This window comes from Hemicordylus capensis, chromosome 4 (assembly GCF_027244095.1).
Source record: "Hemicordylus capensis ecotype Gifberg chromosome 4, rHemCap1.1.pri, whole genome shotgun sequence".
Classification (NCBI taxonomy): Eukaryota; Metazoa; Chordata; class Lepidosauria; order Squamata; family Cordylidae; genus Hemicordylus; species Hemicordylus capensis.
In genome coordinates this window covers 46,703,744-46,775,832 of record NC_069660.1, presented here as the reverse complement: position 1 = coordinate 46,775,832, position 72,089 = coordinate 46,703,744, and the positions used below count along the sequence as shown (strand labels likewise).

At 45.5% G+C, this 72,089-nt stretch overlaps 1 protein-coding gene across 1 annotated transcript; it reads right to left on the bottom strand.

Annotated features, from left to right (window-relative positions):
* Positions 1–33,820: 33,820 nt before the first annotated feature.
* E2F1 (E2F transcription factor 1) lies at positions 33,821–68,434 on the bottom strand. Its single transcript, XM_053250799.1, has 7 exons — positions 67,566–68,434; positions 55,996–56,086; positions 52,349–52,568; positions 48,181–48,333; positions 47,035–47,149; positions 42,988–43,192; positions 33,821–39,790 (listed from the first exon to the last, which is right to left on the bottom strand). The coding sequence occupies exons 1-7, from the start codon at positions 67,791–67,793 to the stop codon at positions 39,540–39,542; spliced, it is 1,263 nt and encodes a 420-aa protein (XP_053106774.1). The 5' UTR covers positions 67,794–68,434; the 3' UTR covers positions 33,821–39,539.
* Positions 68,435–72,089: the final 3,655 nt, after the last annotated feature.

Genomic DNA, 72,089 nt, shown 5'->3' with positions numbered 1-72,089 from the left:
TATGGTGAAGTGGACTGCAAGGCCCCCTCCAACTCTGTGATTCTATGGTTTGTGCCTACACACTATTGATTCATAAATCTGACTGTGAATGACTATCCCATTAATCAAACTTTGGGACTATTGTCTATGCAACGAGTGAGCTGTAGTATCTTGTGACCTCAAAACAACCCCAATCATTTTTCTGAGGTTCAGAAGGTGAGAACTGTGAAGGCTTTTTCATTTTCATACATTACATAAATTGCTTAGCCATGAAGTTTTCAAAATGAGCTTTAATAATGTTTATAATAGGGAATAACCCAGAAAATGCAACTGATGCTTATTTTACAGCTGGCAGAAACACGTACATAATTATAATCAGATTCTGGCCATGATTAAACATGCATTGGTCACATCCTGACTTGGTAACTGCAAAGTACTCCTCATGGAGCTGCCTTTGAAAAGTGTTCAGAAGTTGCAGCTAGTGCAAAGTGCAGATTAGACCCTGCAACAGGGTCACATTGGATCTCAGAAGTGTGCTTCTACACTTCCTGCTTTGTGATACCGCAGTCCCTACGCAGACAACAGGGTGACATTCACATTGCCAATGCCTTATCTCATATTTAATTGCTGCAATATAGAGCTATATATAGACATCGTATATCCAGCAAAAGGTGGATGAAGGGCAATATAGACGTCGTATAACCAGCAATATAGACGTCGTATATCCAGCAAAAGGTGGCTGAAGGGCAAAGGTGAAAGGTGAATGTTGGCAAGTGTAAAGTGATGCACATTGAGACGAAAAACCGCAACTTCAAGTATATGCTGATGGCATCTGAGCAGTCGGTGACTGACCAGGAGAGGGATCTTGGGGTCGTGGAGGACAGCTCGTTGAAACTGTCGACTCAATGTGCGGCAGCTGTGAAAAAGGCCAATTCCATGCTAGGGATCATTAGGAAGGGGGTTGAAACTAAAACTGCTAATATTATAATGCCCTTATACAAAGCTATGGTGCGGCCACACCTGGAGTACTGTGTACAATTCTGGTCACCACATCTCAAAAGGGACATTGTAGAACTGGAAAAGGTGCAGAAGAGGGCAACCAAGATGATCAGGGGCCTAGAGTACCTTTCTTATGAGCCAAGGCTACAACACCTGGGGCTATTTAGTTTAGAAAAAAGGTGACTGTGGGGATACATGATAGGTCTATAAAATCATGCATGGTGTGGACAAAGTGGATAGAAGGAAATTCTTCTCCCTTTCACATAATGCTAGAACCAGGGGTCATCCCATGAAATTGATTGCCAGGAAATTTAGAACCAGCGAACAGAAGTATTTTTTCACACAATGCATAATCAACTTGTGGAATTCTCTGCCACAAGATGTGGTGACAGCCAACAACCTGGATGGCTTTAAGAGGGGTTTGGATAACTTCATGAAGGAGAGGTCTGTCAACGCTACTAGTCGGAGGGCTATAGGCCACCTCCAGCCTCAAAGGCAGGATGCCTCTGAGTACCAGTTGCAGGGGAGTAACAGCAGGAAAGAGGGCATGCCCTTAACTCCTGCCTGTAGGCTTTCAGTGGCATCTGGTGGGCCACTGTGTGAACCTTCGGCCTGATCCAGCAGGGCTGTTGTTAACGTCTTATGTTCTTAAGGTAGTTGCTGTTTTTTTGGGTTGTTAGTTGCTGCGAGACTGCTCCCCCTGCTGTTTACATTTCCAATGCAACTTGCCTGAATGGAGGCATTTTGCTGCTGTTTAACAACTAGCCTGGAAAGTGCCCTGCCAACAGGAGCTGGGTATGTGGAGCACACTACACCAATTCTTTGGAATCTACATTGGCTCCAAATTTGCTTCAGGTCTCAGTTCAGTGTGTTGGTTTTGACCTCTAATGCCCTATAGGGCTCAGGCTCAGGGTACCTGAAAAATCACTTTCCTCTGTAGGAGTCTGCCCACCTACTAATGTCATCCACAGCGGCTTTGCTGTACACAGGTGCAGTTCTTCACATGCTACATTGAACAGAGGTACAGCTTCCTTTATAAGCTTAGATGCAGTTGGTGGGGACTCAGGGCAGGGTCTTCTCTTCAGTCCCCCTCAGATGATGCAACTTCCTGCATATTGCCACAAGATCTTCTATGAGATTCGTATGCATACAAAGTAGAAAAGCCATGATATTGTTGTCTTGATCTTCCTGGTAATCTATGGTAAGCTCTAGGGGATTTTTAGTCTATAGCTTCAGTCAGGAAATCTGATCATGTAAGCAGAGTCTGTGTAGTAATCTATGTACAGTGTATTCTAGGCATAGCCATTGGTGCATAAAGCAAGAAGAACTGAACGTTTTGCCATCCGGCCGTCTGTCATTCTGGCTGTGAGGAGAAGAATAATAATCTTCCGTTTACCCTTTTTGGCTTTCTATCTTTTGCTGCCTCCCTTTAACTGGACTTGATGTGTTACACCTGCTGGAGGAAGCAACGGGTGTGAGGCATGGCTTTTTCTCCGGCTGTTTGAGGGCAGGCGAACAGCTGATGCCCAACAGAGTCCCTTGCTGAGCTGGCAGAACTGGTTGTGGAGTTGATGTTGGAATTGCCCAGGCTTTTGGTGTTGGTGGACTTTGGGACTAGCTTGTCTATCTGGTGCAACTCAGGAATTCATAGCTGCCATGAAAACTATGGGCCTATCTCAACTGGTCGTAGGGCCAACACATATAGCTGGTAACACCCTAGATTTGTTTTTTTGCTCGGATCAGAGTAGTGTTTTGTGGGTGGAGACTCCTAGGCTGTATTTACATGTAGCGTGGAACTGGAGGTTGGCAAACCCTGGTTTCAATTTTAAACTGTAAATCTCATTGCAGACAATCATTCAGCCACAGACTGGCAACCTCCCTTTACAGGAGAGGGGAGCCCTTCCTGCTGCTTGGCAACTGAGGATGATCCCAACATCCATGGTCCCAGCGCCAACTGAGGATGATCCATGGCCAGACTGTGGACAAAGCATCAGCAGAGCGGCCAGAATTGACCGTGATCTTGAAGGGAGCGTGCTGAGTGTGATCATGTATTTTCAGAGTGGTCCATCTATCCTCGGCATGGAAAGGGCATTTAAATTCTTTTAAATGCCATGCCATGCTATGCCAGTGCTTCTTCTGACAGCAATGACACCACTGCCCTCCTAAGAGTCCGGTGCCAAAATCATCCCCCACAAGCACTATTTGGGGGTGGGGTGGGGGGCATTATTTCCCAGTTACTCAGGAAATGGAAGGACAAACGATGAGTTCCTAGGAGGGGATATGTATATGCGGGAGGGCAAAGGATCCGGCAGGAGTGGGGGGGTCTGCCCCGCTGTGACCTAAATGCTCTTGTGAGGTATCACCCCGGCAAAGCAGCACATATGGACTAAACACACTCTTGATCCCCTGGCAGCTTGCTGCCAGTGGACTATACCTCTCAGGAGAGGGCTGGTCTACTGGGGAGGGGCCATGGTGGTGTAATCCGTGTCTTCTGTCGGACTGAACACTCATGAGTTGAGCCAACCCTACAAAGGAGGCCCTGCTTGCATGGGGCCCCCACTCTCTTTGGTAAAAGATAGAACTTTTGCACTGCAATGCTCTCGTCCCTTGGGAAGCCTTGCAAATTCCCTGGTTTATGCTGGTGTTGCACTGTATGCAGATCTGCAGGCATGGAGAATCATGGGAGAGGAAGCCCTGATTTCTTTTTCTTTTTCTTTTTAATAAGAATTTTTATTAAGAAGTAAACCAAAGGAGACAGAGACAAATCACCATAAAGACAAAATAAAACCAATCGTTTTTCATAATGAAAAACCTCATAATTAAATCAGTAACAAAAAGATAGCTTGAACAAGATAAAGCAAAAGAAATTCAGACTCTTAAAGTTGTAAAATCTGATCAGATGCTTGTAAGTTACATATCGAGAACACTATAAATCAAATCCAGAAAATGGGAACAAAGTTTGACCATAACGGAAATTATAATTTATAAAGGGTTCCCAAACAGACATGAATGATTCATTAGATATACCATGTACATAAGCCGAGACTTTTGAAATTGAAGCATAGTCCCACTTTCAAAAACCAATCGTTTAAGGAAAGGATTTCCAAAATACGCCAATTAGAAGCATATATAATCCTAGCCGCTGTAATCATATATAAACACAATTTGTTTAATTTGGCAGGAATATAAGGTTTTATCATACTTAAAAGAAAAATTTCTGGAAGAAAGGGAATCTTAACTTCTAAGATTTGTTCAGTTTTCATATGAATTTGTTTCCAAAACTGTTGAGCTTTACCACAACTCCACCACATATGGTAGAATGAGCCTAAATGTGAGTTACATTTCCAACATTTCTTAGAAAAAGAATCATCTATTTTATTAATAGTCAAAGGAGTTATATATCATCTGAAGAACGTCTTATACCAATTTCCCCTTAGATTGGTACACAAAGTAAATTTCACATTCTTTTTCCATTGGTATTCCTAATCAGAGATATCAATCTATCTATTAAACTTCTGCATCCATTTTATCATACATTATTTTATCTGCTCAGTCTCCGTTTCATACTTCAGTAATAGCTTGTAAATTCTGCCTAATAAATGATCAGTGTTTCGGGTGATTAATTCTTCAAGTCAGTCAGATCTCTAAGTTTCCCACCCTGTAACCGTAAGTCTTTCCGAACTATTGAGCTGATCCAAGCTTGTTGGAACCAGGATGATTGGAAGCCCCGATTTCAAGCGACCCCCAAAAGAATGGGGTCACCATTTAGGAACACAAGCAAAGGTGCACATGTCCACATGGGCTGACGGTCTGGCAGGGGCCCCGCTTTGACAGCTACTTGGCGGCAGTTGGATAGACAGGGAGATAAGTTGCTGGGGTTCTCGTTCCTGCAGTTTTCCTCCAAAGAGCAACCCAGCTCGATATATAGCCCCAATGGCCTGACACTCTCATGAAAGTGCTGTCCATGGGAGAAGGGGTTATTTTGTCATCACACTTTATTAGAGATTGGCGGCAGACACTGCTGTTCACATTTATGAGTTGCTGTTCACACTGCTGTTCACACTGCTGTTCACTTCTTGTGAGTTGTGAGGGGGTGTCCCCATGGTCTGGCACTCGCTTGAGCGAGCACGGTCCACCCCAGATCAGCATCCATCTTCATTGCATATGAGGAATCACTCTTTTCATTGGAACAATGCTGATCCAGCTACCGAACCCTGCTCATGAGTAAGCCTAGGGACTGCAACCATCCCCAAAGGGTAAGGGGTTGGCCCCTCTTCCCCAACTGCCACCATTTGGTCGTGTAAATGATTTCATAGAGTATTGTATACAATCTATGTATAGATGATTGATTAGAAAGGTCTTTCCCTTCAGCCAGCCAATGAGATGCTGGCGTCTTTGTTTGCTCTCAGCCTTCCCGCAATGGACAGGGAGCCAACATGTCAGGTCATGACTGACCACTTGAATTCCACTCAAAACCATAGTTTTCCTTATCCCAACCCTTCATCAACCCAGAAGAAACACATCACCTTCTCCTGAAACTCCACTACAAACTCCATCCTTAAACTGTAGAATTTAATCTGGTGAGCCTCTGATGTGTGTGTTATTGCATGTTAGAGGCTAATAAACTTGTTGAAATCAAGCTGGAATATATTGGTTTTTTTGAGTAATAAATTAAACAACTTAACACTTTAAGAACTGGAACACCCTACCTTGGGAAAAGCCACTTAATGGCACAGCAGGGAAGTAACTTGACTAGGGAGCAAGAGGTTACCAGTTCAAATCCCCACTGGTATGCTTCCCAGACATACCAGCAATATAGGAAGATGCTGAAAGGCATCATCTCATATTGTGCAGGAGATGGCAATGGTAAACCCCTTCTGTATTCTACCAAAGAAAACCACGTGGCTCTGTTGTCACCAGGAGTCGACACTGACTCGATGACATAACTTTACCTTGGGAAACCTGCCTGCCCCTCCCTCTCACGTACTCTCTTTAGGAGAATAGTTGCCTACAGCCACCCTGTTGGTTATGGCTTAGCATGAAGGCTGCTGAACTGGATAATATTAAGTCTGCTGATCTGTTCATTTCTGTGATTGTTTTATGTGATTTTGCTTATTTATATTTGTTATTGTTTTAAGATTTTAAAAAACTCAAACAGAAAAGCAGTGTATACATTGTTAAATAAATTATCACTATGGACTCAAGGACTCAATGTCTGGATAAAACAAACTAGTCAATAACACCTGTCTGACTGTGTAAATAAATAATAATAATTAGTATTGTGGGCTCTCCCATAGTCCCAGAATCAGAAAGCATTTTCAAAAACAGGATGTGTTTCCTATTACAAGAGACAAGAGCACCGGTAAAAGCCAATAATCAAACACAAAAGCATTATAAGGACATGAACCACCAACACTCTTTTAGATAGCAGAGAGCAGTAACCTCAAATGCTATCCTAGCCCCAAAGTGGTCACTTTATACTTACAATGAAGACACACTGAAGAAAGAAAACTTGCCAGTGGGTGCAAGCAAACACACACACACACACACACACACACACACACACACACACACACACACACACACACAGTATTTCTAGCAATTTGCAGTCTCAGATCGATGAGACCAGAACAGCATTAATATTGTTGAAAACATATAAAACTCTGGTTCAGGTTAAACAACCACAACATTATTATAGAAATAAATATTCACCTGAAAAGGAGATTTGATTCCGCATATCATCAACATCCCTTCTGCTGCCACATCTCCCACAAGAGCATGAAATTCAATTGTGAAGCCCTCTTAGTGCCTAGGAGATCAGGACTAAACTAGATCAGCATCCAACAAAATGTGCCATGACAGTTTAAATGTTTGATTTATAGAAGGTGCCAGAGGGGAACAGTATTATTTCTCAGAGTCTGGGCTTATAATGATGCAGATTATTTCTTTTCTTGTGAAATTTTTCAAAGGCTTCTTTGAAACCAGAAGACACTCTCCACCACCAGTTTGCATGGTAGAACCAATATTGAAAGCCCAGAGAAAACTTCAGACCCTGTTTTCTCTTCTTGCTCTGGCTGGCTGTCCCTGTAGTGCTTACTCATTATTTGGACCAAATGCTCAAAATTGTTTTTTGTTTAAAGCAAACTCCCTGTTCTAATTAGATGCTAAGCCTCAAGCAAACAGACCAGGCTCTGTCAACTGTATCCAACATGCTGGAGAAAATTGAGACACATTTATGAAACTGAAATGAAATGAATGGAGTGCTGATGAAAAGTGTCAGGCTGCAAGCTCTGGAGACCAACAGTCAGCAATTGTTACAGATGTTGGGCAAACATCTGCAAAAAAAGCAGAAGTACATTGCATAGATGGGATATTTACAGGGCAGGTAGCCACTTCTGTGCTGGTCAGAATCACTTCTACTTCAGGACTTATTCACACATAGTACACAGCAACAAACCCAAGTTTGCTAACAAGTACACACTCAACAGGGAGCTGCAAGAGAGGAGAGCTAGTCTTGTGGTAGCAAGCATAATTTGTCCACTTTGCTAAGCAGGGTCTGCCCTGGCTTGCATTTGAAAGGGAAACTACATGTGAACACTGTAAGATATTCCCCTGCTTAGGGGATAAGGAAGAGCATCAGCACGCTTGCATGCAGAAGGTTCCAAGTTCCCTCCCTGGCATCTCCAAGATAGGGCTGAGAGAGTCTCCTGCCTGTAACCTTGGAGAAGCTGCTGCCAGTCTGTGTAGAGAATACTGAGCTAGATGGACCAAGGGTCTGATGCAGTATTATTATCATCATCATCATCATCATCAATAATATTAAACATATTTTTATACCACCCAAAACCTACATCTCTGGGCGGTTTACAAGAAGATAAAAAACATTAGAACACATTAAAAAAATATTAACAAAACAGTAGAAGGCAGCTTCCTATGTAATCATAGCTCTCTAACAAGTGAACTGCTTTATAGCTGCTTCCCTCATAAACATAAAGCAATCTTATGTTTGTTTAACTAAGCTTTATTCAGAAATAACTCCATTTTCTCCTTCTCCTTTCACTCCTTTTTCTTTCTTACTCCACCCACCACATACACACACTCTGTCTACAGGAAAAACTTCTAATTAACAAAACATGAAAGGTGGCAAGATAGAATACAACACATCCTTCCCCTTTATAACAACCAGTACTGAATTCATTTAAAATTTGGTGACAAAGTCTTGAAGTCTTTTAGGTAGTTTCCTGTCATGCACACTTCTCCTAATTTTTGGGGTCTCTGGGACAGGAGCTGTTAGTGATTTGTTTTCTGGCACATAAGATTGCCCATCACTTTCATCAGCCTCCTCTGTGAGGTCAAAACTGGAGGCAAGATCAAATTCCTCTCCAGTTCCTCTCTTGAGATCATACTCCCTTCCCTATTGTCTCATAGTATGCATGCTGGACAGTTTTGAACTGTTCCATTTTTTCCTATAATCCAATATGACAGCATCTGCTTAGATTTCAATTTTTTTTTTTTTGGTCCAGTAAATTGGGAACATCCATTTCTCACTTTATAAGGCAGCAGTACAGTAACAAAGTCCCCCACCTGAAATGTTTGCTGTTTCACACCCCATTTCTGATCCAAATGTGTATTTTTGTTGCTTCTCCCTTAATTGGTCACAAATCTCTGCATCCTCAGGGTGAGATGGTACAAAAAGCCCCATCAGTTGTTGCCATTGTGTAAGTTCGGTGGTAGCTTTGCGTCCTCTCAGCAGTTCAAAGGGTGATTTTCCTGTCATGGAATGAGGAGTAGCTTGATAAGCAAACAGAGCTTCACAGATTGCTTCCTTCCAGGGTTGTTGTTGTGTAGTAGCCAGGTGTAAACCTTTTTTTTCACTAATCTGTTCATTCTTTCCACTCAGCCATTCCCTCAAGGATGGTACAAGGAAAGGGTCTTGTGTTCTATCCCATGGTTATGCAAATATTGCTCCATTTCAAATGAGGTTTGCTGTGTCCCACTGTCAGTCACCAGTTCTTTAGGAAGACCTCTTGCAAAAATTGCAGCCATGAACTGGATCACCTCTTTTTTTTTTTAGTAAAGTTGTCAGCAAATGAAACTTCTGGCCACCTGTTTGTTGGCTGGTCATCAAAAGGCGAATTATATCCAGTATATCCAATAGGGGAACCTCCATATCACCATGGGTGGATGTCTGACAGTGCACAGCTGTTGTAGTGAGGATTTTCTTGTAAAGTAGATGGGAAATAATAGTGTACAGAGAACCAGAATCAGCCAGCATCTGCACTTCATGGCCATTAAGTTTAATATGGAAAATCAGGCTCTGATTCTGTAACACTTAAAATGCTGCCAGGAAGTGGTTCATCTGCCTCATCCTTACCATATAGTGAAGCTGTAATGGAGTGGACAGCAGACTAGCAGACCTTAGCAAAGTGACCCCTTTTCTTGCACCTGTTGCAAGTGAACTTCCATGCAGGATAGTGAGCAAAATTGTCTTTATGGGCAAAGTCTCCACATCGGTAGCAGTGGTAACTCTTCCTTTCTTGTGCTGCTGCATTATGGGGCACTACCATATGAGAAGATTGGGTTTGGAATGATTTAGACTGAACAGTCTGGATTTCAGGAAGTTGGTTTTGGGGTACTAAAGAGAGTGATTTGGCACAGTGAAGAGCATTTTCCACCCTCCTAGCCATCTCTCTAACTTTTTCCAAGGTAAGTTCCTGCTCCAGTGGCAGTTTTTCACATAGTTTGGAGCAGTTTGTTTTCATAACATCTGATCCCTAATCATTCATCAGGAAAATTGGCAAACTCACAGGTTACACTTAAGGCACACAATGCTGCAATATATTGATCAATAGATTCACCCAGCAGTTGGAATCTAGAACAGAACTTGTAACATTCAGCAATCACATTAAAGGTAGGGTTGAAATGATCATCTAAGACATGAAGAGCAGCTTCATAAGAGTTGGCATCCACTTCCAATTTGGCAGAAAAGGCCAAATGAGTATATATTCATTGGCCTTCAAGGCCCAGTCAGTGAAGCAATATAGCTTTCTGCTTTACTAGGGTAAAATCAGGGGTCTGTATGGTGAAGAGATAATTGCACAAATAGGACCTCTATAGTTTCCCTGGAAGAGACGGTTCTCCTGGGTTGGACTAGGAAAAAGGTGACAGTGGGATATGAGCCATGCTGCAGTGGGCACCCAGTGAACAGCAGTGTCCAGGACTGATGAAAAAATACCTTCAGGAATTGTGCAAGTCAGGAAGCTGGAGAAACAATCAGCAGCAACAATAGTAGAATGCAGCAGTTCAGGAATGTAGGCCCAATAATGAAGCCCAATGAAATAATGTAGGCCCAATGAAATGAAGATGCAGGAACCTTCAATAGCTTTGCAGGCTCTCACACATCGCTGATTCAAAATTTCATCGCCAAATGTTTTGTAGCTGCTTCCCTCAAAAACAAAGCAATCTTATGTATGTTTAACTAAGCTTTATTCCGAAACAACTACATTTTTCTCCTCCTCCTTTCCAGGACAAACTTCTAATTAACAAAACATGAAAGACACCAAGATAGAATACAGCATGTACCTATATAACTTTTCAGATATACGTTTGTTATAACTACATTTCATCTTTTAGGTACACACCTAAAAACATGATATCTAGGCCAGTTCATAAATATTCATACATGTATTTAGCCAGTTTCTTTCCACGTAGTCTTGTATGCAAGTCAAAGAAAACAAGGGAGAGTGTGTGGGTGGTGGGTGGGATGGAGAACAAAAAAAAGATCTTTTTCTTCAGCATCCTTTGACATTTGTCTCATTTGGGGTAAATAAGACCACCCTTCCCAACTTCTTAGCCATCCTGCAGAATTAGTAACAATCCTGTTGTCACGATTCTGGTCTCTCCATGGCTGTTCTCTTGTTTTACTTCTCCCTCTCACCTCCCTTAGTCATGGCTTCAGAGTTTTTGAGGGGAGGGTCTTTGGTACACCTGAGTCCTCCTCTCCCAGGCTTTTTAGGGCCACTGTGGCAGTCTCTCTCTGGAGTCCTCCACCACTCGTCCTCCAACTTCCCCTCATCACTGGCCGGGCCTGCCTTAAATCCCTCCTGACAACTGATGCATCCCACGCCCCCACTGATTGGACCTCCACCCTGCCATAACAGGCTGCTCTCATTTGTATCTCCCTCAGCTGTGCCTCTGCCTGCTGCTGCCTCCTCCCTCCCTCACCCCTGCCCTTCCTCCAGCCCGCCTCCTTGGTTTCGCAGCTTCTCAACTGGCCACTCAGGCCGCTGTGCCTGGTTGCCCACCTCACCTGGGGCCTCTCTGGCCTTGGCTGCCAAAGGAATGTTGGAGCCGGTAAGGCCAGCAGGTCCCCCTGCCAGACACCCATATTTGCCCATATTTTCCTTGGTGACTCCATATTCCTAAAAATTGTCTATTTGCCTCTTAAGCTTGTTCCTAGGCCGAGCTTGGAAGCACACCACCTAAAACATTGTAAGGAGTATGCATGCAATTACTCAGATTCAGAGCGTAATAAAATAAATAAATAAATAAATAAATAAATAAATAAATAAATACAAAGATAATCCAGTTCTTAAAGAGGATACCTATGTGCATGGGAAACTTACATAGTTAACTATAGGTGAGTGAGGGACCAAAATATAAAAGGCAATGAAACTGGCAGAGCACATGGACACAGCACATTGTAGCAGCACAAACATGGACACAGCACATTGTAGACAGACCCAATTGTTTTCCCCCTAGAAGTGTAGGAGGGACGAAAACAAAGTCTCTGACTTGTAGGGATGGGGCCATAGCTCAGTGGTAGGGCATCTGCTTCATATGCAGAATGGTCCCAAGTCCAATCCCTGACATCTCCAGGTTGGGCTGGGAGAGACTCCTGCCTGAAACCTTGGAGAGCTGCTGCCAGTCAGTGCAGACAATACTGAGCTAGATGGACTAAGGGTCTGACTCGGCATTAGTTAGCTTCCCATGTGCCTACTTCCTTTGTTCCTGTTCTGTTGTAGGCTTCAAGATGCTCAGCCTTACTGAATCTGTAGGAGCAAGCCAAAATTGCCATGTTCTATTCTGTGGTGATGGCTTCCAACAACCATGTAGAAGTGCCCCTTCTGATCCAGAGTTCCTTTCTATTCCATCCCACTGTCTGGCCTGTTGGCACTTGGGAGAAGCCCTGTGCTGGATTTCTTACAGCTTCCTTCATGCAGGGCATATCTAGGGTAGGGCAGGCAGGGCACGTGGCCCAGGCGCCACTTGAAGGGGGGTGCCATTTTTCTAAAATTAATTTCTTTTAATGGCTGCTGAAAACAAAATGGCCACTGCACATACTCAGATGGCCTCTGTGAGGCCCTAGGCCACGCCAGGCCTCTCAGAGGCCATTTGAGCATGCGCAGCAGCCATTTTGTTTTCAGTGGCCATTTTTAAAAAAAGAATTCTTTTTAAAAATGGCCACCGCACATGCTCAAATGGTCCCTGTGAGGCCCTAGAGGCCACCGGGGGTGGGAGGGGGAACCATTTCAGACCCCCCCCACAGCCTTTAGGAAGCCCCCAAAAGGGGATACAGATATATTTTTAAAAAATTAATATAATATAAGTCACTGTACACATATTCAGTTTGGCACTATGTACAGAGAATCAGGGCTTGTGAATACTGAGCTGAAGCTTATGAGCTAGAATTGTATTCATTTGCTCTTACTTTACTTCTTGTGATAGGTGAGTTAAATGTGATGTCTTAATAATATGGCTATTAATGGTGAGTTTGTCTTTGAATCAGTGTGAAATCATTAATATTAAGGCCCACTAGAAGTTTCTTGCTCTCTTTCTCTCATTTTAACTGTCTTTCTGAAAGACTAGAATATATTCCAAGCAGTGACACAGTTTACTCTGCATATCCTTTAATTATTTTCAGAGTATCTGGGAAAAGTCAAATTCTCCATTTATTTTTAAAACTTACGCAATAGTGATGCTACAATGCATAGTAGGGAATTAGACAGACACTTCTGTTTAGTTTTCCAAGTACACCTCCACATAGTATTTGGGTTTTTCATGAGTCCCAGCATACTGAAATTTGTAGTTTTCCAGCATTTTTTGGTCTGGCTACATCCACTGCTAAATTGTTTTTGAAATATTAAAAGATTAACAAGCTTGACTTGTATTTTTCAGCTGATATTATGGTAAAGTTATCCGAAAGATGGGTGTCAGATGTTTGGACAGGGGGTGCAATTTCATTGCTTGCCCTAGGCGCTATTTTCCCTAGATACGCCTCTGCCTTCATGAGTCCACAACAGTCATACACCATGCTATTTTACACCCAGTTAGAAATTAGGGCTCCAATTAGATGTTGAACCTGGGCCTTAGATGTTGAATCAGGAAGCTTACATAGGAAAGTTGCGTGTGAAATATTTATCAGATCAATTAAATAACAAGTGGAATGTCTGATGCAAACCAGAAGGCAGCTGTCCTAGCATCAACAGAAGGCAAGAGTGCTCTCAGCTATAGAGACCAAAGCCCTCCTGTATGCTCCATGAAAGTGTTGGAGGTTGTTAATTTTTTCTCCCAGTAGGTAAAACAGCTGAGCATTAAGGAATGAGCACACACTCCAGTTACAGAGTAGGTAGCAGAGGATGGTTTAGTTGTTGCAGCTATTTAGAGAAAACACATGGAGATTCTTGTAGAACTAAATACTAAGTATTTATTGGTTAAGTACACATGGATAGGAAAGACTTAAACCTAATCTAAAGAACTACATAATGAATAGGTAAGGAGGGAGAGAGAGATTTCCATCCTCTTTAGGAGTAAAGGAAAAATTGTGACTCAGCACAGGAAGTGCAGAAGAGTCAGATCAGGGGTCATAGAGTAGAGACAGGTAGAACAGTTAGGGAGACCCTTACTCACTATCTCTACTCCCAGTGCCCCTAGTGGTCATTAGGATAGTTGGTGCAAAAGGTTGATGCACTGGAACTCCATCTCCAACAGAAAGAACAGCCCAGTCTCTAGAATATCCTTCCAAACTAATCACCATGAGAGAAGAGGAACAACCTTTCCTTTTTACCTTTCCTTCCTTAAGGAAAGTAAGCTTATGAGATCACCCAGCTCTCTCTCACTCGTGCTCGCTCTCTCTCTCTCCCTATCAACTTCACAGTTACTGGACTGATTTGGACCAAATTTGTTACAGTTGTAGTGACACCTCAATGGTGTAGTTTGTAATTATGTCATCCACCTCAATTCAAGATGGCAGATGCATGAACGTTTGAGGTGGAAGTAGGCTAACTTGTGAAGATGGAAATTATCAATTAACATTAATAGTGAAATTAAGGTAGGCAGGTTAGTTTTTATCAGAACTTCTTGTTGTTCTTACCAGAACTTCTTGTAATGTTTGAACAGTAGTATTTTTTTAGGCTTGGCATATCTTAGAGTCTTAGCATGTCATAAGCTGGACCTGCCTGTCTGCAATGCAGTGTAGAGACTGAGTTCTGAATCAGAACTGGTTTGAACTTCAGCTCTGCCCTGAACTCATTAGGTGGCCATTCCCACTCCATAAGAACATCCTCGCCCTCACCTCACCCCATCTAAATAATCTTCACTTGCCTTACAGAGGGGAAAATAATTTTCACATGCCTTACAGAGTTGTTGTAAACATCAGGGCTGGTTTCAGGAAACTGTCTTCCAGGGGTCCCTCCAGCCTGGGTGGGTGCCGAGAGAGTCACTTTACTGCCACCACACACAGGCTGTGGGCACAGAGGTGATCTCAGCAATCAACAGGGGGCCCTTGGCAGCTGCCCAATTATGCCTGCTTTGGTAAGGATTGCAGGAGAGAGGGAGAGAGTGGAAGAGAGTGGGAATCGAAGCAACTGTCTCATGGACTGCACATCACTTTACAAGTATTTTTCTATTATCAAGGTCTACATGTAATAAAAGCCATATGTGATATTCTCTGTAGCGGATTAAAGCTTTTGTCTCAGAGCAAGCTCACATGAGGGAAAGAAATGCTGAATCATCCCTGCTGAGCTGCATGACTAGGCTTCTCCTAAAACTATTCTGTATTTTTTGGTAGGTTCCAAAATGGCTTCTGCTGCCACCACCGCCACCTCCACTACCCCTCTTTATTACAGAGCTTGAACCTCCCTGGACTTGAGGTGGAATCCCAGGGAAAACTCTTATTTTGCTACTAGACAAGTACAAAAATCTTCCATGATTATACACGTGGTGAGAAAACTGATAGGTGCTGAGAAAACTGATAGGTGCTGAGAAGATGTATTTGCACCAGAGAAATCCCCCTTTAGCCCCCCCTTTCCTGAGTTAAAAACCAACTTGGAGAGGCTGGTAAAAGAAAAGAACAGGGGGAAAAATTTTTATTCAGGTACTACAGACTGCTTCCTTCTGAGGGTTACTCAGCTTTTAGTTACAGATAAAAATACTCAGTAGGTTACAAGAATACTTCAAAAGCACTCTGAATGATGTTGGAGTGGCACACTTTAAAAATCTTGGTTACCCAGTTGCAAAGAACAGGTATGTAGGAAAATGCACATTTAAATGTGTAAAGAGTTGGGTTTTTTGCTATGCCCTAGGTGTATGGAGCGTAGGCTAGTGTTTCTTATTTCAATTATGTTGTAGGTAAACTATAATAGAACAGTATCAGGAATATGCAAAATACACACACAAAAGGAATGCAACTTCTGATGCAAAGTCTGACTAAACAAACTTTTCCCTAGACTAAGCTTCCCAAAGCCAAAGCCCAGGCTTCCTTTACTTGAATTCACCAAACTCCAGAGGAGAATTCAAGCTTCCTGCCCTCCTATCTTTCAAGGATCCACGAAGTCATTTTCCTGCCACCATCCTTCTTGGCTACATATCCTTCTCTAACAAAGAACTGCCTTCTTCCTCCCAACAGCTCTCTAGGTCCCACCCACCTGGTGTGCTGATTCGCTGAGCCCTGGGGGCTGATCACTACAGTCTTCAACCATTTTTCCTGCCCTACAGCCACAAACATTGTTGTTTAAGGGATTCATATCTAATAATTATGAAAGGACCAAACAGAGAAAACTAATGGATACAACCTTCATTAGAATTCTATTTGTAATGCTGTACCATCTGTAGAACCAGTCAACTGAGCTGCTGAAGATTTCTGGAGCAGGTTTTTTTTCCCCCCAAACAGGGAAAACAATACAAACTTGATTTAAAATGATTGGTTGATTGCACTCAGGAACACAAATGCAGTCTGGGTCTGCATTTGACCCAGCATCAAATCTTTTGAGCCAAAATTGTAATATGTAAATTAGATAAGCAAGGGAGACATAGGGTAACATAGCAATCAGATATGGGGAAATGGCTGATTATCAGCACAAAAATCCAGGATTAATTAAACTATCTGCTTATGATTAGTTTGCCTTCTTTTCTTATGTTGGCTGAATTTCCATGTGACAAAATTTGTTCTGGTAGTTGCTGGTGGCTGTATGAAAAAGGTCTAGAGTCAGTTATGCTTAATATGAACAACAGTCTTGACTCAGAATAGATCCAAGAAATAGATACATAAAATCATTAAAATGCATGGATTAAAAGTGACCCGAGTGTCATCCACTTTAACTCCAAGCAGCTCTTCAAAAGTGTTGGGGGTCACTTTATTTATTTTTAATGGCCACCCCAAAAAATGGCTGCCACTAATGCGCAAATGGCCTCTGTGAGGCCCTGGGCCATGCCAGGCCTCACAGAGACCATTTGCACATGCACGGCAATGGGCAAAATGGCTGCTGCACCACCATGTGGAGGCTCGAACGGGACAATAAAGGGTCTAAAATGGGCCACGGTGGTGATGATGGAGGCCAGTGGGTGCTAAAGGGTTAAAAAAATTTTTTTCTTTAAATTGTGAATCTCCCGGACCGAACTGAAGGGGGGGTGGGTTCGAGGGGGTGTGGAACCGAACTGGGCTGGTTAGATTCAAGTCCAGTTCAGACTCAAACCAAACCGGGCCAGTCGGTTCCATGCACACCCCATCAAGTCAAAGTAGGGGTCATAGAGCAGAGGTAAGCAGGGACAGGTAAGGAGACGCTCACTAGCCATCTCTACTCCCATTGGGATAGTCAATGCAAAAGGTTGATGCACTGGAACTCCATTTCCAACAAAATGTTTCCTAACAGATCATCCTAGATTAAACGGATAGGGATCAGTATGAACTGAGAGCAGAAAACAGCAAAATATTTGGTGCTTTAAGGAACTGCTTAAGAAAATCTATCTGAAGCAAGCAAATCACAATGTTTTTTGATCTGGGAGGAAGTTAATCCTCCCTGCCCCAGATATAGTGATCAGCTGGACACAGGGGTACCTCTGAACAACTCCATAGTGCCAATAGTATTTTGCTACAGCTCTGACCTGTTCAATCTCGGGCTTGATCCAGACTTGGGCCTGATCCATCAGGGCTGTTCTTATGTTTTTATGACTGCCATCTGCCAGTTTGAAAAGTGTATCCTTAACCATCTCTAAGTTCAACTGACACAGTAAGGATGGAATAGTAATGATAACTCCATTAAAACTTTACTAAATGAGCTTCAGAGCGTTAGGAAGTTCTCCAATTACAGGTACAGAATGGCATTATGTGGGGGAGAAAACGAAATGCTAGACAGCAGAGGCATCCAGTCATCTCCAGACAAGGATTTATTTGTTTTTTAAATTAGGAAAGCAGTCACAGGAAGTTGCACGTCTGATAGAAAAAACAATATGTGGAGATGGCTTAAGCCTTACTCATAGGCACAAAAGCAATGAGGCAGCAATTCTGAGTAGAGAAAAGAACTGCAGGGGAAAGGATTAAGCAATCCTCTCCACAGCTCTCTGATCAGATCTGCAGATTTCCACAATCCTTTTTCATTTGTTAGTTTTTTAAAGCTTCCCTTCCCCTCATTTATTTCTATTTCTATCATTCGTCTTGTCTCATCCCATCTTGTCTGCTTCTTTCCCTGTCTGCAGTTCATCGGCATGGCATGGTATTGTTCTGTTAGCAAAGTGGGTGGGTGGAGCCACTTTATAAGTGCGGGGTGCGATAGATTAAGGGGAGGGTTGACAATTGTCTCCACGGTTGTGGGGACAATTGAACAATGGGGGGGGGATGACTGTCCCTTGGCCACCAGAGTTGGAGGGGCACTAAGGCACCCCCTCACCCTCAGCCAGGTTGCCCCCTTGCCCCCTCCCAGTGAACAGTGTTTACCTGTTGGGAGCATGAGGCACACCCCTCTTTTCCCCAGCCAAGGGGAAACACTGTCTGGCCTGGGGTGGGGGGAAACGCAGCCAGCCAACTTTTCAATGGAAATGTTTCTTGAATGTTACTTTAACAGGGATTCCCAGATGTTGTTGACTATAACTCCCATCATCCCCAGTTGCAATGACCTTTGGCTGGGGATGATGGGAGTTGTAGTTAACATTTGGGTACAGATTAAAATTGCCATAAATAAAACTTTAAAACTTTAACACATCATAAACTAGAAGCCTGATAAAACAGGTGTGTTTTCAAAAGTTGTTTGAAAACAACCAGGGATGGGGAGATTCTGATTTCATTTGGGAGTGTGTTCCAGAGCCCTGAGTCAATCCTCCAAGCAAGTCGGTGGCAACCACAACGTACCTCCCTTGATGACCTTAATAGGCAGCAGGGTTCATGAAGGAGGCGGCGCTCTCTTAAATACCCTGGGTCCAAGCCTTTCAGGGCTTTATAGGTAATAACCAGCACTTTGTATTTTGCTCAAAAACTATTTGACAGCCAGTGTAGTTCTTTTAAAATAGGAGTAATGTGGTCTCTACAGGTGACCCCGGAGACCAACCTGGCCGTTGCATTCTGCACCAGTTGCAGTTTCTGTACAAAGGTAGCCCAACACAGAGCGCATTACAGTAGTCAATCTGGGATGTTACCAGCACATGCACCACTGTTTTAAGGTACTTTGTCTCAAGAAATGGACGTATCTGGTGTATCAGCTGAAGCTGATGAAAACACTCCTGGCCATTGCCTCAACCTGACATATCAGGAAGAAGTTTGCTTCCAGAAGTACTCCCAAGCTATGTACCTGATCTTTCAGGGGGAGTGTAACCCCATCCAGAACAGGCAGATCTAAATCACTTCCAACAAGTACCTCTGTCTTGTTTAGATTGAACTTCAGTTTGTTCCTCATTCGGGTCATTACCAATTCCAAGCAAGCATTTAGAGAGGTTCAACTATCTCCTGATATGGAGAAACCTATCAGAGTGTCATCAGCATATTGATAACACCCTGCAGCAAATCTCCTGATGAATTCTCCCAGAGATAATCTCCCTGCTATCCTCCCAGAATAGCAGGGACAAAAACCTAAATTATTAGTCTAATTATAAACTAATCCCTCTGGCTGCTTTTAAGGCCCTTCTTAAGACCCACCTGTTTCGCCAGGCATTTGCCCTTTAATTGTTATTTTAATTAATTGTTATTGTTGTTGTTCACTGCCTTGAGTCTTTGGAGGAGGTGGTATATAAGAACATTTTAATAAATAAACAAATGTCAGCCTTGATGCTGTGAATAGAGAGCAGAGTCCCATTTGACTGCTATCTCTTGGTCCCACCAGAATGTGACAAAGAGAAAGAAAACCCAGGAACTGGCATATATGTTTATGCTGAGGGGGACTGTCAAATTTGGCAGGCAGCAAAAGGATGGGGAATTCCAGGCCTTTCCCCATCCTCACTCTTGTATTTCTTTTGTCCTTCCTGCCCTCCTATCATCCTCCATCACCTCAGGCAGGGTGAGGAGTTGGGTTGAGGAGTTCTCAACTGTACTTGGGATAGGGAGGCAGGAAGTTGGCTACATTCCACAAATCCTCCTTACCCTGGTACCCTTACATGGTTATACGAAAGGACAGTGGTTTTTAGTTAGAAAGCAAAGTCCTTATCTGCTACCCTAGAAGAAGCTAGTGCATGGAATTCAGTGAGCATAACTTTTGCTAACTCCAGATGGGAGATCCTAACAAGAGACCTGGATGTGTGTTTATAGGACACTTGAAACTGACACAGTCACATAACTTTATTTAGGAATGGTGCCTCACAATAGAATTTATGGAAGGGCAACTCAGAGAACGCTCTTCAGTGTCTGGGTGAAACAAATATCAGCAAATGACAGAGAGATGTCCAACCTTGCCCGTTAGAAATGGAGATAATTAGCTACCAATTTAGGGGATTATATTGATTTTCTATAAAACATAAAATGTTATATTCCAATGATCCATTTAATGGCAGCTAGGACCAGGCCTTTCTTTTAAAAAACCACTGCACTTTTTAAGGGTATGATCTAATGAAAACCATGACTAAGTCCCACTGAAATTACTGGAACTAAAGCAAAACTTAATTGCATTATTAAATCCATTAATCACTGCCTTCATAAACAAAGAAGTTTTGCAAACTTTATCCCTTTCATCATCACACCAGGCCTGAAACTGATGCCATTCCTAACCAAATTTTGGCAATGTAGCAGCTAATAGATTAGTCCATGCTGAGATTTCAGCCAGGGTTTTACTTAAGAATATAAGAGCATTGTTGGGTCATGCCCAAGGCCTATCTAGTTCAGCATCCTCTTTCCCATAGTGGTCCACTAGGTGCCTCTGGGAAGCTCACAATCAAGAAACAAAGGTATGCCCCCCTCTTGCTGTTTCCTTGCAGCTGGTCTTTAGAGGCATCCTATCTCTGAAGCCTGGAGGTCACCTACACCCATCAAGTCTACCAACCAGATTTTATATATTTGTCCTCCATAAGTTTGTCTAACATTTTTTTTTAAAGCCATTGAAGCTGGTGGCCATCACCACAGCCTAGAACATATGAATGTAAGAACATCCCTGCTGGATCAGGTCCAAGGCCCATCTAGTCCAGGATCCTGTTTCACACAGTGGCCAACCATCTGCTGCTGGGAAACCCACAAGCAGGCACTGAGGGATGCCCTCTCTCCTGCTGTTACTCCCCTGCAACTGGTATTCAGAGGCATCCTGCCTCTGAGGCTGGAGATGGCCTTTAGCCCTCCAACTAGTAGCCATTGATAGACCTCTCCTCATGAAGTTATCCAAGTTGTCGCCTGTAGCAACAAATGTCATAGACTAAAACTGTGTGAAGAGTATTTACATTTACAAGGGTTTTCTAAAGCATGAGAGTCTCTATAAAAGAGGTGCAACTACAGGTGAAACTCAGAAAATTAGAATATCGTGCAAAAGTCCATTAATTTCAGTAATGCAAATTAAGGTCCGATATTGTTCTATTCTTCAATCCTTGTCTTCTTGGTTCCATGTAATATTCTAATTTTCTGAGATTGTGGATTTGGGGTTTTCATGAGCTGTACGCCATGATCATCACAATTATAACAAATTAAGGCTTGACTTATCTCGCTTTGCATGTAATGCGTCTGTCTCATATATCAGTTTCACCTTTTAATTTGCATTACTGAAATTAATGGACTTTTGCACGATATTCTAATTTTCCGAGTTTCACCTGTATAGGACCAGAAACCAGCTGCTTATATCAGAGGAAGGGAGACTCTGGGGAGATCTTGAAAATATGGAATATTGTTTTGTTGGTTTGGTTACAAACTTTATAGGACCACCTATAATCTCCTTTAGTTCTGTTATGTATGTAGGATATTCCTATCCTACGTTTAAAGAGCAAAAGGCATACTTATTCCTATATGTAAAGTGGAATGCTTTCAGATACTTCGATAGTATCTCAATTTTCCCTATTGAGTGGCCCCCCACAGTGAGTTCTGCATATCAGACAGAGCAGTGAAGCAAGGAGTGTACATCACAAAGAACTCGTGGTTTATTCATCACCTCAGCTGTCTTTTAGCTTTCATTATTGATGACTGCATTTCATAGTGTGCCATTTTAACATACCACAGGATCTTTCTGTGAAAGTCATGAAATACTGAGAGTGCAGAAACCTTCCCGCCACTGGCAAACAAAGACGGTGACCCAAAGTGTTGTGGCATTGTGGTACATGTGTCTACTCTAATAGCTTCCTTAGATGTATGAAATCTAAGAGCACACATCTCTGAGTTTCATGGGCAATAAAGTGCTCAGAATCTAGGGATTGTGTACATTTGCCCTATTGTAATTCACCATGGAATATGGCAACAATGAAAACATCCTCATCCATAACACACATACAGCAGATTAATCAAATGCACAGTGGATTTCAGTATGTTTGACTGTAGCCTTATTCACATGTTATGTTCAACACTTGGACACGTATACAGTGTAGCCAGGTACAAATCTGTACACAGGTACAAGCAAGGGTGTAGCTAGGGGAGAGAGGACCCATGTTTGCCTCTCTCTCTGGTGGCCCCTCGGAGTGAGGGAGATAATAAAGAAAATAGGGAGGGGTAGAGCTGGGGCTCCTGGATTCTTTGAACCGATCCATTCAATTATAGCTGCACCCTTGGGTACAAGTTATTCACATGTTATGTTGAACACAAGTACAGCAGTATGCTTCCTATCTATACCATGCATTTGAGGAAACTGTATCCAGATTCACTTTTAAATAATGCAGGTACATCATTTATAGGTACATCATTTACACAAACACATGTTCCTGTGTACAGACATCTGTACACTCACACAATGTCTGAATATGGACTGAATGCTCAGGGCACGATTCCAAAGTTCAGGAAGTGCAAATATTAGGAACATAGTCAGCTGCCTTATACCGAGCCAAACCATTGGCTCCCAGTAGCATCCGTTGGGCCACTGTGTGAAACAGGATGCTGGACTAGATGGGCCATGGGCCTGATCCAGCAGGGCTGTTCTTATTGCTCTGTCTAGCTCAGTACTGTCCACACTGACTGGCAATGGTTCTTCCGGGTTTCAGGCAGGAGTCTTTCCCAGCCCTACCTGGAGATGCCAGGGACTGAACCTCAAAGTACAAGTAGATGCTCTACTATTGAGCTGCAGCCCCATCCCCTAAGGAGAGTGTTTTTATAGCAGACAGTGCTCACATATAATCACCCATCCAAATACAAATGAAGGCAAAGCCTGCTTAGTAAAGGGGACAATTCATGCTTACTACTAGAAGTCTAGCAGTAGATTGTGATCCCCAGTCTAATATCCAATCTAAATTCCAGGTTTGTTGCAAATGTTGGTGGCAAATCCAACCACAGAACACATTTGGAGATCTGTCATGTCAATTATGCATCAGAAAACCTTAGATTAGCCAAGTAACACTAGTAGAGGTAACCTTAGTTTGAAGTAACAATGACCAATTAATACTACAGTGGCACTGAGGTTCCCTGAGCCTTCCTGTTAGACATTTGTAGGAAGGTAAATAAGTGCACCAGTCTGTAGATCTGCGGACCAGCTGTAGTGGGATGCAGGCTGCTTTCCTCCGTGCTTTCCCCTCACAATGCACTGGTGGGGGCAGAAGAGAGAGGGGACAACATCTGCTGCTATTGGCATGGCCAGCCCCTCCCATGCAGCAAAGCCCAGGTAGGCTATGCTGAATATGGAGCCGCTGGACACAGACCACGTGGCGAATAAGCTGCCGATGGTCATCTGAGGCCAGGTGGAGGAATGACTGTCTGGGTAGCCAAACCTTTGCCAAGGCTTCCTTGTCACTGACAATGGTGCCAATGTGCTGAGGGCAGCATCACAGGGAATGCCAAGGCCTCCCCCAGAGGGCCTGCTGCCACTACAGCTGCTCTTGTGGAGGAGTGCTGAAAGATAGCAGCCTACTTCCACTGCAGTGAGAAGGGTAGGCAGATACTCAGGGAGAGGCAGCCTGAACTCAGCCTACCCCGACACTTCATCCCTAGGGTTGTTGACACACGGTGGAACTCCACCTTTCTCTTGCTCCAGCACCTGCAGGAACAAGCGGTGGCCATGCATGGCCTGGCAAGGAACTATAGCTTGGGAGTGTGCGACCTGCCTAACATGGACTGGAAGCTCGTTTTGACACTCAGGCTATTCCTTCTTGCAACAAAGCTTGTGTGCCAAGGCAGTAGCACTGAGCCAGGCTTTGCCGGCTGCTCTTATCCTGCAGAAAATGATGGGTAAGCTCCAGAACCCCCACCCCCCTTGGAGAAGCGAGTGCCCTGGCAGGTCCGTTGAGGACTGGGGTGGTGGGACAGCTCAGCAGCACCTTGGGTCAATCAGCAGAGCACGTTTTGGCCTGCCTATGTGATCCAACTATGAAGGGCAACACCATCACCCCTAGCGAGCTACCCAGGTGGAGGGCCCTCCTGGCTCAAGAGGTTAGGTGGGCAGAGGAGAGGAGGCTGGGTCAGAATCCCCTGGTCACTAAGAGGCACCAGGGGGAGAGCAGGGCCCTATTTATTTAGCAGGGGGAGAGCAACTGGCCCTGGCCATCCCCAGGGCAGCATCCTTCCAGTGGCTGTTGCTGGTGTCTATCTTATGGGGTGTTTTTTGTTTTGTTTTTAAGATTGTGAGCCCTTTGGGGACAGGGAGCCATTTTATTTATATCTATGTACATCACTTTGGGAACTTTTGTTGAAAAGCGGTATATAAATATTCATCATCGTCATAGAACCAAGAGAAGGGTGCAGGAGCTCCTTCTAGTGTGCAGTCCACACCCAGCAACAGCATCATCACTGCTTCCCAGTCCAGCAACGTGGTGTCCCTGGAAGCACCAACACAGCCAGCACTTCCACCCTGCAGTTCAAATGGGGGTACCCTGTCACCTTGTCAGGGGTATGGTGGGGGGTGCCCACCATGCCCTAAAGCACTGCCAAGGAGAGTGTTCTGAAGTACCTGCAGGAGTCTGTGGTGGCAGACCCAGAGACGGATCCGGTCCAGTTTTGGATAACACATCACCAAGTCTGGCTGGACTTGGCAATGGTTGCCAGATGGCTCCTCTCCTGAACACCAACCAGTGTCCATAGGAACATAGGATGCTGCCATATACTGAGTCAGACCCTTGGTCCATCTAACTCAATATTGTCTACACAGACTGGCAGTGGCTTCTCCAAGGTTGCAAGCAGCAATCTCTCTCAGCCCTAACTTGGAGATGCTGCCAGGGAGGGAACTTGGAACCTTCTGCTCTTCCCAGAGCGGCTCCATCCCCTGAGGGGAATATCTTACAGTGCTCACATGTGGTCTCCCACTGAAATGCAACCAGAGCAGACCCTGCTTAGCTTAGGGGACAACCATGCTTCTCCCCCTCCCAAGCCAAGAGTGCTCTTCCATAGGTATGCTGCCGCCCCACTGGACCATTTGAATGCACAGAGCCAGTGGGGGAAATGCGGCGGGAGGGGTGACAGCATCCTCCCCTGCCCTTAAAGTTATCCACCCTACCACCTTCCAACCAGCTCAAATGCTCGGAACTGATTCAGCGCTCCTAGAATAGAGTGCCAAACAGTTCTGTGCACATCCCTGTCCCTCTGCCCAGGAGCCAGAAGTTGAATCATCTGCAGAATGATTCCTGGCTTCACGGATTAACTGTAGGTTTGTCTGCCTGAGGTTTCACACGATGTCTAAAGGGGCCGGCCTTCTGTCTGTGTGTCTTTGTCTTAATCTGTGCCTCTGTGACTAGCTAGCACAAAAGCAGGTATACAGAGAATCCATTTATACATGTAACACCCCGCCTCCCCCATATCCCTTCACTTCAAGAGGTGAGATTAACCCTTTAGTTTATGGCTGGGAATAATCCTACCACCACTGCAATTTCCAACAACTTGAGTAAGGGGTTGAGTGGAGGGGAAGAGTTGCTTTTGGATGGAAGAACACAATGCGTTCCCACAAGTGTCTACTCTGGCTCTCAGACCAAAGTAAATATCAGGCTGCTAATTGATCTGATTGAGGCCAACTCAAATTCATTTGGGTAAGCCAGAAGCCAGCAAGAAAGTTGGATAGTCACCTTAAAAAAAAAATGTGCTGGTTAATTTCTACCCATTTTGTGGCTGTTTAAAGGCTGGATGAGGGTGCATGTGCATTTTGTAACATGAAGCACTGAGGATTTGCAAGCTGTTGCACAGTCCAAGCAAGATGGTGCAACCCACAGAGCAGCAGATCAGTATTGTAACATTTTTATTTATAAATACATTTGTGCTCTATGGTTCAAAAACCCATGCAGGAGATTCACACTAGGGAATTTCATTGAGTATTGAGCCCGCAAGGCAGCCCTAAATAGGCAGTGCTGCAGAGTTTACACTCACCGCAGTGCTTCATTCTCTTGTTACGTTTTTCTCTTGCTGCACTATACTGCCACCTGCTGGTGCTGCATGCACACTTCAGTCTCATTCCTTGAGCAATCAAAACTTTGCTGAGCAAAGTTCTTTACCATGCTTGTTGTTCATCCTCATGAAACAACTTGTGCACCAAGCGTCATAGTTATTTTCTTTGCTTTTTTGGACCAAAATGTGACACTCTTCTGTCTCACCTCTGGTAATGCTGAGCTGCACTTCTGGCACTCTGTTCTCCGTTAGGTGAAAGTCTTGATTTCTTCTGTCCTGCAGGTTTAGACATCCTATCCCAGCCAGGCCTACCATAGCAAAACTGTTGTGTAGGTTATCAGACACACCTGGCTTCCTCGGCTGCTGTACTGAAATCAACCCTGAATAATCTTACCCTTATGTTAATCTAATGCAGGACTGCTCAGCTTCGGCCCTCCTGCAGACGTAGCCCTACAGCTCCCATAATCCCTGGCTATTGGCTACTGTGGCTAGGGTTATGGGAGTTGTAGGGAGGGCTAAGTTGAGGAGGCCTGATCTAAAGTGTAGTTTGACTCTAATGTAGGGGCTCCCTACCTCGTATCTCCAGAACGACAAGTGCCATCAGCCCCAGCCAAAATGACCAAAGGCTGATGGGAGTTGGGAGTCAAGCCACCTCTGAGAACCCACTGCTCTAAGCACAGAGATTCCTATGGTGTCTGGTTCAGAAAGCCAGAGTGATGCCTGGTACACTTTCAGGTGACTGAAACTAAAATGCTAACAGAGGAAAGACACACTTTGAGGTTTCCACTACACTGTGGCAGAGATGTGATGCATCTCACACACACACACACACACACACACACACACAGAGAGAGAGAGAGAGAGAGAGAGAGAGAGAGAATGAATACTGATGCAATCCCACTCAATGCTGGGGACCAGCAGGATTTTCAGGGGGACTGATACCTCAGAGGTCAAGTATAGCTTTGACATGCAAGTGGTTCCAGGTTCAACCTTGACAAACCCTTGACATTTATTGCAGATACTGAATGTCCTGCTTTTTCATCTGAAAAGACTCAACACAACTAACAGATTAAATCTATCTTCTATTTTTTTTTAAAAAAAAGACACTAGCACTAAAAATCCAAGCATTAAATTATAATGATATAAAGATATATCATGACAAAGGAATATTCTGTCGTCAGTGGAAGTTTAAAGGATGTCCCAGAAAACTGCTACCAAACAGAACCACCAACAATGACAAGATCAAGCCTCCCCAACATAAGGAAATTCCACAATCTCCATGGTTTTTGGTCCCTTCAATGTTTGTGGAAACTAGATCTAAAGTTTGCTTGTCAAAACTGGTGGAAGGGGGAAGGAGGAATGGGAGAATGTCTGCATTGCCACTCCTTTTCCTAGAGTTGTGCCATGAAGTTGGCTCCCACTTTTGCCAGACACACTACACTGTCCACGTGCGTTACTCAGAATCTGAATTGCTGGGAGAGTGAGTTGCTGGGAGAGTGAAAGCCTGGTGTGCTTATTTAACATATTTACATACCACCCAAAACCCACAGCCAAACTCATCAGGAGTAAAGGTGAGGGAGAGGGAAAGGGAACAAACAAGCAGAGCATAAGGATACTGAAGGGAGGGGAAGAAAAAGAGGTACTGATGTGGCTACAGAGAGACCCATGACTGTCAAGAGAAAGAGGGGACTAACATGGGGTACAAGTGACCTGTAGAACACTCCATGTCTAAGATATAGAGGTGTAGACCTGTGGGTGTGCACACTGGAAAGAAGAGAGCCTTACAGGGAGGGGATCTGAGAGACCCGTGGCAGTGCAGAGAGAGCACTATATGGTGCACAGAGGGGGGAAAGGGCTAACGCAGTGGGCAAAGATTTCTGCTGGGTAAGGAAAGAGAAGGAAATGGCTGAATAATGGCAGTGCAAAGGCATAGAGTGGGGGAGGAAGCAAGAGAGAGATAGGCCGCATGAGAGCTAAAAAGTGGGACCAGAGAGACACTTCTGGATGGAAACGAGGTGGGCAACAAATGAAGACACAGACCTAGGGTGGCACTGAGAAAGAGGAAGTGAGGAGCAAAGCCAGAAAAGGAAGGAGCGTTTGCAGGGAGAAGTGCTGGGACAAAGAGAAAGGGAAATGGGTAGGTGTTTAAGAAGACACACTGAGCTAAATATGTGGTAAACATGCTGTTCTGTGGATAATGTAGCAAGGTGGCTCTCCTGAGTTACTAGAAGTATAAGAATGGCCCTCAGAGTACTGTAAATTGTGCAGCCTTGCGACTGATGAACTAAAGATCCAACTGTGTAAGGCAGCTTCATATGTTCATATGGTGGGATGCGCTGAATGGAAAACTGAAATGTAGGTTATTATTCCTAGTGCCGGCATTTTCACAGATGGAGCAGAAAACAATTAAATAGCAGTAAAAGTGTACTTAAGCATCCACGTGATCAGCATAATGCTTATTTTTGCATTCTAATGGGAAGCAATCCAAAGCAAAGCAACTCTACAAATCCCTATCTGAATAATCAAATCTGGCAGAAAAGTGTCTTGCTTTGAAGCACTACCAAATACCACCACCAGCATCCATTCTGGTGACAGGTTCCCAATGGATAGTTTTGCTCGGAAAGTCTATGAAGGAAGTATGATTATTAAGGATTTGTATGCAGATGATACCAAGTGGAAGGCATCAGCAAGACAAAACAGAAAATTATACATGATCAAAACGATGGCTTTTATAAATCCAAAGGATGAAATGTAATAATGTAGACTCACACACTAGAAGAATATACACTCTTTTGGTCAGCCTTGCAAATGAGGTTAAATGTAAATATTGTGCATCTCGGTGACTTTTGTATGTTAAAAGAAGACTGCAATTGACTCTCTGAAATATGTCGGATGGGGGTTTCTGGTCCATGTTGGACTTGCAGCTAATACCAAATTCATCTGATAAACTAGCCTCCAAAGAAATAGCAAAGGGCAACAAACTTAGAAAAATCCAAGTTGTTTTTAAGGCTGGTCCGTGGCAGCTGGCTTTCCCTTCTCTGCCATTCTGTTGGCACCATCACAGAGAACTGACAAAGGCAGAACTTTGAGGTTCCCATCCCAACTGCTCTCTGAAGATGCTGCCGCTTCATCCCCCTGCCTTTAGTAGGCCAGCCTTGCCAAGCAGCATGCACTGTGCTGCAGATATTAATGGAGACACAGACTTCCAAGGCAGCCCAGCTGAGCCATTCCAGACTGGTCACATGAGTTGCCAAGTAAAAGACTAATTGGATCACCGCTTACAGGCTGGATTCAGGTGAGGGATCCCTGCTGCCAGAGGCAGCCATCCTTTCATGTGTCCGGCCAAGGAGAAGAGCAACTTATAATTTTATACTCAAATGCATATTCAGTCTTCATGTACAGACCCGAGTTTTCCATGCAAGAACAGCACTCAGTCCCCATTTATAAGCATTATCGGCCTTCTCCTGCATTAGCCACATCCCAAGCTTTAGTTTCCTCCTTCTCAGTATGAGAAGGGGAGATCTGGGGAGTCTTGCCTTAGCTGCTCAGTTCCAAGATGGGGCGGGGGAGACTCCAGCTCTTCCCTCCATCCAGTCTAACAGTCATAGAACCAATCACCATCACATGCTCCAAAGTGCTCCTTCCCATTTTTCAGCAACTTGTTTGCCCGCCCAGGGGAAGGGTATGCACGTGTTCAGCAAGAGGTGAGGAAAGGATAACCAGGCAGCTGGCTGATCGGTAGACTGAGAACCTGTCAGCAAACTGGCTGTAATGCACAACCCTCCATTCTGCATGCTAAGCCACTAGACCACTGCCCCGGCACTCAGGCTGATCTATATATGGACGTTAGATGAATCTGACTGGAGGTTTCAAAATATGCAGAACATTTCAGTACTTAAGGCATAGTACGCAACACTGAAGAGCCAGCATGAAAGGAAAAGGAGGGAAAGAAAGGAAGGAAGGAGAGAAAAAGCCCACATCTGAATTCTTACATGAAGTTGCCTACAGCATGAAATGAGCCAGTTTAGAACTATTCCTGACATGGTGCAGATCCCAACACTGATTCTACAGGTGAAACTCGGAAAATTAGAATATCGTGCAAAAGTCCATTAATTTCAGTAATGCAAATTAAAAGGTGAAACTGATATATGAGACAGACGCATTACATGCAAAGCGAGATAAGTCAAGCCTTAATTTGTTATAATTGTGAGGGGATTGAAGAATAGAACAATATCGGACCTCTGAAAAGTATACAGTGTACTGTGCTTGATTGGCCAGCAAACTCGCCTGACCTGACCCCATAGAGAATCTATGGGGCATTGCCAAGAGAAGGATGAGAGACATGAGACCAAACAATGCAGAAGAGCTGAAGGCCGTTAATGAAGCATCCTGGTCTTCCATAATACCTCAGCAGTGCCACAGGCTGATAGCATCCATGCCACGCCGCATTGAGGCAGTAATTGCTGCAAAAGGGGCCCAAACCAAGTACTGAATACATAGGCATGCTTATACTTTTCAGAGGTCCGATATTGTTCTATTTACAATCCTTGTTTTATTGGTTTCATGTAATATTCTAATTTTCTGGGATTGTGGATTTGGGGTTCTCATGAGCTGTACGCCATGATCATCACAATTATAACAAATTAAGGCTTGACTTATCTCACTTTGCATGTAATGCGTCTGTCTCATATATCAGTTTCACCTTTTAATTTGCATTACTGAAATTAATGGACTTTTGCATGATATTCTAATTTTCTGAGTTTCACCTGTATAATGAAGCACATTTGCTATCCAATATAAACATTCTACTATTGCAACACAAGTCTGGAAGGAAAGCATAGGAAGACGTGAAGCAAAAAAATCAACACCCTGAAGAAACCAAGTTTTATTACTTGTAAAATCCTACCTTTCTTCCATGGAACTCAAGGTTGTGTTCATAGGGTTCCCAAGTGGTCTTGCACTCAGGCATTAACTAGACAAGTTGCTGTAGCACGCAACCTATTAGAAGCAGGCTATGCCCCAGGGTATGCAGGGTATACGATTCCTTATGCTTACTGGCCAGTTTGTGCATTTTTAGTCCAACTTCTTGAAAGCAAGGTGTATGAGAGCACTGTGTGTGTACATGCACACATGCTCAAATTTTAATGTTCAAAGACAGATACAAAGTACATAGGAAGTGAATCCTGGGGGAACCTGAAATAGGTATTTAAAAACAAAAACCAAAAACCACCATCATTTTTTTAAAAAAACCATTGAGTGGCTGCCATCTTGTTTATTAGTCAATTTACTACCCCTTTACTAATACCACACCTATGAGAGGAGAGCTGGTCTTGTGGTAGCAAGCATGACTTGCCCCCTTTGCTAAGCAGGGCCTGCCCGAGTTGCATATGAATGGGAGACTAGAAGTGTGAGCACTGTAAGATATTCCCCTCAGGGGATAGAGCCGCTCTGGGAAGAGCATCTAGGTTCAAAGTTCCTTCCCTGGCATCTCCAAGATAGGGCTGAGAGAGATTCCTGCAACCTTGGAGAAGCCGCTGCCAGTCTGGGTAGACAATACTGAGCTAGATGGACCAATGGTCTGACACAGTTGAAGGCAGCTTCCTATGTTGCAAGATTCACTATGCCGAAAGAAATGGAAGGCAGGCTCCAATAGTGAGGCTTAGAACTTCACGTGCTTTTTATAGAATTCCATGCATCTCTTCACATTATTTATCACTTGCTCGCCACCTGCTTCAGTAGCTACAGAAGGATGCCTAAGGCCTGCAAAAATGCAAATACTGCATCCAAGCTAAATCATGGAAAACCAGTACCATACCTACCATTCTGGATGCAAGAAATTAAAAGTCTAATTTTGCAGTTCATAGAAGCCACCTGGCTATATCTGTGCCTATGACTTGCTCCAGACTTTCTCCTCCCCTCACTGCAAGTGGAGCATTCTTGAGATCAAGTGTTCCATGATCATTTGCAAACATTAGAAGTATTAACTAGTGCTCAGAGAAATTAAGTTCCTGCAATTAGTTATTCCAACATTAAGTAGAAGATCTGGGCACCTTTGGTGCAGAACGCGTCCAGTTCAATTTATTCTTTCAACATATGTTTAGGATTATGCTTTAAGATAGCCTCCTTAACTAGAGCTCTATTCAGGTATTGCCCCCACATTCAAGCTAAATTGGGGCAGGGATTGGGAGCAGGCTAACTAGCCATGCTGCCTACAGCGAAGGGCTCCATGGCTATGGTCCTAAGTCTCTGGGTTCAGCACAAATCCACAGAGGATGACACTGAACCTGGAGAATTTCTTCCTGTGATTTCTAACACTGGACAGCAAGCCAGACAAGAACTGAACCTGAAGAGGGTGTGTGTTGCCAGAGGGGTGCAGCTGAACGCCTGAATAGGGCTTAAGTCCAACGGAACTTGAGAGGAAAGCTGGTCTTGTGGTAGCAAGCATGACTTGTCCCATTAGCTAATCAGGATCTGCCCTGGTTTGCACTTGAATGGGAGACCACATGTATGAGCACTGTAAGATATTCCCTTCAGGGGATGAAGCTGCTCTGGGAAGAGCAGAAGGTTCCAAGTTCCCTCCCTGGCTTCTCCAAGATAGGGCTGAGAGAGATTCCTGCCTGCAACCTTGGAGAAGCCGCTGCCAGTCTGTGAAGACAATACTGAGCTAGAAAGACTGATGGTCTGACTCAGTATATGGCAGCTTCCTATGGAACTTAGTTACTTATTCATTAGGTGAGCATTTTAGCCTTAGATGAAACACATTAGCACCCCAGAAACACTGTGTTTTGTTTTTTAAAACACACACAAAATGTTTCTAGCCCTTGAGGCTGCAATGATAGCTGGTAGGTGTAAGGGCAGTGCCTGGAGAAAGTGCTCAGAAGGCAGAGGTAGGGCTGAGCAGGGTTTCCAGTGATCAGCTTATAGTGCCCTGCATTGCTGTTTCACAATTGGCAGAATTATGCAAACCAGACATGCATGTGTAAATCTTGTCACTGAATTCTCTCCTACGAGGGATGTGCATGGAATAGATTCTGGCAGTTCAGTCCCCCTTTTACAAAGCCAGGACCGAGCACCAGTCCTGACAGTTTGGAGGAACGCCACCGCCTCCAACTCCAGGTGCCCTCTCCCTGCTGCCCCTATTAGGATTTTTGGTAAGGTAGGCAGGGTTCCTGCCTTTGCTTGGGAAGAGGAATCCTCACCGGATTCCCCTTTACAAGCTATGCTCCCTCGAACCGTGTCCATTAAAACCTGGGCCAGTTAGGCTCAAACTCAGATTGGCACCCCTTTTGGGGGATCTGGTTCAGTTCAAGTCCGAACCGGTCGAACTGAGCCGGTTCTGTTCAAACCAGGTTCAAATAGAACCAGTTCTGCACACCCCTATCTCCCACCCCTTGTAATACACAAAGCTCTCTCCTTAAGGAACCTGCTTATGGGCTTCCCAGAAGCATCTCCCTGCCTGCTGCAAGAAACAGGATGCTGGACTAAATAAACTTTTGGCCAGTCCTCCTGTTCTTAACCTGTATTAGTCACTTTCCCCCCAACAACCCATTGAACAGAATGGAGCACCCCAAAGAACCCAGAGCTTATATTCCCAAATGAGGCTTCAAGACACCCAAACAAGCTCTTAAGCATTTTTAAAGAAACAGGAGACATTCCAGAGCACAGACAAAATGAAGTAGAAATATTTATTAAAACTAGAAGCACAATTCATGAACAAGGCTTGTTATTTAAAAAGGTACACAGAAGTGCATTTGCTCTCCGTGTTCAGGCACTGGGATTTGCCGTGGTTTTGCAACGGATTCAGCTGAGTGGCCACCAGAGGTCCCAGGGCTCCTGGCTGGGCATTTCCTAAAAGGTGCAATTCCCAAGAACAGCCAGCACAAGATCCCGACAGCTTTGAAGCCACCCTAGTGGGCTACTGCCTGCTCCCCAAATGCAACAGTCTTGCAATGAACATCCACCTCTGAACAGGCTCCACATGTTGGGGCTCAAGAGACCCTCCAATTCTACTGTGCTTTCAATTTTAATAAAGGAACATGACAAGAGCCCATCCGCCCGAGTGTGCCCATACCACTCACTGGAAGTTATAATAGAGGCCCACAGGAAGAGGGAGGCATTATATCACAACCTAGGCTTTCTTTCTTTTTTGCACACTCCAGTAGATTTCCAAGGCATTTCAAAGCTACTGGTATTACGTGCTGAGTGTCCCCATCTGGGTTCGGGAACCAAAGAGACCACCTGCTCCCATCATGCCCTCCAGTTTCCCCAAGAAACTGTGCTCTCTGCGATTGCTTCTGGGCATCTAGGCTCCAATTCAAAGGCATCTGGAATCCCATGAGCAGGGCGCTTCTCATGACATGGCCCAATAATCATTGTTATTCATGGGTTTACCCAGACATCAAGATAAAATCTGATCAGTATAATAAATGGCCAAGTCTCCTCAGACAGTAAGTCCAATGTCTCTGATCCAACAGGACATTGTATACACACTGAGTTCTTCCACAAGGCAAGTCCAACTTGCACACTACACCTTACCTACCAGGTTGTCTGTGACATACTGTTCCTTATATCAGGGGCTTCCCAACCATTGTTGGACTATAGCCTTTGGCCACTGGAGCTGGGGATGATGGGAGCTGTAGTTCAACAACAGCTGGGAACCCAAGCTCGGAAACCCCTGCTTCATCTCCTTACCCAAACTGGGCCTTTGCGTTTCCAGATTTTCCTCTCGTCACACAAAAGCCTTAATGGCTGGCCATTTCTCTGTTACCCATTGTGCTGATCTACATATATTATAGCTAACAACAAGGATCTTCCCATCAATGCTAGTTGGGGTATTTAGCGAAAGATACCATAGGACCTTAAACAGAATAACTCCTCCCCCACCTTCTTTTAAATTTGGAAAGCCATCTTTTAATCAGAGGAGCTAAGAGGCAAAATGTGTGTGTGTGGGGGGGGGGGGGAGATGAAGTAAATAACCTAAAAAAGAGTTCAGATAGCTTTCTGATGCAGATGATGGGACTCTGAAAGCTGAGAGCTGGAGCTGCTTTATGATGCAAAAAAAGCACACACACAAAACCTAGAATTGTTAGGGAAGATAGCGGTTACTTGTACAAGCAGTCTGCTGCTCGTCGTGCTAAAGAGGTCCAGAGGAAACTCTAAAGCAGGCATAAAGAACTTGTGACCTATCTATAGCTCAATAACCATTCATTTTTGCTCATCAGGTGCCTCATCTACCTGCCAGTCCCAATAGTTTCAGGCAGGCAGTACAAACAGGCTTACCAGACCCTGGCTAGCTACCATTCATGACTGAGGAGTTCTGTTCAGTTTGGTGCATTCTAAATGTCATGCATACCTCAGCTAGGGAGCAGTAACTTTTATAGGCAGTCTAGGAGAATTTAATAAGCACCACAGAATATGGGGAGACTCTTTTGAACACTTTGAGCAATTTGTAGTCTGCAACTATTCCACTCGGAGACGTTTCCACTTCTGGGACAGTTATCCAGCATATCAGAAATGCTGTATGACTTAGTTTTCCTGGAAACGCTACACGTTCCAACATCACAGCAGGCCTGCTAGATCACTGCGGACCTATCCCATTGACAGCAGGACAGAACTGATCACCAGTTCAGTCATCGACAGCAAGAAATGAATTGTCCATTGTGTCTGCCGACAGGATATCGGGGAACTATCGATTTGGGGAAATGTTAAATGATCCTTTATGGGACCAATTTGCTCCTGGCTTTTGTAGAGACCCATTTTGGAAAACTCATTTCTAACTGTACCAACACCCAAGAAGCCTGAAAGGTGGTTGGTACTATGGAAATGGGCAGACCACCACTATGGAACTTTCAGGCACTTAGCACAAACGAGTGTGTGGAAGCAGCAAAGGCACATTCCCCCCATAAGCCTTGGGGAAAGGCAGTTGTGCACAAAATAGATATACTCAGTTCACAAATTAAACTGCAGACAGCGAGACACTGCAGCAGGCTCTTGCTCTGTTCACTGACCCAAAGTTAACAGCGACAGGATTTCCAAGGAAGTTCCCCTATTCCTGAGGAAAGAACATCAGAAAGGACAGAGGTCCTGTGCACTCAATTCTAGAGGAAGGCCGCTTAAGTGGAAGTGATCAAGGCCCTTGATCCATGTTATTCGAAATAGAAAGTCAGGCTCACTAAGGCACAGAGATCTTTAAAAAGGAACAGTACATCACAGTACATCACAGCACTCATTCTAAAGTAGGTGGAGAAAGATATAGCCCTGAGTGGTTACTTGAACTTGTTGCAGCTGCTCGGCCTGCAATATGCTATACTGAAAACAAAAGGGGTTAGGCCCAGATCAAATTTGAGAAACAAGGGTTTCCTGTTATGTGCTCCCCGTTCTCCCTTTGCACATCACAGGACATCATCAAGAGCTTCCACTTTCATTTCAAAGAAGAAACCACAGTTCTGTGCTATGTTTGACTTCTGGGCACTGCAGTGTGTTAACGAAACTAAAGTTAGAACAAACCCGCATATCAAACTAGGATCAAACCATAGTTTGCTATCCTGGCTCGTTCCAACTCCTGTTTGTGAATAAACCATAATTCTTTGAGTCCATGCACTATGTGGAACTGCGGTTTGTTCTTGAGAGTGAAAACAAAAGCTTTAACTCTCCTTGCATAGGAAGGAGGAGAGGAGAGGGGGAGCCCACAACTATCTGAGGCTCAGTCTCATGCTGGGAAACCATAGTTTCTCCTCTGAACCAGGCTTTGGCCTTCTTACGCAAGGATTACAGAGCCTAGCTGCATGACAACTGCTTTTGCAGACTGGTCGATTCAGATTTACTCTAGGAGTCTTGTTGTCCTAGGGGGGAAAAAACCATGCTGAAGACACATTCGGTCTCTCCATCTTTATGGAATCATCAAACTGTTGACTGATGAAGTCTGACCCAAGGAGCAATATTTTACAGCAACAGAAGGCACAATTAGAGAGAGGCCTCATTTAGATTATTATTATTTTTTTGTACACACTTACAAAGAGGTTCTGCTGTAGTTTAGGATGCCCAAGAACAGGAGCCACAATGGATCAGGCCGGTCGCTCTCACAATCCGCCAGGCATCTATGCATTCGCTTTTCCTTAGCCCAAGTGGACAACGCTGTTCCACGAACTTAGCAGCTCCATAGAGACAGCCCACGGAAAAGCTTCCCACGCACACGTAGCTGTCTTTTTGTAAAGCAAACGGAGCTGCTCCTCAACAAAAGCACACTTTGGTGAGTTTCAGTCCTTGAAATATGTAGTGACTGTTGAAACAGGAAGGCACCAAAGGAACAGCACCAGGTGCTGTCCTGCCACATGCAACAGTCTTTATGGTTTCATTGAAGCCCCATTCAGCCTTGTTTTCTGACCACTAAAGCTACTTATTAAACTGACTAGGCTCAAAATAGAGCCATTCTGCCCTCAAACTCTCCTTCTATCCCATTCTCTCTCCTCCCTCTCAACATCCCCAAATCTCTCTCTACCAGATGAACCAGCAGCTCATTTCCTACCAATAAATAAGAATTCAATTCAGCCACCTTGACCAAGCACACCCTATCATGAGGACAGGACACACAGCAAAATCTCTGTCATCAGACCTCACAGCTAATCTACAACACACTGGCTACTGATCTGCGAAGTCCTGTCCCTCCATACTTCATAGCTAGTGAGCTATTCTAACAGAATACAATATGGCCTCTTTCCACATACCTGGACCTGCAGAGTTCCGTTTCATGCAGTCTCCTCCTCCGACACTTTCTTTACCTTCCAGGAGTGCTGGATGGAGCCACATAAATAATAAATTAAATACTATGTTTGAGACATTGGACAATCCCACAGTGCTTCGCACAGGGGGGCAGCGTGGAGATGGAAATCGGCATTTTTGCCTTTCCTTTTCACAGGCAAGGGCAAACAGTCTCAAAAGAAACAGACAATGTCTCTGGCTCCAGCTTGAACAGAATCCCACCCACCCCCTCCACCCTTATGGAGACCAACAAGCCACACTGCCTGTCTTGCTCTCCCCCTCCAGCATTGCCCTGCCTGCTGCTCAGAGAGCATGACAGCTAAAAACACTGGCCACCTACTCTGAGGTGGGGGGGAAGGAACCCCCAGGAATACATATATTTCATTGGGGGGGAGGGGAGGATCAACAGCCTTCTGAGAAGGGAATGGAGGAAGGGAGGCAGGGGAGAGAACCCAAAATAAATAAGATATACAAAACTCTCCTTAAAGCTTTACCATACGTAGGACCCCCAAGAAGATTCTCTTGCTCTGCACTACTCTCCAGAAAACGACTCGCCCTTCCCCCTTTGAGAGCCACCATCTTGGGTGCCTTCTATTCGGGATATTGCCTCTCGTTTTCAAACTTCTTTTTTTAAAAAGCCCCTCTTAGCATATTTGATAAGCTATTCTGTTTGCTAGCTTGAGCAGCTTGCTTCACTAAAAGGTTCCCTCAGCAACACACTGCCCAGTGGGCTTGCGTTCCTCAAGCTGGCCATTACTTCACTACCGATTACAAATCTCAGATCTATGCCTTGCCACCCAAAGAACTCCACACCCCGCACCTGAATTCCAGGTGACCAGCCAACCAGGAAGATCTGAAAGATGCTGGGGTGTCAGCTTCCATAGCCGATTGTTATTAGAAGTACCATACTTGCTTCTTCCCAGCTGCTGGCTGGCAGAAAGCTCTCCCCCCACCCCCAAGCAATATCCCCACCACCACCACACGGCTGCCTTGCACTCCAAGGACACTTTTGTTAAGAGCTGGGGAAGGAGCATGTGTTCTCAGAAGGAAGGCTTCCGACTGTCAGGGGTTTTAAGACAAGAGGGGAAATTATTCACAGCCACAAGGGGTAAAGCAGCTAATTGAGGAGGGCCTGCCCACAGCCAAACAGGTTTTAAGGTAAGAATTCAGGGAAAGGAGTGGTTTAGCAAGAATAAGTTAGGGCAACAGCTTCACTGGGACCATCCCTACAGGGTCAAAACATGGCACCGTGGAATCAAGGTTGACTCCACCCGCTGGCGTCTAGCCAGCACTACCGCTATGGGCACAACAGGCTCAAGGTGGTGTATGGCGACCCCATAAGGCCACAGAAAGAGGCCTGCAACATTCACAGCAGCAGCCAGCTTCACGGTGCCACATTTGCCTCCCCCAATCACAAGACAGCTACGTATAGGCGGCCTTTTCCAGGGACTGAATCCTACACCGCCCCACACTGTCACCCCAGTCTCCGCTTCCTCTTTCCTCCCCTGGAGTTTGCTCCACAGCATGCTGGCCAAAGAGGCCACAGCTGGCCTTGTGGTTACATTCAGACGTCAGCTCTGAGAGGGTGCCCCGCAGTGGGGCAGTCAGCCGAGCGCCCCTCCCCTGAGGATGCTCAGAAATCCAAGGAAGTAAAGTCTCCAAAGTCACAGTCAAAGAGTTCGCTGATGCCTTCGCCCTCCTCAAGCCCAAAATGGTAGTCCTGGGTTTGGGGTGGCGAAAGTGCAATGAATTCAGCAGGCAGAAAGCTGGAGAAATCGTCCTTGCCCTGCTCCAGCAGGGCGTCCACAGAGGCCAGAGGGGAGAGGCTCACGTCATCTGGGGGGCACTTCAGAGGCATCGTATTGTCCCCAGGTAACAGAGGCTCTGTCAAAAGAGAAGAGGCAATGGGTGACTGACAGCTTGCACACAGTCGTGACATACAAGGCTTTGACTCCAAGGCCATTATTCCGAGCTAACCCTTCTACATAAACCATGTTCCAGAGCGTTGTGTGACCCCCTTCCCCTTGCTCAGCCTTGCAAATAAGGCCACAGAAGTTCCTAGCCCCCAAAAAGAGGGGTGGAGGGAGAGGGTTTGTGTCCTCATTTACCCACACACAATCTCTGGAACACTGACAAATTTAGAACAGGACACTAAATTCACGCCTTCAAGCAAGTCTCGCCATTATTAAGAGACTTGCATTTTGGGTGGTAGACAAATGTTAAATAAATAAATAAATAATAAAATTATGAGGGATGGAAACTTAAGAAAACAACTGGCGGAATCCTCAAGTTTCCCACTGTGTGGACTGATTCTGTGCGAGACAGATGCCTTGAGTCACTCCCACCTGCAGGGGCAGTTTCCTTGAAAGTGACCAAGCTAGACAACAGAGAGAAGGAGAGGGAGTATACCAACAGGGTGTTTTCCAGCACAGCATTCTCAAGTGAATAGGCTTCAGCCTAGATCTGGACCCCAGAGGCTGCTTTCTCTGGAAGTTGGAACTTGGACCTATTAGACCCATTCATCCTGGAAGCTCCAACACGGGTTACAGCAGCATTTGCCCTTGCACCAACTCCCTGTTTCCAGTCCTCCAAGTGATCCTGTCCTTACAAGTCCCCACTCTGCTTCCCGATTCTGCTTTGCCTTCCATTCTGCAGAAGTCTCCATTTCAATCTACGTCTTCCTCCTGTATGTACTATTACAGAAGTACGTGATGAAAGCACAAGTGCAGGGACACGGAACACAGGAGAGGATGCTTGTGCATTCGGACTTGCAGAGAAAGCCATCTTCCGCCTCAAGCTTGGTCCGCTCAGTATTGTCTGCATTGACTGACAATGGCTCTCCAGGGTTCCAGGCAAGAGCCTTTCCGAGCCCTACCTGGAGTTGCCAGGGATTGAACCTGGGGCCTTCTGCATACAAAGCACATGCTCTGCCACTGAGCTACAGCCCGATTCCCTGCTGTGTGTCAGGACTAGAGCACCAGTTGGTGGGGACAAAAAACCAGAGCAAGGACATCGCCGTCATGTTTTGCTTGTGTGCTTTCAAATCATTGCTGGGCCACGGCTGTAAGCAAGTACTGGACTCTAAGTCAGATCATGATCCAAAACCAGGCAATCCTCGTGTCTTTATAGGAGAAAGGAGAGCTGGTCTTGTGGTAGCAAGCATGATCCACCCTGGTTGCATTTGAATGGGAGACCTGATGTGTGAGCACTGTAAGATATTCCCCTCAGGGGTTGGAGCCCCCACTCTGGGAAGAGCAGAAGGTTTCAAGTTCCCTCCCTGGCTTCTCCAAGACAGGGCTGAGAGAGATTGCTGCCTGAAACCTTGGAGAAGCTGCTGCCAGTCTGTGAAGACAGTACTAAGCTAGATAGACCAATGGTCTGACTCAGTATAAGGCAGCTTCCTACGTTCCAAACTGCAGGTGCCAGCCTGACCTGATCCCTGCAGGCTACACTATGCTCAGGCTGGCAAGAAGCAGACTGCAGATTACATTTTTCAGAGCCTAGCCAGCTCCACCTGAAAAACGCCAGCACAGAGATGGGCAAAGGCACGTCCTTGAAATGGTAGCAACTCACTAGCCTAGCTCTACCTCCAGAGCCTAGAACCACCAAAGAGAGTCTTGGGGTGCATCTGGAGTAGATAGAATGACACGGCAGAAGCTCTTGAAGCTGGATACTGGGCCGGGCTTGACTGAAATTAGTTTGGATTCTCCATTTCCTCTGGGATGGAGACAGCAGCCACAGTGCACCACTATATCCATCATCTGGGGAATCACCAGTTATGGCAGCCCATCCCTGCTCCGAGCCCCCAAGTTCTCTCGGGAGGCTAGAGGGAGAAGGAAGGCACACAGAGCAGCACCAAATAGTGCTGTTCCCCCTGCAACTGAGGAAGAACGTAAATTCTGCACTTGCTATGTGCAAGTTCTCTGTCTCCGCAGAGAGGTGCAGCGGGATGAGCCGTAGCTCAGTAGCAGAGCATCTGCTTTGCATGCAGAAGGTCCCAGGTTCAATCCCTGCCATCCCCAGGTACGGCTGGGAAAGACTCCTGCATGAAATCTTGGAGAAGCCACTGCCAGTCAGCACAGACAATCCTGAGGAACATGGATCAATGGCTCTGAATAAGGCAACTTCCTGTGTGCATCTGGGACAATTCTGACTTAAAAAAAACAAACATCAAAAACCTAAACCTTATTCATACACCACCTAAAACTCACATCTCTGGGTGGTTCACAATAAAATAAAGTTATAATAGAAATAAAGGTAAAGGTAAAGTGTGCTGTCAAGTTGATTTCAACTCCTGGCGCCCACAGAGCCCTGTGGTTTTCTTTCGTAGAGTCAGGAGGGGCTTACCATTGCCTCCTCCCATGCAGTATGAGATGATGCCCTTCAGCATCTTCCTATATCGCTACTGCCCAATATGGTATCAGCAGGGATTCGAACCGGCAACCTTCTGCTTGTTAGTCAAGCATTTCCCCGCTGCGCCACTTAAGGTGACAAAGTTATAATAAAGTTAACTCAAAATTATTATTATTATTATTATTTTACATTTATATCCCGCTCTTCCTCCAAGGAGCCCAGAGCGGTGTACTACATACTTGAGTTTCTCCTCACAACGACCCTGTGAAGTAGGTTAGGCTGAGAGAGAAGTGACTGGCCCAGAGTCACCCAGCTAGTATCATGGCTGAATGGGGATTTGAACTCGGGTCTCCCCGGTCCTAGTCCAGCACTCTAACCACTACACCACGCTGGTTAAAACGTTAAAGTCAATTCAAAATTCAACACAATGTTAAAACTGTTAATACTATAAATCTGACTAAAAACCTGGGTGAATAAATGTCTTCAGTTCCTTTTTAAAAGTTGTTCCCAATGGGGAGACTCTTATTTCAGCAGGGAGTGCATTCCAAAGCCTCGGGACAGCAACAAAGAAGGCCCATCCCTGAGTAGCCACCAGACGAGCCGGTGGCAATAGCAGACAACCTTTTCTGCATTGCTATAAGCAATGAGGGAAGAGGCAAATTACAGGGCTCCGACTGGGAAGGCCTGGTAGCAAATGCTGCTCAGTATCAAGGGTGCTGCCCACATACCTTGGCCTCCACTCAGCAATGGCAAGTTCAGGTCCTGGGAAGGGTGCAGTAGCACAGAAGGTGCTGCCTGTGAAGTCTCTGGAGAAGGCTCCTCAGCTGCCATTTTCAATGGACTCTTGGTGGGGCTACAATCTTCAGCGCTCTCTTCAGGGCACAGGAAGACATCAATAGGGCCCTGAGTACTTTTCACAGCAATCTGGAATGCCTGGAAGAGAACAGAGGCAAGCTATACTGAGTGAGACCCATGCCATGGCTCTTTTGTTGGTTTCTGCGGGACAGGGGTAGGCTGCTGCATTTACTTCTCAGGCAGCACAGCCCTGAAAAGTGGCTAACTTAAGGGTCTTTGAAGAGACAATGAAGCCATGTTCAGGAAATACATTGTGCACAGTCTTTACACATATGCATGTTTTTGTGAGCATGTGCATACCTGCGTTCACTTTAACAGTGTATCTGGCTACAGGCTCCCCTCAGATAAAAGCTTCAGACAGTAAGTCTATTACTGGACCAAATGTGTGAATAATCGCATGTTACACAGAATATGTTATTCTGTACAATCTGCTCACAGATTGTATGTGTGTTGAACAAAAAGAGACTGTTCTCACATGCAGCCTAACCTGGGCTAGGGATGCCCAGCCCGCGTTAGGCTGTGCACGAGAACTGCTGGGATCAGGCCCAATCCTGGTGGGCCAGTGCTGCCTAGTCCCACTTTCAAACCCAGCTCATGTGTTTAGCCATATTTGGCTATGTTTAGCCCTAGAGGACACAGAGACGGGTGCCTAGAGCAACCCCCCAATGAATCGTGAGTGTCACATGGTGCATTGTGGGATTCACAGAGGATGGGTCAATGAGTCCCGGCCTCAGATCAATCCGCCATGCTCGGCGCTGCACAGAGCAGGGCTAATCATGTGGGAGCAGGCTCTGCACTTCCACCAAGTAAGGAACTATCGTTGGGGGTGGGGGGGGAGAGGGGGGGCAAGAGGAAGGCAAGGTTTGGCTAGCCTTGCCAAGTCAGCCATGCGAATGGCCCCAACGTGTTAACATGGCTTCAGAAGTTTGTAGAACTTTTTGTGGTGGTGATTTCTTCCAAGCTTCCCCCCCCCCCCCCACCGCCTCTAATTTATGCTCAAAATCTATTGAAAATTCCCGTTTAAGCAAACTTTGGACACTGACTAGGATCTGACCCTTTATTGTGGATAGATGCAACCTACTTCTAGCATGGCATGGGGAACAGCTCATTGCAACCTCTGGTAACATATGGCTGGCTTCACTTGCTTAAGTCCCCTGGGCGCTTTCCAGATTAACCCCTACAACGTATCTGCTAAGTGTGCTTCCGTACTTCCTGTGTGGTGAAACCGCAGTCCCTACACTGTCAGCAGGGTGCCGTTCACATTTCAGATGCCTTGTTTTGGATTTTATCGCTGCGATTTAGTGCCATAACATTGTATGTCCATTGCAAATAAGTAGTTGTATTTTCTGTTGTAGATTCTGGGAATCGTTTTCAATTTGATCCCGCTGAGCTGAAGCATTTTACCACAGTTCTAGCTGGTAATCTGGAAAGTGTCCTGCTGCCTGCAGAAGCAGACAACTCCTTCCTTGCTCCTACTCTGCTACCAACAGGCTGTGGCTACGATTCTGTAGGTTAGAGCATTAGAAGCCAAAGGGTGGAGAAGGCTGGGTTATAACCAGCCTTTCCTGTTCTGCAACTCTCCATGGAAAACACCCCAAGAACAACACATGAGAAGCCCGGTGGCCCCTGCTAGCTCACCTGAGCAAAAAAAAGAAGATCAAGTATTCCCAAGGGCAACAGATGGGCTTAACAGGGTCTCCCAAAACAGGTAACATTGGATCTAGAAATGTTAGAGGCTTGAGCCAAGTGGCTTAACAGGGCCTCTGGCCTGTGGACCATCCTTGGCTCTGGCTGGGAGGTAACTAACGGGGTAGATATTTTCTCCACAGGAACCAGCCACAAAATAGGTCTGTTCTCATGATTATTATTATTATTAGGGTAGGAGAAGCCTCTGACCCCAATTCAGGAGCTGGACACATGCCCGATATCTGATTTTATGAAAGCAAGGTGGGAGGTAGGGAGCTTACTCGTCTGTCAAGTCCCAGCTAGGTAGGAGGATTTTCCTCTCTTACCTCATTCTAAACCGGGGACGGAATCTGAGTAGGGTGTGCCTGTCCTACCCAGCTGGGGCTTGGCAGATGAGCACGTTTCCCACTGTTGACTTTGCTTTTGTCTAACACACAATCAAATATTGTGAACACGCTCAGCTCCCAAATTAGGACAGGAGGCTTCACCTACCCTAACAACAACAACTACTACTAGCTAAACTCACACAGATCTATGTGCTAGGACTTTGTTGCTCTCCTTGCCACCCACCACAGTCCCTGCTTTATTGCTCAGTGTCAGCCACCCACTTTCACTCGCCCCCTCCCACCCATTTGCCACCACACCCCCTTCCCACCACCCCGCCCCTCTTCCCTATCTGCATATGGAATCCCCACTGCCCAATCACCTCGGTGCTTCTGTTCCGTTACCTCTGATTGGTAAAGCACTGTGTGGGCAGGGCTTGCCACATACAACTTTAGTGTATGTTCTGTTCATTATTATATTATATTATATTATATTATATTATATTATATTATATTATATTATATTATATTATATTATATTATGTATTTTATTTTATTTCTATACCTCCCTTCCAAAAAATGGCTCAGGGCGGTTTACACAAAGAAACAACAAATAAATAAGATGGATCCCTGTCCCCAAAGGGCTAACAATCTAAAACTAAAAATCACAATCTAAAAAGAAACATAAGATAGACACCAGCAACTGTCACTGGAGGTACTGTGCTGGGGGTGGATAGGGCCAGTTACTCTCCCCCTGCTAAATAAAGAGAATCACCACATTAGAAGGTGCCTCTTTGCCAAGTTAGCAGGGGTATATAAAATAATAATACCATCACCAATCAACAACAAGAATAGCAGCCCTAATGGAACAGCATCAGCTGCATGTTCTCCAGCACTCTGCCTACTATAAAAGTGGGTCTCTTCCCTTAGCTCACCAGCAGCTTTTACACACAGCAGGTTTTACCACAGGTTTATGGGGAGGCTTTACTGTAAACTTGGTTGTCCCCCCAAATGACACAAATAGTGAATTTTTTAACCCCAGATATAAATTAGGTTACACTCTAATGCACAGTGAAAAACCCAAATTATGTGTGAACTGCTCCCTGATAACTCTCAGGGACTTCAGGGTAAATCTAGCTGAAATGTGAATGCACCCCCTCCATTCCAGAGAAGATGCGAGTTAAAGGGCTTCAAAAGCCCCATGTGAAAAGCTTCCAGATGCATTTGGTAGGCTGGAGAAAACCTATACAATGTCCTGCTTAGTCCTAGAAAAATCACAATATTTTTTCTCTCAGGAAGCCTCCATGGATTGTGATTTGTAGCTCACCATCTAACTAATCATTCTAGTTCTCCATGGTCAGATTGCCTAGTATAACCAAGGTTATTAGCCATTCTCGCCCCCAGCAGTACATAACTGGATTAACTTGCATGAGTCCCTAGCATTGCTCAATAAGCTATCCATTTAATTATGCATGCATCTCTTAAGGAGGGACATCCCATGTGCTTGCTGTACACTTCTCAAAATGATATGTGATGTGAGGTGGAGGGATAGATGTGTAAAGGTACAGTGTGTCGTCAAGTCAATTTCGACTCCTGGCGGCCACAGAGCCCTGTGGTTTTCTTTTGGTAGAATACAGGAGGGGTTTACCATTGCCTCCTCCTGCGCAGTATGAGATGATGCCTTTCAGCATCTTCCTATATTGCTGCTGTCTGATATAGTACCAGTGGGGATTTGAACTGGCAACTTCTGCTTGTTAGTCAAACATTTCCCTGCTGTGCCACTTAAGGATGTGTAACTCCCTCCTATCTGAAGGGTGGCCAGGATTTAGCTTTTGAAAGCTTGATACAGGAGGTATTTGAAGCACAATGGCTCCCCGCAAACACTAATTCTAGGAACCTGGAAAAAGTTACCTCTGCTGGGTCAGAGACTTGCATCTGTGTCTCCTGGGGGGCTTTGATCACCATCACCAGCTGCTCGGAGGGGTCTGCTATGCTCCGCAGATCTTGGCAAGTCACATAAGCTGAGGTGTGATCAGTCAAGTTTTGCAAGGAGAAAAGGGTCACGGGCTACTCACCAAGACTCAAAGCTACAATAGTACCTGTACAGTCACTAGGCCTAAATTACTAGGTGTTAGGAAACAAACATGTTAGCTTCTGATATTGCTCTGCTCTTCTGGACATAGATGATGGGGGCGGGGAGGGAAGAGAAGAGAAAGGAAATGGGATCTCTGCTTACTGAAATATGGCATGCACCCCCTCTGCCACCTGATGAAGACTCATTGTAAATAAGACAGGATGGATGTAAATCCAGTTGTACATGAATGGATCAGCGTCACCCTAGGTACATAGAAAGCTGCATTTTACAGAGTCAGATGACTGGTCGACTTAGCTTACAATTTTCTACACTGGCAGTGGCTCTCTAGGGTTTAAAAAAGGTGTGTGTCTCAGTCTACAAAATTATCTGAACAATTCAAAGTTTCTGGCAAGTCCACTTATTTAATGCTGAGGAACATGAGAGATCAGTGCAACTGTATCAGGCATTTCAGTTTCATCAGGTATCAGGCATTTTAAGCAAGGATACCCAGATACCAGCTCTAATGAGTCACCTGCCTCCCAATACCAATTTTATGGGAAATGGCAGAGCTACACTGAGACTGAATAAAATTCAGCCTTAGAGGCTGTTGACATACCCCACTTAAGGCAGTGTTTGCGCCACCCAGGGTGGAATCCAGGTCCCATATATCAGGATCAAGCTCAGCCAGAGAGCTGCCAAGCAAAGGTCAGTCTGCAACCTCTGACTCACCACCAGCCTCCTCTTCCCCTCCCCCTTTCATCTCCATTGCCTTAAAGGGCAGCAAGGTAGGGATTTTCCATTAGCTCAAAGGGTGGGGAAGTGCCGTTTAAGAACACCAACACCTAGCCCTGGAATGTCAGGAGAGCGGCTACTTCTTCAGAATGCGGTTAATGAGGCAGACCTGCTACTATGAAGCTGCTTTGCATCCTCTAATCTGCCCAATCCACCCAGTCGCCCGCCCCCCCGCTTCCCGAGAAGGATATTGCTTATTCTCAGGATCCTCAGTGAGGAGCTTGAACTGGGTAGTGCACATCTGGATAAGGCTGTCCAGTTGCTGTTCTGCTGCCTGAAGATCCTGGAGCTCCTTCACCAACCCCTGGCTCTTGCTGGCGCTCCCTACAGCACACCGGCTGCCCCTAGGAAAACAGAGGAAGTCAAGACGGAATGGTCTCTTTCTTGGACAGTCAGCGATTGATTGATTTTTTACACTCCTGGCACCAATATGTACATTAAGAGGACTTGATTGCACTGGGCATGCTTTCAGAGAGCCAAAATGGAGTCAGCAAAGGGCTGGCAAATGCCCAGGGAGATTAGGGTTTTTTATGGTGCAGCAACAGCTAATCATGTTGGGCCAGCACTGGGGTAATTCCTTTGAAAACTGGCCATAAGGGAGCACTTTACCAGCTCTGTATTTAATTCCTGAAAAGATGCATTATCATGTGGTGATGCTCAGCTGAAGACACTGAATGCCCATAGCACAAAAACAGCAAATATTTAGACAAGTAGTAAAGGGTTGTTTATTGTTATTTAAAGTGAGATTTGCTCAGGATATCTGTGCAGGTTTCTATACATTTACATCCTCTGATGAGCATGACAAATGCACAAGGCATATAGTCTGACAGCATGCTATTGTTTAGAACTAAAAATATTTATACACCACTTTTCAAACACAAAAAAGGCTCTCCAAGTGGTTTACATAGCAAAAGGAATGAGAAGATGGTTCTCTGTCCCAAAAGATGTTCCCTGATCTTTTTTTTTTTTTAAAGGCTGTGTGGGAGGAGGAGACACCACAAACATGAGTGCTCAATTTTACATAGCTTTTGAGCTGAATCGCCTTGCTGCCCTGAAACCTGAAAGGGCTGCGAGTCTCTTTACACAACACTTGCTTTCCTTTGTAACAAAAAATAGCCATGTGAAGGGGTGAAGAAGTGTTGGCTCAGTTTATCAGCCAGACAAAATATTTTACTTGTCAAGCTGTGTTGGTATATTGCTCATCAGGCATCGTTTTTCACTTGTCACAGACAAATGGACTAGTGGATTTCTGCAGCCCTGGGCATGTGCATATTTTCTGGTATGAGACTTCAATAACGTTTTGCTCCACCACAAGCCTGTCACCACCACTTCATGGGTGCAAAAGCCCACAAAATGGACAGGTCCTCACAAACAGAAAACAAGTACAGCATTCTTTACAGAAATATGTCCCATCTGTCCACCTAGGAATGGCTGCATTCGTAGAAGCAGGCAGCCTGGAGAGAGGGCAGGTAAGCACCTTCTGCTGCCACGTGCCCTGAATTGTACCACACCCAACTGCAGGCTCTCATGAAGATCTTGTCTTCATCCCAAGCCCACTGGGACAGGGACTGGTTTTCTCATTACTTGTAAAGTGCTATGTATGCCTGTGCTATACAAATAACAGGCAGTTACTGTTAATACAAGAAGAATTTATACCAGAGTCCAACTCCGGAAGCAGGGATGCTTTATGAGTTCTCCACATCATAACCCTAACCTCCGCATCAGAAGACAAGTCTGTATCTTAATGAACAGAGGATTAGACCTTTTTTTCTGCTTTGAATGCACAGATCAGACAAGCAGTGTCCACATCAAATGCCTGATCATGAAGAGGAACACAGCTGCCACACCCTTCATTCACAATCAATCAAGCTTGCTCTCTCTCTCTCTCTCTCTCACACACACACACACACACACCTACCTCTACCTTTGCAAGTCTATCTTCTTAATTTAAGGAACACTTCATGCATGAAGTTGAGTGCAGATGTTTGTGCCCCAAATGTTTTTATTTTATTATTATATCTTGCTCTTCCCCCACCCAACATGGGAGGGGAGGCAAAACAGCTAGTGTTCAGCTTTAAAAATGGTGAGGAAACCAATCCTTTTATGAGATTGCACATTACTTTGGGCACCTTGTGTGTGAAAGCAGTATATAAATTGAATAAGGAACATCCACATCCAACCCCCAAAAGCAGCAAAAGCCAGAACATCTAATATTAAAATGCCCACTTAAATACATTTTTAAAGCACATTTCAGGCTCTCTTTAAGGCTTTATTTATATATTTTAGTCCAGAGGAAGACCAAAATATAGAAATAAAGAGGTTAGGTAAAAGGCCTGCCCAAATAAAAGTAGTGTCTACAGATAGCAGTGGAAAATCAACTGTGTGGAGCCTTGAAAGATCTTCTGCAGAAGGAAATTCAAAATTAGGAACATAGGAAGCTGCCATATACCAAGTCAGACCATTGGTCCATCTCGCTCAGTATTGTCTACACAGACTGGCAGCGGCTTCTCCAAGACTGCAGGCAGGAAGCTCTCTCAGTCCTATCTTGGAGATGCCAGGGAGGGAAACTTGGAACCTAGATGCTCTTCCCAGAGTGCCTCCATCCCTTAAGGGGAATATCTTACAGTGCACACACATGTAGTCTCCAGGGTAGACCCTGCTTAGCTAAGGGGACAAGCCATGCTTGCTACCACAAGACCAGCCAAAATTCTTGGCTCCACAAAAGAAAAAGGCCCTTCCTTTTGTTCTCAGCCAGTCACACTGCAGGTGGAAAGGGAGCATGCAGGAGGATATAGGAAGCTGCCTTCTATCAAGCCACACCCTTGGTTCATCTGGCTCAGTATCGTCTACTGTAACTGGCAGAGTCTCTCCAGGGTTTCAAGCAGTGATCTTTCCTAGCCTAACTGGAGATGCCAGCAACCAAACCCGGGATTTTCTGCATGCAAAGCAGACTCTACCACTGAGCTACAGCCCCATTCCCCACAAAAGGTCAGTCAGTGCCTATGGGACAAAACCACACACCATGCTGGGATTCACCTCTGGATTTTAGTACGAAGCAACCAGCCCACTTTAGGAGGCTAGGCTGGCCTCAGTGGATAGGCAGGATCACATGGGAAGAGACAGTCCTTTAGGTATCCTGGTCCCAAGATGTTTAGGGCTTTTACAATGTAACAATCAGCATCCTTAACAGGTGCTTTGGAAATGGTCTGATAGAGCAGTAGGCATGGAAGAGGAATCATACGGAAAAACGGCTCGAAGCAAGAGTCTTATTACTGCATTTTGAGCCAGCTGAAGTTTCCAAATGCTCTTTGAAGAGAAGCCCGTTTAGGTACATTGCAGTAACCCAGTCTTTATGTCTCTACGGCAGTGTTTTTCATTGTAAGGCCCAGGGCCAGTGGTGGCCGTATCAACCCTATAACTGGCCGCCTGGCTAATTGTTTATTGGACCTGCGTGAAGCTTTGGCCAATGTTGAGTACTCTGCACAGTCTCCCTGACACCATGTGGAGACAACCATTCCCAACACCCAGTACTGCACTGGGGGCTTAGGCTCCTTCAAAGGAGCCCTCAAGACTCTGCACCAGCTTGGATGTAGACCTTCCCAGCGCTTTCCCCACAGCACTCTTAAGAGAAGGCGTCTCTCTTAAGGGCCCTCGCTGGAAAAGCATAGTACTGTGCAGAGGTCAGCACAACAGGAAATGGCTCTCACATTGAAGGGTGGGGTTTTTTTTGCCAAGGTAGCTCCCACTTGAAAAATAGTGAAGAGTGCTGATCTAAGGCATGTGTGACTAGAAGGCACTTGGCACACCAGTCGTGCAGAGTGATTCCACCACCACCACCACCACCACCAGGGAATCCAGGAAGACTGCTGGGTCCAGAAATGCCTCTGAATTGCAGATTTTTCAGAGCAAGTATACATCCCCATCCAGAACAGGCTGAATCCTACTGACTGAGTTCCTATGGACCGAGCACTGTGTCTGGATTAAGTTTTCGTATTGTTATAAACCTCATCCCTTACTCTGCGCTACTCAAACACTGTGCTAATCAAACAGAATGAATGAATACATTTTTAAAACATATTCAGCCTGTGCAACAACAAAAGCGCCTCATCCATACCAAGCTTCCTTTTATATAGTAGGGACAAAGAAACAGAAGTTACTATCCTAAAAGAGCTATTCCAAGAGAACAGCTATGCAATGTGGTTGTATTTTCTGCGAAGAGCATGGCTACTTTCCAAGGCCAATAGCAGTTGAAAAACTAAGGCAATCCAAGGCAGTTTAAGAACCAGAGCAATCTGATTGGGGCAACCAAACTTTTGCTGTTGGAGGAACTGCTAAACACCTAGAGCACATTCTACTTACAGCCACTGGATATGGTTCTTAGACTTCTTGGTGATCAGCTCAATGCCCTCTAGGACGTTTGTAATGTCATAGATCCGCCGCTTTTGCACTTTCAGCACCTCTGCAGCCCAGTTGAGATCTACAACTCCGTCAGGTGACTGGCTCAGCAGCTCTAAGAAGCGTTTGGTGGTCAGATTCAGAGAGGTTTCATAGCGGGATTTCTCTCCAGGAGATTTCACCCCTAGGGATCAATGTGGATTTTGTTACAACTGTGACACCAATGAAGTCTGTAATTAAATCACCTGGCTGGGAATACAAACTTAACTACATTACACATTGTGCATTAAGAATTACCCTGAAATTTTATTTTCCAACTTGTAATTTAAAACTAACACTCCATTCCCCTCCCTCCCTGATACCTTGAAGACCTCAATGGCTATCCCAGGGAGGGAATATCAGAAGCTTTTCAGAAGAGAAGCGGGTGGCAGGAGAGGAGGAGATTCCAAGATTTGAACCTTTTTTCATTCCTGATTACATTGACAGGGGAACAAGAGTGTTTGAATCAGACTCAGAAAAAGCCCATTCCCTCTGTGGCACCTTCCTCAGTTCCTCCAGCTTCTGAAATTTCACTAGCTGAAATTTCACCCACATTTAATTTAATTTAATTTATATATTTATCTAACGTTTATATTCTGCTGTTCCTCCAAGGAGCCCAGAGCGGTGTACATCGTTAAGTTTCTCCTCACAACAACCCTGTGAAGTAGGTTAGACTGAGAAAGAAGTGACTGGCCCAAATTCACCCAGCAAGTATCATGGCTGAATGGGGATTTGAACTCGGGTCTCCCCAGTCCTAGTCCAGCACTCTAACCACTACACCATACTGGCTCTAGACGACCTACTCAGCCTTTTAGGGACATAGAACCAATTTATATTTAACAAAAAAAAAAAAGAGAGAGAGAGAGAGAGAGAGAAGAGAACAATCAGCTTAAAAGCCCAGATCCTGAGAATTCTGAATTCTGTGCCCAATGCAAGCTCCGACATTTTCCTTTTAAAAGGTGATAAAAATCACCTTTTCATTCTACCAATCACCAACAAAATATGCAGAAAGCAGTGTGATCCCAGAATACACAGGGCCATGAGCAGCTGCTTACAGAGCAGATTGCTGACACACGGCCAGCTTCCGTCATGGAATTTGGAAAGAGGAACAGATGCCCTTATTGGAGGATTTCACAAGGCAATGCCAGAAGCACAGGAGATGTTGCTCCAGCGCTTGTCAAGTTTTTTTTGATGAGCAAAAAGTGATGCTTGGCAAGGGCTTCAGGGGGCCTGAGCTGGATGCTGCTTCCCAGGCAGTAGCAGCCGCACATCTGCACAGTCTGAAGTTGGCACTTCCATGGCTCCACTGCTGCCTTTTGACACATTCTGGTAAGACTGTTAGGTCCTGCTCTACCATTCACTGGCACTTGATGATGGAAGCTAGAAGTCAGACAGCAAACCACTGCATGAGCAGTGGAGCACATTCCACTGGGGCTCAACAAGAATGATGCTCTCATAGCAGAGCATCTTGAGGCACACCTTTGGCCCCAGTTTTGTACAAGACAAGAGTCCCATGTAGATGGTCCCCTCTTCCTCTTTGTGTACAGGAGATCCCCATTCTGGCAGGGGCAGGGGGGTGCTGTGGATAGCAAATCCATGAATAACAAGGCATTAGGGCAACAGGAATCAGGAGGTTAGGTTCCCAGATGCCAAGAATCAGCCCAAAATTGTGGGTATTGCCCCATTTTCCCCCATCACCCCCAGATAGCCCCTCAAAGTGCCCTACTGTTCTCCACGGTGCTGAAAATCAGTTTTCTCCTTGGTTTTGAGCCATGAAATGGCTCCTGATCTCTCCAGCAGTCAAAACCCCTGCTAACTTGGCACAGAGGCACCTTTTAACATGGTGATTCTCTTTTATTTACCAGGGGGAGAATAACTGGCCCTCTCCACCCCCAGCACAGTACCTCCAGTGACTGTTGCTGGTGTCTAACTGAGGCTTCTTTTTAGTTTGTGAGCCCTTTGGGGACATGGATCCATCTTATTTATTTGTTATTTCTCTGTGTAAACCGCCCTGGGCCATTTTTGGAAGGGTGGTATAGAAATCGAAAGAATGATTGAATGAATGAATGAAAATGGCGGCCGGGAATGACCTCCAAGGTTATTTTCGGCCACCCCTCACCCACGGATATGTGGGCTTAACCCTTTCCCCTCACCTCCCCCCCCCACATATGCCGAGGTCAGCTAATTACCCAATTGTGGATACATGAAACCATGAGTGCTGGACCCAGAATTAATAAAATAAAAATAAGCATGTACTCTGAGCTCCTCGGAGGAAGAGTGGGAAATAGATAGATAGATAGATAGATAGATAGATAGATAGATAGATAGAGGTCCTCCTGTACAACCAATGCAGCAGGGAGGATAGAACACATAAATCTGCCTTATACCAAACCAGAACACTGGTCCATCCTGCTCAGTATTGTCTGCACTGACCGAAAGACTCTCCAAGGTTTCAGGCAGGAGACTTTTCCAGCCCTACCTGGAGATGCCAGGGATTGAACCTGGGACCTTCTGTATGCAAAGCAGATGCTCTATCCCCAAGCTACAGCCCCATCCCCGATGGGATGGGAGCATGCTGGCTAGCCATCCCACCAAACAGCAAGAGCAGCCATGCACACTGGCAACTACACATTCCACATTTTAATTCACAGGGCAGAAGCAAACACACAGAGGGCTGTTCCACACATTCAACAGTATGCTCTGCAGCGCCAAGACTGAACTTGTGGTCACTAGTGGGGAGATTACTAGCCCACGTGTGCCCATTTCCTCTCCATGCATGGATTGCACAGAATGTCTGCACAGCAGTTCATTCTTTTGCAAGCAGAGCCACTTGGGCCAAAAAACAAACAAACCCCAACACAAAAAACCAACCCACAAAAAACCTTGGAGCCATTTCCCACTGTGCTGTCCCTCCACATAGTACTGCATTTCTCTCAGAGCTGGGAGAGTCCTTTAAGAGAGACGCAGCCCTCTCTTAAGAGCTTGAGGGGGCAAGCACTGCTACACTTCCCAGCACCCTGTGTGTGCCTTCCAAGATGGTGCAGGGGTTCGAGAGGGCTCCATTTCCCTTCAAGAAGTGCCCCCTCCCCAAATCACTGGGCCAAACCCAGGGCTGCACAGTGGGAATGGCTGCCTCCACAGAAGCCCAAAAAACAAATTAGTCAAGGAGCCACCACTGCCCCTCGGCCTTACCATGAAGAGCACTGCTCAACAGGGTTAAGTAATTTGGAAAACTTCAAAAGGCCATTTCCCGCTGGACTAGAGAGCCAGCAGAGACTGAAGCAGCATCTCAGAAGACTCGCTAGTGCAACAAGCACCTTCTTCACGACTCCCTGCTTCTGCTCTTAGATTGCTCAGATATCAGGAAATACTCCTTAGCAGTATTCCCTCTAACAGCGGGTCCCAGATGTTGTTGACTACACCTCCCAGAATGGCTGGGGATTCTGGGAGTTGTGGGAATCCCTGTTAGAGGGAACACTGCTCCCCAGTTTAGGCATATGGACAGGGAAGTGATTGCCTTCAGAACCTTGAAAATCAATAAGTCACCAAGTCTCCCTACTGGCCACCAGCACCTTTGATGGGGTTCTTCGCTCTTCCTCGAGTTGCTTGGACACTCTCAGCAATGTATTGGTGGTCAGTCTCCAAGTTCAGCTTCCGCTTTACCTGGAAGAGATTAAAAATAAATAAATTGGCAGACAGCAACAGCTCCATTTCAGCTCTATAGTGAAACAATAGAGAGAGTCACAGGGTACCTTAAAAAAAAAGCTCTTATTTTATCTTATCTTAGAGCTCTTTAAAAAAGCTCTATTATGACATGAGCTTTCATAGGCAAGGGATGAACGAACTACCTTGATCTGGTATTATCTGCAAGGCAGAGTCGTACATTTCCTTTCTATAGGATAATCGGATGCATAATTCCTATTCAGACATTGTGTTGTACCCATGTTCAGCTGTCTGTCCACAGGTACATGTTTTTGTATGAATGACTGTACCTGCATTCATTTTAAAAGTTAACCCAAGTATAGGCTCCCTCAAATACATCCTACAGATGGGAAGTGTATGCTGTACCTGCATTCAATGTAACTATATCTGCACACATTGTACACAGACTGTATGAATGTTCAACATAACGTGTGAAGAAGGCTATAGTAGAGTGGTAAGAATTTTGGGCTTGGACTGGGGAAATCCAGGTTTGAATCCCCAGTCAGATAGGATGCTCCTTTGATAAGCTTGACCGCACAGAGTAGCAGTGAGGATAAAATGGGGGCAACACCCAAGTAGGAGCTCCTTGAAGAAAGGGCAGGAAGTATGTCAGTTTAAATAAAATGAAATATTATGAGTGACATGTGGGAATTGCCATGACACAGAAATAGTATGTGACCAACAGTTAAACCAGTGGTGGTGAATTCCTGAGACAACACTTCCATAGCTAGCTGGAAAGAGAGGAAGAAGTTATTAACCAGGACTGGGAGTTTAAAACTTCTTCCTGTCATATGTAAGTCTGAGGCTTGGGATCATTGTGTAGAACCAGAATCAAACAATGGTTTTATTTATTTTTATTAATTTACATTTTATATCCCACTCTTCCTCCAAGGAGCCCAGAGCGGTGTACTACATACCTGGGTTTCTCCTCACAACAACCATGTGAAGTAGGTTAGGCTGAGAGAGAGAAGTGACTGGCCCAGGATCACCCAGCAAGTATCATGGCTGAATGGGGATTTGAACTTGGGTCTCCCCAGTCCTAGTCCAGCACTCTAACCAGTTCAGACTCGCTCTATGAACCTAGTTGGCACTGATGTCTCATCCTGCCCTTCTTCCAAAGAGCTCAGGGTGGCATACTTGGGGGCTGCCCCACAGGTGACTGGTCCAGAGTCATTCAGTGAGTTTCATGGCAGAATTGGAATTTGAAGCTGGATCGTCTGGTCCTGCAGTCTAACCACTATAATACACTGGCTCAAAATGATTCTAGAGTAACATACCAAGTTGCTACCATGTTTTCCTAAGTTAGCAGAATTAAATAATTAAAGCAGGTGGAATTTGGGAGGAGAAAAAAAGCAGCTAGACTGGATGACCACAATGCAAAAAGCATGTTCTAGACCAGGGATTCTCAACATTGGGTCTCCAGATGTTATCCAACTCCCATAATTCCCAGCTACAGTGGCCTTTGGCTGGAGATTATGGGAGTTAAAGTCCAATAGCATCTGGAGACCCAATGCTGAGAATCCCTGTTCTAGACAGTAGGATCAGGCTAAAGGCAGACTAACAGAAACAGCCAAGTAGTACAAAAATGAGTATATTAAACTGACACGGGTTGCCAACCTTCAGCCATTTCTCCATGCTGGGTTTCTCAACGTGTGGGTCCCCAGATGTTATTGGACTTCAACTCCCATAATCCCCAGCCCCAGTGGCCTTTGGTTGGGAATTATGGGAGCTGAAGTTCAATTACATCTGGGGACCCACACGTTGAAAATCCCTGGTTTAGACCACCTATCTTGCTTAAAGAGTTGCCAACACTGTTCTCAAGCAGGAGTTCTCCTGCTTTACCTTTCATCCATTTTTATTCCCAAAGACCAGAAACATCTCTCATGAGCATGATTTTGCTTCCAGCACACAGCCGAATAACTTGAGAGATGTATGGACACTAGCCTGGAGAAGTCAGACCTATTGCTGTTTGAAGGCCTTTAGGCTTCTTCTAGAGAGACCCAAGAAAATCCTGGCTGCCTGGAATAGCCGTGGACACTTGACAAGTCAGGCCCAAGAGCCAGAGAATTCAAATATATAAATAATGCAACCAAATATTTTATAACAACCAAAACATACTTGGCACAGTACAAACAGCTCCCAATTCAATGAGGTTTCCCAACTACAAATTAACACATACCAGCTTCTGAAGTTTGTTTTGCCAAGAACCACCCCACAGAATACACATGCAATTATTTCCTCAGGGTAATCACACCAGCATTTCTGGTCCCCTCAAGTATTGCTATTTAATATGAATAATTTGGCCAGCCTCAGAGTGTGCTTTCTTGTTCTTGTCAACAAAGTTGTCGCCTGCCATTTTTTAGAATTAAGAAATACTTTAAAAGGGGCTTAGACAAATTCATGGAGGGCAAGTCTATCAATGGCTACTTGCCTGAGGGCTGTAGGCCACCTCCAGTCAAAGAGGCAAGATGCCTCAATACCAGTTGCAGGGGAGCAACCGCAAGAGATGGTGCATGCCCTTGCCTCTTGCCTGTGGGCTTCTCAGGGGCATCTGGTGGTGGACCACTGTGTGAAACAGGATGTTGGACTAGATCAGCCTTGGGCCTGATCCAGCAGGGCTGTTCTTATGTACTGTGACCAAGCTCTCTTCCCCTGCTAACTTGGCAAAGAGGCACCTTTTAACATGGTCATTCTCTTTATTTAGCAGGGGCAGAGTAATGGCCCTATCCACCCCCAGCACAGCAGCTCCAGTGACTAATTGCTGGTGTCTATCTTGTGTTTCATTTTAGATTGTGAGCCCTTTGGGGACAGGGTTCCATCTTATTTATTTATTATTTCTCTGTGTAAACTGCCCTGAGCCATTTTTGGAAGGGTGGTATAGAAATGAAATCAAATCAAATAAATAAATAAATGACAGTGGGCATGTTATTTCTAGGAGCACAAACACGCTAACATGCAAACATGAACAGTATGGGTTGGTTTGGTGCACAACCACCAAGTTGGATTTTCTTCCCAATACACATATATAAAGTCAGGCTGACCACCATACATCCCATCCTTAACTCAATCCGATGATCCCTCCCTTCCCTGCCCGCCACACAAAGAAAAGGGGATGTTTTTGATTTTGTACGACAATGATTCAAATGGAACCTGGCCCTGTACATTTGACTGCTCCTCTGCTACTTAAGTTGGCATGACCAGTTTCTGAGCCAAGCCCAGAGAGAAGAGCACCTAACAGTATCTTATACTGTTTGAACGCATAAAGTAGCCTTATACAGAGTCAGACATTGATCCATTTCACTCACTATTGTCTACACCGGCTGGCAGGGACTTTCAGGCGGCTGTTCTCACAGCTGGGGCAGCCCTTCTAGGGAGAGGCACGGGGAGGCAGCAAGTGCTGCCCCACAGCAACACAGGCGCCATCTTTCTTTGCCCCACTGGAGCATGCTGCTCATTTTCTCCTCCTCGCCCCACTGCAGTGCACTCCTTTTATCCCTCCAACTTGAGCTCGAAATCACCCCAGCCACCACCGCCGCCTGGCTTGGTGGCATAAGCCCAGAGTTCTCACACATGTCACTGAGCTGCCTCAACAGCACACCCTCCGCATACCAAGCGCCCACCTGCAGACTGGGGACCCATCGCAGCCAGCAAAATGTCTTTGACTATACCAGTTCACAACCCTAGCTGGAGATGCAGAAGATTGCATCTGGGATCTTCGGCATAGAAAGTGCATGCACTACCACTAGGCTACACTCCCCTCCTACTAATTAAGGTCCAAGCCTTCTTTCCCTTCAGCAGGAAAGGCACTTCCAAAGACTCAAATCGGTGCAGCATTCTCATTGGCTGGCTCCACCTGGGAAGCCAGTTACAAGGCCAGGTTGCATGTTGACCTCCATATAAGGCCACTTGCTATGTTTTCGTGTGAGGAGAGGTGGCCTTGTGGCCCTGCTGGATCAGGCCCAATGTCTATCTAGTCCAGCATCCCATTTCACACAGTGGCCCACCAGAGGCCTCCAAGAAGCCCACAAGCAGAGGGTGAGTGCTTGCCCTCTCTCCTGCTAAAGCCATTGATAGACCTGTCATCCATTACTTTGTCTAAGACCCTTTTAAAGCCATCCAAGGTACTGGCCACCACATCCTGTGGCAGAGAATCCCATAGTTTGTAAGCAAGCATGAGTTGTCTCCTTTGCTAAGCAGGGCCCACCCTGGTTTGCATTTGAATGGGTGACTACATACGAGTACTGGAAAATATTCCCCTTAGGGGATGGAGCCACTCTGGATAGAGCACCTGCATGCTTGCACGCAAAAGTTCCAAGTTCCCTCCCTGGCAGCATCTCCAAGATAGGACTGAGAGAGATTCCTGCCTGCAACCTTGGAGAAGCCTCTGTCAGTCTGTGAAGACAACACTGAGCTAGATAGACCAATGGTCTGACTCAGTATATGGCAGTGTCCTATGTTCCTCTAAGTCGCACTCAGGGAGGAAGACGTGTAAGATCGCTGTGTGTGAGCAAAACTGAAAGAGACCAGACAGTGAGTGATTTGGGCCTCTAAAAATGCAAAGACGACATCTAAAAACCTGAACTTCTTTTTGGCCTGAAAAGCTGGTGTTGGCTTCCCAAAACTTAACAAGCACCTTGGAATCTGAAATATTTCCCCAGACTCAACCTGGAACAGCCCTTCTAAAAAAACAGAAAACATATACACACACACACACACACACACACACACACACACAGAAGCATCCCTCCTTCCCTCATCTGCCCAGAATTGAGCAAATCAGGTTCTGGGGCTCTGGGATTCTCCACACATTGCAGGTCATGCCCTCAAACCAATGCAGAGCTTGCAACACGGCACTGCTAAGAGGGTGGGGAAGCCAAACATCTTCAGTCTCTCCCCGAACAACAGGCACCCCAATGAGACAACACAAAGTGAAAGCTCATTACAGATTCCTGACCCAAACAGTAGGCCCTACCGTTAAAACAAAGAACTGACTGTAAAGCGGCTGCCTACTGCAGGCCCCTTGACAGAAAGGGCCTCTGTGGGAGGAGAATGTCAAACGAGCAGAATGCTTTGTGAGCATCACCTCACAGGATTGCTTCACTGGGCCCTCAAGGAGGCCCTTGCACGGCCAACACCAAAGCAAGAGTTTCAGATCTCCCAAAGAGGACCATGCGGGGGGGGGGGGGGGGGGAGGGGAGGCGCGTGTTCTCACACAATATAGCAAAGGACAATCATAACTCAATATTTTACTTGGCAGCTGTCTCATTGCAGCTGACAGTAAGTCACTTAAGGATCCAAATCCATTTACTTAATCTTCAATAAGCCAGTCCAGTTAAGAAGGCAGAGGAAAGAGAACAGATCTGCACGTTGAGACCCTTAATTTTGGAGGGACACAAATCTCCGAGTCTCTTCCCATGATCACCAATACAGGCTCTGATCACTGCTGCACAGAAGGGTTACCACTGTTTCCATGAAAGAGATGTAGGCAGAAATGCATTAGGGGCAACTTTCCCCAGCCTAGAGACAGAATGCTTGATAGAGAGCTGAAAGCTAGGGAGGAGAGCTGGTCTTGTGGAAGCAAGCATGACTTGTCCCATTAGCTAAGCAGGATCTGCCCTGGTTTGCACTTGAATGGGAGACTACATGTATGAGCACTGTAAGATATTCCCCTTAGGGGATGAAGCCGCTCTGGGAAGAGCAGAAGGTTCCAAGTTCCCTCCCTAGCTTCTCCAAGATAGGGCTGAGAGAGATTCCTTCCAGCAACCTTGAAGCCGCTGCCAGTCTGGGTAGACAATACTGAGCTAGATGGACCAATGGTCTGACTCAATATATGGCAGCTTCCTTTGTTCCTAAAGCTGACAGAAAATGATAGGAAAGCTGTGCCTGTTGAACTGCTGTCTACCATGAAGCTGTAAAGAACCTCCATGAGGCAAAAGTGACAACACTATATATACTGAAAAGTGAAGGAAGGGGAGGACTAGATTAGTGCATCATTACTGTAGTACTAGGGCAATTGGTTGAAGTGCGCCGAGTGTAACTAAGTCACATTAAGTAGTCTTAAGGTAAGCACTTTAATTGCTCACTCTTTTCCTTGTGTTGCCAGATGCTGCTTCTATATTCTGAGTAGGTGAGCTGCAGAAGCAAACCCATATTACTGAGGGGACTTCAGTCTCTTACAGAACCTCTTACTTTTCACCAACATCTCGGTGCTTGTTTTAATACCAAATTGATGCACTTTGAGAGAAATGCACTTTGGGTATGCTCCGAGGCTACAGCCTCTGTTAACAGCCAGTTTACAATGTAGTACTTTGTGTCTCTTGACCTGTTTGCAGACATCAGTAAGTAGTAGCCCATATGTACCTTGCCCCCACCAGGGTCCAGCAGGGAGGAAGCACTGTTGTGAATGCTCAGAGGCTGTGCTATCTATTGACAGCTTTTAAAGTGTTATACTTTGTAGACAGCAGGGAAAGAGACGGAAACATGTCACAACTTGGCAAAGAGGCACCTTTTAATGTGGTGATTCTCTTTATTTAGCTGGGGGAGAGTAACTGGCCCTATCCACCCCCAGCACAGTACCTCCAGTGACTGTTGCTGGTGTCTGATGTTTCTTTTTAGATTGTGAGCCCTTTGGGGACAGGGTTCCATCTTATTTGTTTGTTATTTCTCTGTGTAAACCACCCTGAGCCATTTTTGGAAGGGCAGTATAGAAATCAAATAAATGAATGAATGAACTTCATAAAAACAAATTTAGCAATACCAATACTAGTGTGAAGTACCTAGAATTCCTTCTTAAAAGTTGTGAATGCACATTGGCATTGATTGCTATGTGCAATGGATAGTGTTCCAAACCCCAATTTATCTCTTGAATTACTGATTTATTTTCCTTCTGAAGAAGGGAATTTTCAAAATGAATGAAGTAGAAACTGAGTTGATGCTTTAGTGAGCAACGTTTACAGAGTTGTTATAAAAGTTGTGTGTTAAATGCTGGTTGAGTGCTCTTCTTTCTCACCCCTCCAAGTCTGTGCCATTTTTCACTTTCAATTTGCTCTGAGCATCCATTTGCAAAACTGTGAGAATAGAGTGGATATATTGTAGGATTACTGTAACATTCTTTCCATTGTTTGTTCCCAGACTCTGGTATTGAGATATACTGCCTCTGAACATGGAGGTTCCATTTAGCTAATTTGGCTTATAACTCTTCATGTTCCATGAATTTCCTTAAAAAAGGATTAATCTCCATTTTCTAATAGATAGAGTGAAATTGACCCACTTTAGTTAGTTTAAGTATTATTTAATTCTGAAAAGTAGCCTACTGCTAAACTTGTGTTAAACTTTAGAACGCATCCTGGGCATGTTTAGCAATTAAAATATAGGTGAAGCAGCTTAAACATTTTAAGGTACAGTAAAATTCGAGGTAAAATTTTAACAGACACACACACAGAGCAGCTAAATAATTTAGTGCCTTTTCAAAATACAAGGAAGTTAAAATATTTAAAAGCCTTCAGTTTAAGATGAGAGGATGTTTCAAGTACTCTAAACAGCATGCACCATATAAGCAGTAAAGACTTTGGGGATTCTTGTCTCTTATACTGTCTTTATAGATTAGGCTACACGCACGACAGTTTGCCTTACTCAACACTGGCAGAAATTCAATAGGTTCAGCTTCCCCCACTCACTCGCTAGATGTGCACCTGATGAACTTCTGCCTGGTTCTTCTCTAAAAGGCACAGTGCTCTCCAAAAATGCTCCTTACTAGGCAGGGCTGCACAACTTCGGCCCTCCTACAGATGCTGGCCAACAACTCCTGCCCTCCCTGACTGGCCACTGTGGCTGCAGATGATGGGAGTTGTAGTCCAAAAACAACTGGAAGGGCCAAGTTGTGCAGCCCTATACTATAGCAACTAGCCAGACAGAAATTCAGCAGCTGCACTTTTCTTCCCCCTCGTATTCAAGAGGCAATGCAGATGGCAATGCAAGGTACTGAGCCAGAACGGGGGCAGGAAGGAAGAATCACTAGACTGCAACTCCTCCTGGCTTGGTGCCCTCTCTTGCATTTCATTTCCTTCCCTGCCGATACAGAAGAATATCACCCAATTGCTTCAGCACAGGCCAAGATATTCCTTCCCCGAACAGCAGAAATTCAGGGTGCCTTTGCAGACTTGAGTATGTTCATGAACTATGCTTCCCCCTTATTTGCCTTGGCTCTCATCGAGGCTGCTGCCGTGATTGTTCGGTGTCCCCTTCTGCCAGATGCCACCTCAGCTTGCTTTGTTCTTTGACATAATCAAGCTATGTCATTACTATTATATCCAGTGTCACTGAGATCCATAAGCCAAACTGGCAAACTCTGTGGTAGTGGCTATAGAATCTCACCAGCTGCAGACGCACTCTTAAAATGATTTTTCAGGTTTGAAAGGAGTTCCTCTTAAATGGCGGGAAGGACTCAAAGATTTGATCTAGCGGCCTGCAATTGCTCCAACTGCTGTTACCAGCTTTGGCCAAGGTGTTAGGAACTGGTGTCAGACTAGATCAGGCCTGCTCAACTTCGGTCCTCCTGCAGATGTTGGCCTATAACTCCCATAATCCCTGGCTACTGGCCACTGTGGTTGGGAATTATGGGAGTTGTAGTTCCAAAGACAGCTGGAGGGGGGCAAAGTTGAGCAGGCCTGGACTAGACCAATGTTTCCCAACCTTTTTCATCTGAAGGCACTCATTTTAAAAATGGGGCACTCTGCCCCACCCCCATCCCAATACACCTCTTTTTGCAATTATTTTTGGTTTTGAGATAATAGGCAGGTGTAGCCTTCCCTTGGCTTGCCCCATAATGCACCAGGAAGGGCACACCTCTCCCAGTGCATAAGGGAGCTAGTTTCAACTCCCTGCTTTTGGAGCCAACTCCCCCTCCACCTTATGTCCTGAGGGAGGACATGTCCTTCCTGGTGCATTATGGGGCAAGTCAGCACCAGGAGTGGGAAACTCAAACTCCCCCCTCTTGGAGCTGACTCAAAGTCAGTGTGGCACACTGGCCAGCCTCCCATAGCACACTGGTTGGCATGGGAAACACTGAACTAGACAACGTTCCAAGGCTGGAGGTGCCTTCTTAATCCAGGGCAAGTTATTGGAGGACCACAGCTGGAAGCTGAGAATGCAGACCTATTGCATAGTATTGATGGCATATTCTCTTAGCAGCTCATTTGTGGGATGCTGTGCATGATATCACAATGTATTAGGCAGAAATCCATCAGGTGCATCTCTAAGAAGAGATTGTAGACACTTATACAGTTTTATACACATTTACCTGAGAGCAAGCCCCCACTGTCCACAGAAATAAGTTTCCTCTGTGGTCAACAGAGCTTACTCCCAAAGTAAGTGGTTTTTTGATCGTTGATATATTCAACATTGTTAGAATATATGTCAATTATATATAGACTAGTAACTCTTAAATTTAATTGGTGGATCATGCCACAGTATTAACTCTATTAAGCACTGTGGGTAGGTAACCAAGAGACCAACAATACTTTGGATCCTTGCTCTCTTCTCTCCCCCACCCAAGGGAGATACACATGAGTGATCCATTCTACCAGAGTATTTATCCTAACTTCTCCCAATCTGTTTCCTAAGCATTCACACATTCAAGCAGAAACCTGTAGTACAAAAAGCTAAAAGCAAGTGGTATTTAAAGTGTGCTGACAAGACCATTTTGACTCCTGGCACCCACAAAGCCCTGTGGTTTTCTTTGGTAGAATACAGTAGGGGTTTACCATTGCCTCCTCCCGCGCAGTATGAGATGATGCCTTTCAGCATCTTCTTATATTGCTGCTGCCCGTTATAGGTGTTCCCCATGGTCCGGGAAAAATACCAGCGGGGATTTGAACCGTCAACCTTCTGCTTGTTAGTCAAGCATTTCTCTGCTGCACCACTTAAGGTGACTAAGTAGTATTTACTCATTCCTTATTAAAATGTTTTTTCCTCCTTGCCCTACCACTTAAAGGTCAGCCAATTTGTTTGTACACAGTAATATATTATGCATCAATATTCCCAAATCCTGCCTTTTCATTACAGGGTCCATGTCTTTCTCTTATGGCACATACAAAGGTTAAACACAACACAGCCAGTGTTAAAGCAATTAACCAGAAGCTAAGTTTAACACTATATTTGCTATATAGAGACTAAATCACAGGGTGCATAACCTCCCCATATGAATAATAGAGGGGCATAACATACATTGCTTTTTGTCTCCCTGAAAGAAGCTAGCCGGATGTAAGAGCAGTGAGAGTTACACTGCTTGCCACCTACTTCCTCTTCATGCAATGGCAAGCTGATTATCCCGGCTTTCCATTCCACAGGCCTCCCTTTTGTGTTGTATCAGACCATGCCTTGCAAACCCTGGAGTACATAGTTCTAAAGAAATGCACAACCACCACAGCCAAACATTTTCCTTGGTTAAGAAGAACAAATTGCACACAACCCTCTGGCCTTAACATCCTGCAACAGGAAGTTAAGCTGCTTCATTAACAACCTTACAGACTGCTGCTGCTGCTGCAGCAAAAGGAAAGAGGCCCATTACAATCTAGTAAGCTTTCCAATCAAACCGAGATTTACAGCTATCATTCTAGGTCAGAGACTTCTGGGGTTCAGATCTACAAAGTTACATTTTGAGGACTGAACCTTCTGGTTAATGATTTCTTTGCATGCCTTCATGAGCACTCACTTTGCCCTTCCTGTGAGGATTGCTACATATGCCACGTTTAAGAGGCACTATTTCAGTCACAGTTTTTAAACTCTCCCCACATCCCTCCTGTAATTACAGCATCAGGGAAGACTTTACCGAGCCACACAGGGTTTTAACACAATATCAGGTCTCAGATATCCAACTGCAGGCCTGTGCCTCTGATCACATACTTGGGCTTAGGGAAACCAGAAAGGGATCCCCACGAATACAAGGATTCTTATTTAGCAAGTCCCTGGAGATTCAGATAATCATTCTGGGCAGAATTTGCAAGCTGCATATATTGGGGCAATGGGGGTGGGGGAAGCAAATCTGAGATGCTGACCATTTGTTACTCAGCATATGGCTTATACCCTTCATTAGGGAAGGGGACTATACATTGTTCCAATATGCTGAATGAAAAGTCTAATAACTGTCACGTTTCTTTTGTTTACGATAATCTTTCTATCTCTGTACCTTGTCCCGTTGTGTTCCTGCAGGCAGCTCAAGTCCTGCTTCAGGATCAGGCTCGATTTAGTGCTAAACAACGCGCATCTAAGTTCTTTGCCTAGCATTAAAAATATGTCCTTTGTAGCAGCAGTTTGCATAAAATGGCATGCCTAGATATTACACCCATGTGCAACTGGGCGCATGGATTAAGCAGCACATGCTGTTGCTGGCAAAGATCCTGGCTTCCTAGAGGGCAACGACAGGGAAAGCGGGTGGCATTACCGGCGGACGTTCCAGAGCAGGCCTCTGCGTTGCTGTCTCCAATCTGGCGGGTTGTGGCGTGGCGAACAGCAGCAGTTCAGTGTCGGGCACTCCTTCGGGCGTGGGGAGCTCGTCTGGGGTGGAAATGATGACTATCTGCTGTTCCATTACATGGATGGCCTCTGCGCCCCTCAGGAGGGCTTCCAGGTCTGCCACATTCTGGGTCACTTCCAGGCCCTCCAGAGACATGATACAAGGCGCCGGGACTCACATGCCCAGGAACTTGGATGCGGGCGGGGTGGGGGAAGCCCTGATCCTGCCCCCCTCACCGCCTCCACCCCCACCGCAGGAAGTCAGAGAACCCCCCCGGTCTGGGCCCCCTCCCGGGAATCAGAGTCGTATCAGGGGGCCAGTGCCATCGCCCTGGACGCTGGGGTGGAGGGAGACACCGGATGGCAGAGGCTGGAAACCAGGAACACGCCCCATCCTCTTCAAGAGCAGAGGCCCGGGAAATGGTGTCCCGCGGAGGTGCAGCCGGTCAGGGCCGTAAGTCGAGAGAGAGCAGCAGCAGGGCCAAGAATGGAGGGTGCCGAGGCTGCTTTCCAGACCATCTGCAAGTCCCCTGGTAAGACTCTGATCGGCGGCTGGAAGGAAAGGGTGGGAGTGACACCACGGCACACAGCAGGGCTCCCTTCCGCCCACGCTCTCCGGGTCAGTGCCGACTTCCTAGCTGCCCAGACCCGCTCCCTTCGGGTCTCGCCTAGGTCGGGGGGATCTTCTTCTTTCTCCCCGAATCTTTCCGCTTGCGCGCTCAGCCGAGCCCCTTTGATCTGCTGCGCTCAGCTCAGGCACTGTTATTGTTCCCAGCTGGTCCCGGCCCCGCACACGTTTGCGCGCCAAATCCTTTTTGCCGCGAAAGCAGCACGAGCAGGGCATCCTCGCTCTCATTGGCCGGACCCGCCACATCAACATTCGGCTTCGGAGGAGAGCCGCGGCTTCATTGGTCGCAGCTTTGAGATTGATACATCACGCCGCCTTCCCGTTGGCTACGATCGGGCGGTCGCCGAGCGCAGTGGTGACGGCTCAAACGCTCTGACAGCCGCCCAATGACAACCGCCTGAGTGCGGAAGGGGGAACACAGCCTGGCCAATCATCATCAGAAGAGCTAAGAGACGCAGCGGCTGGGCATGTGGGAGAGCAGACGTTATTATGGCATATGGGTGGGGGAGTGTCTTGGTAGCAGTAACTACACGGGGACGTGCCAGTGTCGCTCGTGCTAGTCTGTCCTCAGCGTGTAAGTGCGATCTTTCTGCAGTGTTAGCCTACTTTGCGGTCTTCACTTTTGTGCCACATATTTCAGACGCGTGCATTTTACTCCTTTCACAGCTGAGCTCCTTCGGTGTTTCTAATTTTCTTTGGTCTCAGAGAATGTACGGCCCGATCCTCTACTACACATTTACTCGGAAGTAAGTCCCCCGTGATCAGAGGGGCTTACTCACAAGTAAGTGCATATAAGATTACATTGCAGTTTAACAGCTTGATCTTCGGGAGTTCACTAGGGAGTAAGGCTGCAGTCCTGCGTAGAGTTACCTGTGAGTCCCATTGAACACAGTGGGACTTATTCCGAATAAGCATGCATAAGATTGTGCTTGAAGTCCCCCTGTGTTCTATGGGATTAGCTCCCCAATAACCGAGCACAGCCCAATCCTTCCTATTCATGTATTCAGAAATATGCCCGATTGTGTTCAATTGAACGTTTTCCAACTGTGAAGTCTGCAGCCGGATGGAAGATGCTGGGGCAGGACTTCAAGATTGCTTGCAAATTATGTCCTGGAAGCCTTTAACCCTTATTCCCAAATAGAACAGAATAATAGAATATAAGCATCAGAAGGGATCCTAGAGGCCTTCTAGTCCAACTCCTCCTCAGTATGGAAACTGCTACAGCATGCCTGACAGATGGCTTTCCAGCCTCTGTTTAAAAGCCTCCACCAGACAGCCCACGGCTGCACAAGGCAGGCTGTTCCATTGTCGAACAGCTCTTACAATTAAGACATTCTTCCTAATGTCTACCCTGAATCTGCTTCCCTATAATTCCAACCCACTGGTTCTAGTCTGGCTCTCAGGAGCAACAAAGAACCAGTCCAGTCCTTCTATGTGTCAGCCCTTCAGATATTTGAAGATGGCTGTCATATTCCCCCTGAATCTTCTTTTCTCCAACTCCTTCAACCATTCCTCACAGGACTTGGTTTCCAAACCTCTCATCATCTGTATTGCTCTCTTCTGAACCCGTTTCAATTTATCCATGTTCTTCTTTCAGTTTAGGTCCCAGAATTGGACACATTATTGCAAGTGAGGTCTGACCAGTGCAGAATAGAATGGAACTATTATTACATCTCTTGATCTGGACACTATGCTAGGGATGGGCAAGAACCTGTGCACCTCTGAACAGGTTCAAACAGCCAGTGGTTTCGCTGATTCAAAGGGGGGGCACCTTTAAGGGCGGGGGAGGGTGCACTTCCACCACCACCACGTTTCCCCTGCTGGTGCTCTCTTAAAAACCGGTCTGGCGGGGCAGCAGCGAACCTCCCTGCCTCCCCATTCCCTCCTTGGTCGGGAAGCGACCGGAAGTACCCTGCATGCGTTGGGTGCGCGCACGCACAAATCACACTCGCATGTACGTCAGCAGCAGGGAGGTATGCGACCGCCCCGCTGGACCGGTTTTTAAGAGAGCGCTCGTGGGGGAAATGCAGCGGAGGGTGTACCCCTCCTCTGCCCTTAAAGGTGTCCCTCCCACCTTTGAACTGGCCCCCGCCAGTTCCGTGCACATCCTTACACTATGCCTCTGTTAATACAGCTGAAAACTGCATTTGCTTTTTTAGCAGCTGCATCACACTGCTGGCTTTTGTTCCATTTATTGTCCACTAAGACACCTAGGCTATTTTGCATATTCTGCTGTCAAGCTAGGTCTGCCTCCTATACTTGTGCATTTGATATTTTTTTTAACCCAGAAGCAGGGCTTTACCTTTATATACAAATATACAAGGATAGTTGTGATTCCTTAATGATGGTAAAAGGGCACTTTGCTTATGCTCAAAAACATTCATTAGAATTAATTAGGAGAGGGGAGCTGGTCTTGTGGTAGCAGGCATGACTTGTCCCCTTAGCTAAGCAGGGTCTGCCCTGGTTGCATATGAATGGGAGACTTGATGTGTGAGCACTGTAAGATATTCCCTTTGGATGGAGTTGCTCTGGGAAGAGCAGAAGGTTCCAAGTTCCCTCTCTGGCATCTCCAAGATAGGACAAGATTTTTTTTTTAATAGGACAAGATTTTTTATTGAACCAACAAACTACCAAAGCATACAGTACGTTGCCAAAGCACAATTATATACAAAGTAGTTGTTTGTACATGATATAGCTACAAAGATTCACACACAAGGATTTGGAAACCCACAAGGTTATGAAGTATATGCAGGTAGTACTGTAACTTGGGGGTGGGGGATTTCAAGGCACATCAGGTAATTGGGGGGGGGTTACGTCCGACGTCCATTTCCACAATTTGTCCCATTGCTGTTTAGAAGAGACACTCTTGTCTTTTTGCACATAACCATACAAACCTTTCCAGAAGAGATTTACTGTCTCATCCACGTGAACCTCTTGGTCGTGTCTTCCCTCCCTATTCCTATGCAGGAGCATTGCATAAATGACATACAGGTTTACTAACCTGATTACGAGGAGGGGAACATTCCAATTCCCTAGTATGAGGGCACCCGTTCCGTCCCGTTTCCTTGAAGATTTCTTTCTGGGACCTCGAAAAGAGGTTCTATCACTCAAACCCGAGGTTAGTTCTTCCCAAGTCTGTTTTTCCAAATCAGGCCACTCTAACAGCTTGCTCACTCCTTGCCACACTCTTTTGGCTACTACGCACTCTTTTAAGAAATGTGAGTGGGTTTCCCTGAATGTTTTGCCTAGCTCACTAGCTTTCTGTTTGCAGGTGATTTTAGGGCACTCTTGCTGGTCCTCTGGGAACCATGGCTTAGCCGCATTAAGTGGTAGTACTTGATGGTATAAGCGCCACCTTGTTTCCCATAAATGGAAAGGGACTTTTTTCTCCTTAAAGAGAGCGATAGGGTGATCGGGTTGCAACAAGTACTGTGAAGTGTGGTGTTTGTAGCGTTAACGTTCTAAATCAGGTTTTAAGAAACCCACTTCTAGAATCTCTCCATAAATTGTTTTCCTTAGCTGCTTAACTGAGGAGGATCCTTTAAATAGATCCGGTTCAACCTTCCATTTTTAAGTGTGAATAACAAATCTCTCAAGTAGTCTGGGTGTTCTCTTTTTAATACTTGTGTGATATTACCATTGAAAGATCCTTTCCCCTACCATGCTATGCCCCATGCTGACGTGCGCCAATGCAGAGCGAAAAGCGAGACCCAGGTTTTTTGCAGGAGGTTGGACATATTCCAAGATAGGGCTGAGAGAGATTCCTGCCTGCAACCTTGGAGAAGCTGCTGCCAGGCCCTGATGACAGCACTGAGCTAGATAGAA

Coding starts and splice junctions, on each gene's coding strand:
- E2F1 (XM_053250799.1), bottom strand. CDS start 67,793: ATGTCTCTGGAGGGCCTGGAAGTGACCCAGAATGTGGCAGACCTGGAA. Junction 56,087..67,565: donor CTGCTCTGGAACGTCCGCCG/GTAATGCCACCC, acceptor AATCTCTTCCAG/GTAAAGCGGAAGCTGAACTT. Junction 43,193..47,034: donor AAGTCTCTGACCCAGCAGAG/GTAACTTTTTCC, acceptor GTTCTCTTCCAG/GCATTCCAGATTGCTGTGAA.